This window comes from Ambystoma mexicanum, chromosome 8 (genome assembly GCF_040938575.1).
Source record: "Ambystoma mexicanum isolate Mex_15411 chromosome 8, UKY_AmexF1_1, whole genome shotgun sequence".
In the NCBI taxonomy this organism is placed as follows: Eukaryota; Metazoa; Chordata; class Amphibia; order Caudata; family Ambystomatidae; genus Ambystoma; species Ambystoma mexicanum.
The window spans coordinates 1245818693-1245890781 of record NC_090929.1 but is presented as its reverse complement, the minus strand read 5'-3'; the positions used below and the strand labels follow the sequence as shown (position 1 = coordinate 1245890781).

The following is a 72089-nucleotide window of genomic DNA, read 5'->3' as shown; positions in this document are numbered from 1 at the left end:
AAGGTTGGTGGGGCGGTAATTCCCCCTTCCTCCATGGCCCTTCCCCATTCCCATTTTTGCCCCATAGGGCTCAATGGGAATGGGGAAGGCACTAAGTATGGTAGCGCAAATTGCGGTACCGTACTTAGCACCAAGGTCCCTTTGCGGGTCCCTACTTTGACGGCTGGTAAAACCAGACGTTAAGGTCGGGTCCCGCAAAGGGACCTCGTAATTAGGCGCTAATAGGTTAACGGCGCCGCAGCCTTTTACGGCGCCGTTAACCCATTAGCGCCAGGGTCGTAATGAGGCCCAATGCCTCTTAATTAACAATGTCTCCTTCTTTGAGACTTTAACATCCAAATGGATACTTCCTGTACTTTCTCAGGACTCACAGCAAACTGCTCTCCTGAACATCTCTGAAGACGTGCTCTCCAACATTGTTTCCAACACCCCCTGTGTCCTCATCTTACTCGATTGCTACTCTGCCTTTGACATGGTCAACCCTGTCATCCTTCTCAACCGTCTCCGTGATAACCGGGGTATCACCGATCAGGCCCTGGCTTGGCTGACTTCTTTCCTCTTTGATCGACCATCCCAGGTCCAACTTGGGTCCTCCCCCCCCCTCTATCTCTATCTTCTTTTTCTCCTCCTATCCCCTGCTGATCTCCTGGATGAAACTAAAACTGTGCTGGTTACCTGGCTACCCTCTGACCTGGCTACCCTCTGATCTTGGCCCAGGACCCCTCCCTGCCAGTTGCACACTTGCACTGCCCCCCCTGGCAACACTTGCACTCTGGGACTGTTTCTGTATCTCTACATCCCCCTACCAGCAATTGACACCTGATGTCTGCACTTACCCTTGCACTTTCCACCAACTGGCACACTTTTTATTTATTGTCTTTCTTTCTTTATTTCGACTGTCCTATGCCCTCCACTGCCCCCTCCCGCTCTCCCCCTGCACTTTGCTGGTTACCTGGCTACCCTCTGACCTGGCTACCCTCTGAACTCTGGGCCAGGTCCCCTCCCCGCCAGTTGCACACCTGCACTGCCCTCCTGGCAACACTTGCAGTTGGGGACTGTTTCGTATCCCTACAGCCCCCTACCAGCAATTGGCACCTGATGTCTGCACTTACCCTTGTACTTTCCACCAGCTGGACGCACTTTTTATTTATTGTCTTTCTTTATTTTGACTGTTTATCCTATGCACTCCACTGCCCCCTCCCCTTTCCCCCTGCACTTTTACCCTTCCCCAATCCCTTTTTACTTTCGCCATCTCAATGTAACCTGGCCTAGTAAGATCTTTGTCTCTGTCTTCCCTCTGTCTCCCCTCCCTTGCTTCAACATGCCTTGATGAAGCACTTGTGCATATGTGCGTTATAAATGCCATATCATATCACCATATTATATTGTGGTCTGTTTTGGACAGACACAAAAGGAATCTTAGGTTACACCAGGCTTTCTGTGCCTTGTAATATAGGTTGTATTTACCTTGAGTGTAACTGTTGTCCAAAACTAATTTGTAGTCATGGCTTCCCCTACTATGTGATCTGAAAAGCAACTATCATTGAATATTACACCCCAAGGTCCAACTCTCCTAGAATGACAATTATCAGAATACAATTCATAGTTTTATACCGTGCCTATTATAGACTATGTGATTTCTTGCTGAGATTCACGGGACAACAGATAGTCTACCAAACAAATTCGATGTTGGCTGGGTTGGCCCGCGCTCACCGGCTGTTTTCAGATTTCAAAAACTGATCTGCCACCAAGGGCACACCCTACTGGAATAGTAGGAACAAATTCTTCATCGCCTCAGGCCGCTTCCTGACGTGCTACGGCCTTCCCAAGAAGATACGCTTTTCGCTTGACCGTCGCGATTGAATGCTTTCGTGTACTTCTGCAATGTTGAGCACAAGGCTACAGATGCCTCAGGTCTGCATCCACGCTTACCCTATGCACACCCACGACTGAATGACACAAGGCATAGTCGGATCATGAATACAACTATCTTGGTATGGCCATGCAATGTAACCTGCCTCGCTTGAACGTAGACAGGGCTGCCTCAGGTGGGATAGATAGTGTAAACGGCTGTCCCCTGTTACGCTCACAACATAATGAATACAATCCTCTCGGGAAAGAAGCCAAGAGATAGCTTGCAGGATTTAACAAGGTTAACTTTATTCCAAAATTAAAAAATAATCATCAAAAGTGTCTGCTCTTCGAGAATATTGAGACTCCAGAATTCATGATTATGGGCCTCATTACACGGATGGCGGCGGACCAAGGTGCTATTAGCACCTTGGTCCATGCCGGTAAAATACCGGCACCGCCTTGGTGGAAAGGGGAATTACCGCCATATTCCAAGGTTGGTGGGGCGGTAATTCCCCCTTCCCCCATTGCCCTTCCCCATTCCCATTTTTGCCCCATAGGGCATAATGGGAATGGGGAAGGTGCTAATAACGGCACCGCAAATTGCGGTACCGTAATTATCTCCCTGGTCCCTTTGCGGGTTGGTTTTTAACGCCTGCAAAGAGCAGGCTTTAAATTCCCCAACCCGCAAAGGGACCTCGTAGTAAGGCGGTAAGGTTTTACCGGTACCGGTAAAATACCGGTACCGGTAAACCCTTACCGCCGTCCGTGTAATGAGGCCCTATGTCTATGGAAAGGCCACAGTGTTGTTAATGACATGACATATAGGCTCATAACCCGCACTAGTGATGGGTAAAACAGTATTCATGATCGCGTGGCATTGGTGGGTGCCAGCCAACAATTTGTTTAGTTTTCATGGGTTTTTTCGAATGCCACGTGGGGCAGCTGTGCTAATCACTCCATGGAGTGAAGGTTACTTTGTGGGATGATGCTTGTGGGGATAGAAGAAATGAATCATTTAACACTGTTGCATCTTGTCTGGTATGTTTTAATATGGTGCCATTATTTCACAAAAACGAAACCTACAACGCATATTTGCTGAAAACAAGATTCAATTGTTATGTGACCTTGGACGAAAGGGAACAATCGCCAGGCTAGAAGGACAGAAGCTGTGGAATACCCGCAAAAATTATAACATTTACTGTATTGAAAGTGGACATATGAACATTTAGTTTCAATTTATGCAACCGTTGTTCAGAGCGCACACTCCGGTTTACGCCAAGAGAATTGAACTACCAAACATTATGGAATTTGAACTATACATAATATTTTTGCGATTAAATACAGGACATTTTTCTGTTTGCATATGAAAGGATTCAGCGACGTGCGAAAATGCCATTTGATGTAAATAGTGGACAGAAAACGTTGTTCCATTGATTAAATTCATACCGCGCCATATTTTAAAAAGCAGGTTCGTAGCTCGCGGTTTCTTTATAAGTCTAATAAAAAATAATTGTTATTTGTGTTTAGTTTAAGTAGGTATGAGTAACGGTTTGGTTTTTTGACCAGTATTGGTTACTGACATTGTTATGGGTTGTTAGTTGGAGCATACTGTGACAATTATTCATTGACGACCCGAAACCACAACGTGTATGTAGGCTAGTGATATCTAAACCACTTTGTCCCATGGAATATCACGGTGTGCTATCAACGTTGCATTATTGGATGTGCCTGGGGCAGAACATTTTCCAAGGGTACTTGGTTCGCTTTTCGATAGATAATATTCCCAGTTCCGTTACAATGCCATTGGTATGTTGTTCCATTTCTGCGTCAGTTTCTCCATACCTTTGGGAGCTAAACCGACTTCACAGCGCTAACTTTTCATTCACATCATAGTCTAAAATAGCCCTCCACGTTGTCTGTGTGTGTTCATTGTGTGTGGTTTGTGTTTGTTATTCAGTTTCATCCGGTGCAGAATTACAGGATAAATGGATAAATGTGAATAAAGAACGGATATCACCATCATGTGGGACAATAGACCGGGACCAATATGCCCTTTGGTGGTAACAGCGACAAGGAGCAACCTGTCATCATTTACGGTGTAGCAAGAAGCTGCTGCGTCGAATCCACATCGTCTCCCGAAAGTGACACCATGTGCGTCATTACAAAGTTTTGTCACTCGAACCTAAGGACACACAACTATTGTTCGTTCATCGTTATCAGTGTATCATGATAATGTTGTTTTAGGAGCGTGCTTTGTTAAATAAAAGCACTTGCGAAATTGCAGATTAATGATGTTTTCTTTAAAATTATTGATTGCAAATCCGATTTGGGACGCGCTGTGAGAGGATGCGTGTGATGATCTTCCGGGTTCAGCGTTAACTGACGTTATTATGTGGGTGATCACTGGGCGTGTTTGGCTACGCTGCCCACTATCGTCATGAAAATAGGTAGAGCATATCGTTTGGAATATTGATGTCAGCTTCAGGGGTGATATGATTTACTGCTGCGAGGGCACTCGAACGTAGGGCAATGCAGCAATGGATAAGATTAGCACAAGATGGCCACGCCCAACTCGTTCTTTTCGCATGTGTAAAAGTGAGGAAAACTAAGGCAAGATGCATAGGAAAACTGCAGAAGTAAATTACGCTTATACTGCAATATGTTGGAGTGAACATACAGAGAAATTGCCGGATATGTCTCCTGCACAGTTCAGTAAATAAAATGGTTCAGGAGGCAAAACTAAAATTGGAAAATACAAAATCTGCATGAAATGGAACAATAATTATGACTTTACGCCATTGAATTATATTATAAATGCTTGTCTGTACAGCTGTTGCCAGCTGTATCAGTCGTGTGGGCCCTTCTTTGTATATTCAGAAGCATCATATATCTTAGCTGTAAAATGTTCACTTCAGATGTGCAATCAATTTCCTCGCACATCTACCAATACCTCATTGACATGGATATCAATTCCATTGTGTGGAAAGCCACAGTTGAGCAGCCACTCATAACAGGGCCCATCTTTTGGAGAAATGAGTAACACCGTGCCAGTTTTCTTCAGATGGGTTTTGTTGATATATCCCATGATAACGCAAGAAGGCATGTTTTTTAGCTGACGCAAATTTTGCAATTGCATTTTCCTTTTCAATTACAATGTAGTTACATGAAATAAAAGGATGCAACATTAAGAATGTTCCTAGGATCAGTTGTTTTTGTGTAAAAATTTAAAACCCTGCTGGAAACCGAATTTAAGAACCTTTTTGGATAATATTGATATTTGATGGTAAAAAGAATGGAGAGGGAGATAGTTCGTCCTTGGGCCATGAACAGCACTTGAATAAACTAAACAGCGACTTTCTTGAAGTCAAAGTCATCCTCATGCCATATGCCCGGGAGGTGTATATGTGATATGTGGGCAGATGCAAGATGGGCAGGCCTTTGCATTTTATGTAACAGAGGCATGGTATGATAAGATGTATACAGCTGTCAATAGTGCGTATTGTGGAATACCTCCGAAAATGTTAAACAAGAATGAACATTAGGCTTCATTGCAAGTTTGACAGCCAGGAAATAAAGGTGCCGGTAGCAACGTACTAGCAACCTATCTGGACCGCCAAACTAAGAGGCTGGCAGTAGGGCCACGGAACTCCCAGCAGGACTGACCTGCCGGCAGTTCAGGCCCCTACAGGCAGGCTTTTCACTGAAGCACTTGCACCGTTACTAGCGGTGCCAGTGCTTCAGATTTCCCATTCCCATAGAGACCTGATGGAATAACCGTTCCGCTGCCGCCTATGATATCCCGGTGGCACCAGAAACAGTGTTACGGGGTCAGCGGTAGCCTGCCACCTACCAGTGGGTTTTACCGCCTGAGACTGTAATGAGGCCCATTGACTTGTCAGGAGTAACCAGTAACCAAAGTGCCATGTGGCAATCTCAAAGAAATGCACCACACTGCATAAGTGCCACAACATGTCACAACCTTTTTCTGAATTCAATCTACATGTGATATTGTTTATAGTCTCTTGATGTGATAGGGGGCATTTACCAGTGACAGCCTGCTGTGTTTCATCTGATGTCAGTATATTGACTGTGTGCATTTGGCCAGCAAGAGAAACAATGACTGTGGAGGCAGATATTTGCATGCCATTGATGTCATTGCATCCATTTGAGTAGTCAATTGACTTTGAAAATGATATGAAAGGGCATCTTCTCTGACGTATGGAACACTGTTAGGCGGAAACCTGTGCAGTTCCCTCTGGGACCACTTCAAAAGATTTAGGACTACAGGTGTTTGGCAGTAAACACACTTGGTAGCAGTCTGTACCACACAGATTCACTTGGTAGCTGTGGCTGAGCAGTCAGACTTCCCTCAAGAAGAGTTAGGCAATATGTGGAGTATACAACATAGGGCAATTTACACAGTAGAACAAGCAAGCACGGAACAAGGCTTTGGTGTAAAGATATATATAGTTATTTATTTATAAAAACACATCTATGAAAAACTCTCGGGCACTAATACGGCAAACAACTTCACTCACACTTACTATCAGAAGAAAATCAATCCCCCTAACAATAGTTCGACAAGTCTAGGTTCAATGGCACCACTTATTTGCAGACAGAGGTGAATGCTTTAACCTAGATGGCACTCTAGTATTCGTTAGGACGGGAGAGAAAAGGCAGGGTATGAAATCAACTCGGTACCAACATTTTTACGAACAAATGCAAGGCAAGTAAGGCAGGGTCTACTGTAGATTGCAAAGTTCAGAGGCCAGGCCCACTCGGAGAGAGGCAAGGCGATATGTCCCAAAAAGTATCTCAGTGGAAATGCACTTCGAGTCTTTGACGCAAATTGTTATAGAAAGATTGGACCAGTTCAGAACAGAAAGTTAAGAAAGCTTGGAGGCGACCCAATGGAGAGGCGAGGATTCAGACACCTCACGCTAACCGACACAAGGGAAGCCAGGCAGACACGGTACCTTGTTTGGGGAGAGACAGCTCCGGCGGGGGCAGTTGTTCCTGGTGTTGGATGCACGTCGGGTCTTTGCCAAGAGAAGAGATGATCTCGTCGTCGAAGGAAAGTTGAAGATCGTTGCACCACCAGGGAAGAGACCAGCCGCGGAGTGCTCCGTCACAAGGCACCACCTTTTGGTCGCGGTACAGGGCTAGTGGCTATCCGGTTGCCGGGGTGCTCTGCACCGGCTATTCGACCACTACGTCCTGGAACGAAGAAAAAGAAAAGGGGACTGGTTGTTCCCACCAGTCAGGGGAAGAGACTCTCCGGCAGGGAGATCTCCTCTGTCGTCGGGAAGTGGTGAGTCGGTTCAGCAGGGCTCCACCGGAGCTGTCGTCGTTGCAGGTCGGCTCAGCTTTACCCTCGTCGGATTCTTAGGTCCTGTGGCGACTTCTGAATATCCAGTCCCAAAAGCCCTGCTTTTATGCAGACAACCCCCATTCATTCAGCCTAGCTGTCAATCAAAACACACTAAGTGGTGAGCGGGGTGGCTCACCACTTGGGCAAATCACACCAGAGTGCGACATGAGTTAGCAAGGCAACTCAGTCCAGGGTGCCTAAACCCCTCCCACACCCCCTGTGGTACCCAGACAGAATGGCACCACTTTGGAGGGCCTCTGTGTAGAGGCCCGCCAAAAGTGGAACAAAGGGCTCAACCTTTGGTTTAGGAGTCACAGAGACGAACACAGACGCCATTTTAAAAACCGAGTTCTGGCAGAAAATACTAACCGATAGATTTATTTAAGATAAATAAACCGGTGGTATGTTAGAGATTAACGAGAAAAAGTATTAACCTTCAACAATGGGAAGAATCCCATAGGGTTATATTCGGGGTCGAATATAACAAGTAGTTTCCACTGCTACCAGCCAAAACTCGATGAGGGGGTACGGGACAGTGCCCCCTCAAATAACAGACCCAGGAGTAATCGAATTACCCCTACTAGTACGTCCACAATAGGATGGTTTGTACTAGTTCTGTTAGTAAATTTAGGTCTAGTAAAGCCAATGGTGACTTTACATGCCCGGGGAGACAGTAGTCAGTCCCCGGGTATGGAGTCTATGGTGGGGGTCCGCTAGGACGCCCCAGTGTTACGGCATGGAGGGTGCGTTGCAACACACATAGCAAAACATATGAGACCCTATGGAGTAAAAGACCCCATGGCCCATAGAACACATTGACATTCAAAGGAATTGACCACATTCATGTCCAAGAGTGGGAGAAAAAAGAGTCTCACTCTTGGCAGGATGGAAAAAACACACTCCAGAAATCCAGCAAAGCTGCTGGGGGACTCACTAGGTTAGGAAATTCAGCCTAAACAGAGAATTCTCCCTAACACTCGCCCCCCCCCCCAGACTAAGGGACAGGAGGATTTAATCCACTCCTGGATGAATCTCATACCCCTAGTCGATGACATACATCCTAGAGAGACCATCAGCATTTTGGTGGTGACACCCTGACCTGTGCTCAATGGTGAAATCAAACCCTGTCAGGCAGATCGACCATCCCAGTAGTTTTGGGTTTTCCCCTTTCATTTGCATTAACCATCTCAAGGGTTGGTGGTCAGTCTGAATGACAAAAGTAGAACCATACAAGTATGGCCTAAACTTCTTCAGAGCCCACATGATAGCAAAGCACACTCTTTTGATTGTTGCCCACCTTGTTTCAGGATCCTTCAGCTTGCGGCTGATGAGACAAACGGGGTGCTCCCTACCTTTCCCATCCAGTTGACTGAGTACGGCACCTATTCCTACATTTGAAGCATCTGTCTGCACAATGAAAGTTTGGCGGTAATCAGGAGCTCTGAGTACTGGAGCTTGGCAAAGAGCCTTTTTCAGGTTTTCAAAAGCCTGATTGCACTCCTCGTTCCATCTAACCTTTTTAGGAAATTTGGGCGAGGAGATGACATTCAGTGTAGAAGCTATGGTCCCATAGTTCTCGATGAAATTCCTGTAATACCCGGTGAGGCCTAGGAAGGCTCTCACTTGGGTCTGAGTAGTAGGTGTTGTCCAATTTTGCACAGCTTCAATCTTACTGAGCAGAGGCCTTATTTCTCCACCTCCTACCTCATGTCCAAGATAGACTACCTTACTCTGTCCAATTTGGCATTTACTTGCCTTTATGGTCAGACTGGCTCGTCCAAGAGCCTGCAAAACATCTCTCAGGTGGGTTACATGCTCTTCCCAGGAATTGCTGAATACTGCTATGTCATCCAAGTATGCCATGCAGAAGTCCTCCATCCCATTCAGAACCTGGTTTACCATCCGTTGAAATGTAGCAGGTGCATTCTTCAATCCGAAAGGCATTACCTTAAACTGGTAAATGCCAACGGGGGTAGAAAATGCAGTTTTCTCTTTGGCATGGTCTGTCAGAGCTATTTGCCAATAGCCTGACGTCAAGTCAAATGTGCTGAGGAACTTGGCTGCGCCAAGTTTGTCCACCAACTCATCTGTTCTTGGCAAAGGGTGAGCATCAGTCTTGGTGACGGCATTAAGAGCTCTATAATCCACGCAGAATCTAAGTTCTTTAGATCCGGCCTTTGGTACTAACACAACTGGGCTAGACCATGGACTAGTAGAGGGCTCTATTACCCCGAGATCAAGCATCTTGCTGACCTCACCTTTGATGTGGGTTCGTACGTTTTCTGACATTCGGTACCCTCTGCTTTTGACTGGCAGACAGACCCCCAAGGGGTCAAGCCTGGTGAAAGCGAGAACAGAGAGGCAAACTGATTCAACATAGATTTGCACTCTTCTTGTTGCTCGGGTGTCAGATTTGAAGAGAGATTTACTCCTTCCATTTTTTCGTCTAAAGGTAAGCCTCTGAGGAGATCCGGAAGAGCTTCACTCTCTTCTTCTTCCTCGGATGATGCTAGAAGCAACACTCCTACATCAGGTTTTGAGACATACGCTTTGAGTCGGTTGGTGTGGAAGACTGTCGGAGCCTCCTTGGGATTGCCCAAGTCCACCAGATAGTTGACCTCTCCGAGTTTACCCACAACTCTGAAGGGTCCCATCCATTTGTCTTGCAAGGCCCTCTGCCTTGTTGGGATCATAACGAGAACGAGCTGGTCTTGAGCAAACTCAACCATGTTAGCCTTTTGATCGTGCCAGTGCTTGACCAATGCTTGTCCAGCTTTCAAGTTATCGCTTGCTTCTGTCATCATGTGCGACATTCTCCTCCGGAGACCTATCACGTAGTCAGTCACTCTGACTGGCTTGGGGGAAGGAGCACTCTCCAACCCCTCCTTAATCAGGGCCAATGGACCTCTGACGGGATGGCCATAGAGAAGCTCGAAGGGAGAATAACCTACTCCCTCCTGAGGGACTTCTCTATATGCAAATAGAAGGCATGGCAGTAGAAGGTCCCACTTACGCTTAAGGGCTTCTTCTAAAGCACCTATCATGCTCTTCATGGTTCGGTTGAACCGTTCTACCAACCCATTGGTTTGGGGGTGGTAGGCTGTTGAGAACTTGTAAGTAACTCCACAGGTTTTCCACATGGCTTTCATGTAGTGGGACATAAAGTTTGACCCCCTGTCAGAGATGACTTCCTTAGGAAACCCGACCCTGGTAAAAATACCAAGGAGGGCCTTAGCCACAGCCGGAGCTGTAACAGTCCTCATATGAATTGCCTCAGGATACCTAGTAGCATGGTCTACTACAACATGTATAAACCTGTTGCCTGAGGAGGTTGGAGGATCAAGGGGACCAACAATGTCAATCCCTTTTCTCTCAAATGGGACTCCCACAACTGGGAGAGGCACTAAAGGTGCCACATTCTTGGAGCCAAACTTACCAGAGGTGTGGCAGGTGTGGCAGCTCCTGCAGTGTTTTTCTACTTCGGCCCCCATCTTTGGCCAATAAAAGTAGCGAGAGAGCCTTTCCTTAGTCTTCTTGAAACTCAAGTGACCAGCCAAAGGAATCTCGTGGGCTAACTGCAAGCAGTGTGGTCTGTTCTCTTGGGGTACTACAAGTCGTTTGTAGTCTCCAGGTGCAGATTCGGTCGGTTCACTGTAGAAGAGGCCATCTTCCCAGTGCAACCTGTATTTCCCATGCTCTTGCCCTTCAGCCTGAGCTTCTGCCTGGTGGTGAAGACCTTCCAGAGTTGGACATTCTCTCTGTCCCTTACTGAAGTCTGCCCTGCTGGGTCCACCTTCTGCCAGTAAAGACTGCAGCTCAGGATGGTCAACAGGATCCCGATCTCCAATGAGTTCCTGGCCTTCCATTAGCTCCTCTTCAGAGTCTAATTCTACCACACAGGGTTGTACCTCCCTCTCAGCCTCATCTGGAGGTGAAGTTACGGGTGTAACTTTGGACAACCGCGGGGAAGTCCTTGTTGGCTGCACTGAAATGCTGGCTGCTGGTTTCGGGGTAGAAGTCTTAGGTTTCCCTTTCGCTTCTGATTTCTTCGAGACAGCGGCCGACAATTCCAGTGGAGCAGGAGTGATTTCTTTCTTCATCATCTCCTGGAGAGTACCGCGCATGGTCCTCTCTCTTGCAGGTCTGGTTAGCCCCTGTAACCATTTACTAGGAGGTCTGGGGGTGTGCGATACAACTCCAAGAGTTTTTAAATCGTTACCCAACAGAACGCGTCCTGGTACCTCACTCTGTATGCTGACAGGGATCTTCACAGTCATGTCGTTACACTGGATGAGAACTGGTAATTGGGGAAGCATCTGCACAGGCCCTCCAGCTAACTTGGTGAGGCGTTTGGGTGCCTTAGCAACATCCTCAGCCTGAAAAAACGATTTATCCACCACAGTTATGCTGGCCCCAGTGTCCCTAATGGCAGGAGTCTCCTGACCATTCACCTGGACACTGTCCTTATAATACTCTTTAGTATTATCGGGGATAGAATTATAGACGTCTAAATTCTGTTGTTCCCACAACCCCAGAGATACTAAAAAAACGCTGGCTGAGACTCCAATGGGTTCATCAGCCAGCAGTAGAAAGTTTCCACTTGCCATCTGGACTTCCTCCTCCGGAGCGAAGGCTAAGGAGGCAAGCTGGACCCCTGAAGGTTTACCCTTACATCTGGGATCTCCTTTCACGTGGTCAGTCGAGCCACAAACAAAGCATTTACCGAATGCTTTCTGGAATGGTGGCTTGCTCTGGCCTCCTTCCGGTTTGGCACCAGAAGACACACTATTCCGCTGCGGTTTTCCCTGTGGCTTACCCTTCTGGTTTTGTTTGGGGCCCTCTTTGGAAGTTGAGTTATTCGAATTCTCTTTTGAGTCTTTTTTAGGCTGTTTTCCCTCATCCTCTTTCTGAGTTGCCCCAGAATCCTTATGAGTGGCCCTGTTGGCGACCCACAAGTCAGCAGCCTTAGCTAGATTCCCGGAATCCAATTCCTTCGAATCAGCCAAGTGCTGTCTGAGCTCAGGAGAACAGGCATCATAAATAGACTCCAACATAAAAAGATTCTTCATACCCTCGTAAGTGTTCACTTTGTAACACTTAATCCATCCCTCTAAGTTTTTCAACCCTTTACTCACCCAGGTAGCCCAAGGGGTACCATAATGCTTTTTGAGGGTTCTAAACCTCTTAAGATACTGGGAAGGGGTTTTTCCGAACCTAGCTATCAAAGCTAGTTTCACACTTTCGTACTCTTTCCTATCCTCCTCCCCCAATTCCATTACCACATCAGTTGCAACAGGGGGGAGCCTAGAGAACAACCAGGTAAGCAACTTGTTACCTGTGATGTTCTGGAGCCCATGATTGTACTCAAACAAACTCAGCCAATCCAATACACCCAACTTCGCTTCATACATACCAATTAATTCCTTCGGCATCCGGGGTCTTTTGGGACTGGAGCTTCTGGAAGAGCCAGAGACAGAAGCAGTTTCGACAGACAACATTTTCATTTCTAACTCATGCTTGAGCTCCATTTCTCGGAGCCTAAGAATTTGTTGCATTTCTTGGTGCTTTTGTTCAGTTTTGAGCAGTAATCCTTCTGAATTCCAAGTCTATTTTCATTTTTTCTAGTTCAAGGACTTGAGGACTTAGTGTGGGACCTGTTATAGGCCCTGTAGGTACAGCTGGTAAGGCAGACAGAGGGGCCGGGGGGACAGGTTCGTTAGCCTTTCCTTCCTCTTCATCACTATCATCAGAACTATGATTTACATCAATGCCATTACTGTTATCTACATTTGCTGGAGAAGTTGGTTCCTCTGAACCAGTATCCAGACTTTGGTTTTCCAGCAATCTCGCTATCAGTTCTACTTTCTTGCCTTTTACATAAAGATTCTCTTGTCTACAGAGGGCTCGTAAACTCTCAGTATTTTCACCTGACAAGGATTCTTGACTGTAAACTTCCATAGTAGACATGTTTTTGAAAGTTGCTTTTAGTGCTAAGCTTTGTGGTTAGTTATCCTAAAGTGTTGAAAAGCACTCTAAACTGTAAACTCGATACAAATCCCACTGCTGCCACCAGTGTTAGGCGGAAACCTGCGCTGTTCCCTCTGGGACCACTGCAAAAGATTTAGGACTACAGGTGTTTAGCAGTAAACCCACTTGGTAGCAGTCTGTACCACACAGATTCACTTGGTAGCTGTGGCTGAGCAGTCAGACTTCCCTCAAGAAGAGTTAGGCAGTATGTGGAGTATACATCATAGGGCAATTTACACAGTAGAACCAGCAAGCACGGAACAAGGCTTCGGTGTAAAGATATATAGTTATTTATTTATAAAAACACATCTATGAAAAACACTCGGGCACTAATACGGCAAACAACTTCACTCACAATTACTATCAGAAGAAAATCAATCCCCCTAACAATAGTTCGACAAGTCTAGGTTCAACAGCACCACTTATTTGCAGACAGAAGTGAATGCTTTAACCTAGATGGCACTCTAGTATTCGTTAGGATGGGAGAGAAAAGGCAGGGTATGAAATCAACTCGGTACCAACACTTTTACGAACAAATGCAAGGCAAGTAAGGCAGGGTCTACTGTAGATCACAAAGTTCAGAGGCCAGGCCCACTCGGAGAGAGGCAAGGCGATATGTCCCAAAAAGTATCTCAGTGGAAATGCACTTCGAGTCTTTGTTGCAAATTGTTATAGAAAGATTGGACCAGTTCAGAACAGAAAGTTAAGAAAGCTTGGAGGCGACCCAATGGAGAGGTGAGGATTCAGACACCTCACGCTAACCGACACAAGGGAAGCCAGGCGGACACGGTACCTTGTTTGGGGAGAGACAGCTCCGGCAGGGCAGTTGTTCCTGGTGGTGGATGCACGTCGGGTCTTTGCCAAGAGAAGAGATGATCTCGTCGTCGAAGGAAAGTTGAAGATCGTTGCACCACCAGGGAAGAGACCAGCCGCGGAGTGCTCCGTCACAAGGCACCACCTTTTGGTCGCGGTACAGGGCTAGTGGCTATCCGGTTGCCGGGGTGCGCTGCACGGGCAATTCGACCACTACGTCCTGGAACGAAGAAAAAGCAAAGGGGACTGGTTGTTCCCACCAGTGAGGGGAAGAGACTCTCCGGCGGGGAGATCTCCTCTGTCGTCGGGAAGTGGTGAGTCGGTTCAGCAGGGCTCCACCGGAGGTGTCGTCGTTGCAGGTTGGCTCAGCTTTACCCTCGTCGGATTCTTAGGTCCTGTGGCGACTTCTGAAGATCCAGTCCCAAAAGCCCTGCTTTTATGCAGAAAACCCCCATTCATTCAGCCTAGCTGTCAATCAAAACACGCTAAGTGGTGAGCGGGGTGGCTCACCACTTGGGCCAATCACACCAGAGTGAGACTTCAGTTGGCAAGGCAACTCAGTCCAGGGTGCCTAAACCCCCTCCCACACCCCCTGTGGTACCCAGACAGAATGGCACCACTTTGGAGGGCCTCTGTGTAGAGGCCCGCCAAAAGTGGAACAAAGGGCTCAACCTTTGGTTTAGGAGTCACAGAGACGAACACAGATGCCATTTTAAAAACCGAGTTCTGGCAGAAAATACTAACCGATAGATTTATTTAAGATAAATAAACAGGTGGTATGTTAGAGATTAACGAGAAAAAGTATTAACCTCCAACAATGGGAAGAATCCCATAGGGTTATATTTGGGGTCGAATATAACAAGTAGTTTCCACTGCCACCAGCCAAAACTCGACGAGGGGGGATGGGACAGTGCCCCCTCGAATAACAGACCCAGGAGTAATCGAATTACCCCTACTAGTATGTCCACAATAGGATGGTTTGTACTAGTTCTGTTAGTAAATTTAGGTCTAGTAAAGCCAATGGTGACTTTACATGCCCGGGGAGACAGTAGTCAGTCCCCGGGTATGGAGTCTATGGTGGGGGTCCGCTAGGACGCCCCCAGTGTTACGGCACGGAGGGTGCGTTGTAACACACATAGCACAACATATGAGACCCTATGGAGTAAAAGACCCATGGCCCATAGAACACATTGACATTCAAAGGAATTAACCACATTCATGTCCAAGAGTGAGAGAAAAAAGAGTCTCACTCTTGGCAGGATGGAAAAAACAAACTCCAGAAATCCAGCAAAGCTGCTGGGGCCCTCACTAGGTTAGGAATTTCAGCCTAAACAGAGAATTCTCCCTAACAAACACCTCAATGTAAAATCCTCAGAATTCCATGAGCTACTGTTTAGTGTTTGTGGTGATCTGCCGATGATGTGAGGCAGGTTTCAATTTGAGCCTGGATGGACATATTTTGTGTATTGATACCATCTGCATTTGACCAGCTAGAGACATCATGGGTCTCATTACGAGGATGCCGGTAAGCTTACCGGCACCTTTGTTTCTAGACCGCCACACTACGAGTCTGCCTGCAGGGGCCGTTGCACCCGGCAGGTCTGACCCTGCGGGCACAATGGCCCCTACACTTGGACTTGTCACAGAAGCACCAGCACCGTCAGTGACTATGGGACTCCACAGGAATGGGGACTTACAAAATCTGCCGCCTGACTTCCCGCTCCCCTGGGGCTTGTAATGTCCCAGTGGAACTGGGAAGTCAGCCAGGTGATTCAGTGTTACGGGGTTGGCCGCAACTATTGACAATGTTATCCCTTTGAGTAGATAACTGACTATGAAAAGAGGACTGTCTTGCATCTTTAGGACATGTGGCACTCCCCAGTGAAGATGCTATCGAATTCAAGGGTGCCATGTAATTGTTTTTTTTTTTGTTAACGGTTGTTCCAGATGGTGATGGAGAGCCTTGGCTGGAGTCAGGATGGCCTGTTAACATATGTTTGGTTAGTAAACTTGTCTGCATTAGACTAGGGAGATACAGCATGCCATGTACGGCAGTTATTTGCATGCCTTTGAAGCTTGTATCCTTTTGAGTATTAAATTGATTGTGAAAATAGGACTGTTGTGGTGGCATCTTCTTGGACATTTAGCTCAACTCAATGGAACATGCTGCATAACTGATTTAGATACTGCTATTGTATATCGTTTGCGGAGATCTCTATGGTGATGTTAGGTGACTTCTAGCTGAAAGCCAGACGGTTAGTTGACAAATGTATGTAGATTTACACCTTCTGCTTTTGACCATCATAGAGACACTGTGAGGCTCATTATAAGCACGCCGGTCCGGAAATAACTGAGCCGGTAAGCTTACCGGCAACATTGTTTCCGGACCGGCATACTACAGGTCTGCGTGCCGAAGCCGCTGTGCCCGGTAGGTCGGACCCTGGGAGGCACAGCGGCCAGGGTAGGCAGACCGTCACGGAAGCACCAGCATCGTTATTAATGGTGCCAGTGCTTCCATGGTCCCCACTCCCATAAAGTCCTATATGACTCTATGGGAATGGGGAATTACAATTTCCTGGTGCCTGATTTTCCGGACCGCCGGGGTAGTGTTATTTGGGAAGTCAGGCGCCAGTAAATATTTACAGGTCCAGCGGCAACCCGCTGGTAGTACTGCCGGACCCGTAATGAGACCCTGTGTCTTTGGGGCCTTTCTTTAGATGTGATTGAATCCCTTTCACAGATAAATGTTGTGGTGAAATATGGGCAGTGGACATATCAACTAAGACTTGGGGAGTAAACCAAGGTGGTACCTACTGTCTATTTCGTTTTGCAAGTGCTGCTGTGTTTAGTCGTATATTAAATTATTAATCAAAAATGCGTGTGGAGCTATTTTGGTAAGTTTCTTACATTTTATATATTTTGATATTCTATCTATTCACAGCTTAAGGAGTCATTTGTAAAGCTGCATAGCGGTGTTGACGTGTACATGATGGCTTGGCACAAACCAATGTCTGCATTGGACAAGAAATTAGACTGAAGTTTAAAATGCACATAATTTGCTGCATTGAAAGATCAGATGAGCTTGCTGCATGAAGTGATGTGCTGCAGTCAACCAAAAGTTAAACTCCAGCCAAATGTGACTTAAATGACATTGTAGGTATCCATTGCTAAAATTGGACAAAAAGATGCAGAATACAAAAATGAGGGCTACTGTTCAAGACATATTGGCCCTCATTACAACCCCGGCGCTAAACCATGGCGCTATTAGCACCATGGTTGGTGCCGGCGTTGTAACGAGTCCGCCATGGTGAAATGGGGATATACCGCCCCATTCCAAGGTTGGCAGGGCGGTATTTCCCCATTTCACCATGGCCCTTCCCCATTCCCATTTTCGCCCCATATGGCTCAATGGGACTGGGGAAGGCGCTAAGTACGGTACTGCAAATTGCGGTACCGTAATTAGCACCGAGGTCCCTTTGCGGCACCCTACTTTAACGGCTGGTAAAACCAGCCGTTAAGGTTGGGTCCCGCAAAGGGACCTCGTAATCAGGCGTTAAGGGTTTAACGGCGCCGACACCTTTTACGGCGCCGTTAAACCCTTAACGCCAGGGTCGTAATGACCCCCATTGATCTAGAAATGATACTTGTTCTTTGTGAGAACAGCAAAAAACACAATGGCATAACAGTAAAATTGGGCTCACTCACAGGATCATCAGCAATTGAAATTATTGTGATATTCATAAAGTCAATTAAACTGTTTCAAAACATACTTTCGTACATGATTTGGCCAAGTTTGCCATATCCACCATTTTCACATGTCATTCACATGTTCCAGTCACTTTTTGTCTAGATGTAGAAAACTGTGTTTTTGCAAGATGAAAAATGTTTAGATGAAGCTGCACTGTTAAATATCGCTAGACAAACCTATTGCTCTTACTAAAACTTTTGATTTTTTTTGGGATCCTAAACCTCATTTCTTTCAAGTGATTCATGGCCACAACATTACAGTGTTTTTTCAAAAGTACTCCCCTTTTTTGTCTTTCTTAAAGTGTTTGATGCATACCTTCTTTGTAACCGCCAACATGGCATACAGAAATGTCCCTCTTGCTTATACAATACATTCAAAATACATAGTACTTATATATTTTGTTAATGAACAAACATTACACACCACCCCACTACAAACACAGATTGACAGTGCCAAAGTTTGCTTTAGAGGAAGGGTATAAGTATTGGTAATCTTTTTGATATGCTGTGACATGATGAATAAGGAGATAAAATGATTTTGTAAACCAACAACATGCAATGCGCGGGATGTACACTGCTGTGGAGAGGAAAATACCAGATACATACTGTAAAGTGATTTCTGTACCAACTGTAAAATAAAGCAGTGAAGTCTTTATAGTTGGAAGTCGAAACATCAGCCAGGTAATCACTCATACAGTGTGTTTATTTGACCATATTTTGTTTGTCACTCCAATAAACATATTTTCAGAATGTGACCTTATTTGGTGATCTTTGATGGACTTTTTGCATTGCTTCGGTACAGTTTACATGCTAGTTTCAAATAATGTTTGCAATTGCCTCTTGAGCTAAAAAGTGCATCCATGTGCAACAGCATTACTATTGTTCAATGTCAATTGGTTGCTTTGCATGTTTTTCAACTCTGAGCCATGTTTAAACAAATGATGGACGATTTGAGGAATTCAAAGAATATCCATAAAATATATGAAATACTTTAATAGGAATCTCTCTAGTGATGTAAAATTAACATTTGCCAGTATATAACTGATTTACAAAAAAAATGAGAAACACAAACACTATCAACTTAAAGCTTGTTGAATATCTTGGATGCTCTTGAAGTCGACATATTGGCCTGTCAAGCTTGAAAATGTGCCCCTTAAGGCATATATGATGCACGCTGGTATGACTCTGACTCGAAGTTTTTTGTGAATCCACCAGGTATAGGCTCTACATGCAACAAGATGGTACAGTTTGTTGCTATAATGGAGATTGTTCAATTGACAGAAGAGAAGTACTTCTTAAACTGCTTGAGACTATTAAATCTAAATGTTTTGATGGGAGACAATGAGAGTCTAAATGACATGGAAGCATTTATATTTTATTTATTTACATATGTATATACAGAGAAGAACAATGCTCTTTTCGTTGCAAAAGAATATACAATAGATATCATTTTTGACAGGAAGCAGTGAGCTTCTTACAATATTGAGAGTTTGAGTGGCATTCTCGCCAGGTTGTGGTGGGAAGTACATGGAACAGTAACCGGGCACAATACATAGGTGGACAATCAACATTAGACATTTTTAAGTGCAGATAGGCAGTACGGCCAGCTATGTTAGTGATGTGACCATGAGGGATAAAGTGTTAGAGTGGAGGTAGAGAAAGTGAGGGACAAAGGCTGGTTACAGGCGAGTGAAAAATATTACCAAAAAGGCAGATGAGTGTTAAGTAAGAGGATAACTCGGAGGTGAGGAGGTGGGCTTTCAATTTGGCTTTGAACAAATCAGTGTGGGCTGTTTCTCAGATGTCCGGGGGAAGAGAATTCCATGAATGTGCAGCAAGAAGAGAGAAACAGTGCAAGCACGAGGAAGCACAGGGAGGGCGAGGTGCCACAATGGTAGTCAAGGAAGCAGTGCAGAGATTACAAAAAGGCTTTTAGAGATGGATAGAGGAGGATAGATACAGTGGTGCCTAACCATGGATTGAGAACCTGGGGACAACATTGTTATCTGTTTTGCATAGTCAGACATCCAGTGTGGTAACGGTATGAGGAAGTAGGTGTGAAGTGAGAGAGCCTGAAGAGAGTCCTTGTGGATGTAATGCGTTGTCAAGAGGACAGAAAGCTAGTTGGGGAGACCAAAGAGGATGCTGGTGCAGCAGTCCAGTTTAGAAAAGACAAGAGTGGTTAAGAGATGCTTGGCATTGTTGAAAGGAAGGAGGTGCCAGATTGATGAGGTTGGGGCCATTGCAGTTTTGGAGATGAAAGTAGAGACCGTGTGAGTCATAGATGACACTGAGGTTTTTAGCGGAAGAGGAGTAGGGGAGAGGGTCAGGTAGGAACTGGGTAGGCAGGGGAGATGAGAGAAAGTATTTGGCAGGGAAGAAGAGCACCTCTGTTTTGGAAGAAGTTAACATTAGAGAGTGCAAAGCCATCCAGTATTTAAAGCCAGAGACAGTTGGAAATATTGATAAAAGAGATCGTAGAAGAGTTCAGGAAAAGAGAATATGTTGGTGTAATCTACGAAGAGTTGGTACAAGAACCCAAAGGAGGAGGTAAGTGCCCGAAGAGTAGAGGTGTAGAGTGTAAAGAGGAGAGGACCCAAGACAGAGCCTTGTGGAGCACCTACCATTAGAGGAGTAAGTTGAGAGATGTTATTGTTCCAGGAGAAAGAAAATTGTCGAGGTGCGAGGTAGGATTCAATCCAGGAAAGGGCTTGATTGTCGCAAATCCCAAGAAGACAGAGTATTAAGGAGATCAGTGTGATTGACAGTGACAAAGGCAGGTCAAGGGGACTTAGATAGAAGATAGGCTAGCATGCTTAGCAGAAGCAATGAAGTTTTAGACATTCATGAGAGCAGTTTCTGTGGAGTGACAGGACAGAAACCTGCTTATGGATGTGTACAAAATTGTTGTATTTATTTAGATTTATATAGCGCTTTAAGCCAAAGCACTTTACATGAGGAACAAGCAATTACAACAAGCATTACATAACATTGAATCAAACCAGAAAACAGTACAGGGAACAATTTACATTATTGGTGAGGTTAAGTCCATAGCGAGGGGGGCTGAAGTGAGAGAGGAGGATTAGAAGGTGAAGGAGGAGGAGGATTCAATGGAGAAAGAGGAAGCTGAAAGATGCTAGGGGGTGAATGGAAGAGGTAGGATTTTAGAGAGGTGCTAAATGAGGGGTAGGTGGTAGAAGAGCGGATTGGGAGGGGAAGGTGGTTCCAATGGAAAGGAGCAAGAAGTTGGAAGGAGCGGAAGCGGGAAGGGGCACAGGGTGGAGGAGGAGGAGAAAGAAGACAGTTGAACACAACCCTTTCAAGCACTTTAGGGTATTGAAGGAGAGGCAAAAGGGGTACGTTCGCTGGCAGATTCAGGTCAGCCCCTTGCTTTTTTAAGAGGGGGATGACTGTGGCAGTTTTTAAAATAAAGGGAAAGCAAATGGAATCGAAGGACAGGTTAAAGAGTTAAGCAAGGTGAGAGGGCAATAGGCTTGACTAGCTGAGGGGCAAGAAGGTCTGATGGGGCACGGGAGGGGTTAGCCTTCATCAGTAGAGATAGGACTCCTGAAATATTAGTATGATGAAAGTAGGAGATAGAAGGCAGAGTGCAGAATGTAGGAGTAGGGAGTGTGAGGAAGATCAGGAGATAGTCTCTAATTTTGACTTTTTTTGTAGCAAAGTATTCAGGTAAGTCGTTCGCTGTGAGAATGGAGTTAATAGTCATAGGTTTAGAAAAATTGAGGAGTGAGTTTAGAGTGCCCTGTAGCTAGCGAGGATGGTTGGAGTGGGAGTCGATGAGGGTGAGGTAAAATTCGCTTTTTACTCTATCAAGAGAGGACTTGAGAGAGTTCAGGGCAGAGAGGTAGAGTTGCAGGCCCTTATGTGAGTGGGAACACTTCCATTTGCACAGCAGACAACATATGTCTGTGCAGAGACAACGTGGAAATGGGGTGACCCATGGTTGAGGACACTGAGGTTTAGGGGTGAAAGTTAGCAGTGGGAAGTGAGAGGAGAATGAGTCATAAGTTAGGGATTGGAAGCCGGAGAAGGCAGTGATAGTGGAATAGGCATCAGGTGTGAAGGAGGAGAGTGAGAACTGTAGGTGAGAGGGAAAGGGAGGATTGGCAGAAGGTTTAAATTTCCCTTTAGTAATAGGTGAGGAACGTTGTGAGGAGTGGTCAGAGGGTGGAAAGGAGATGGGGGTAGAATCAATGGAGTGATCAGATAGGGATGGTGTTGAGCTGACAGTAGTATTAGTGGCTGAGCAAAAGGAGGAGATGAATGAGAGATCCAAAGAGTTACCCCGGTGTGGGTTGGTAGGTTATGGATAGAGCAGAGCGCGTGGTCACTAAGAAAATACTTAATTCCAGATTTCTGAGAAGTGGTTGGAGAGGGAAGGTTGAAGTCACCTAAGAGAATGAGGTGATGTTCAGTAGAAAGAGAATCAATGAGATGCCCAAGTTCATAAAATAAATGTCCAGTGGGACTAAGAGGGCGATAGATGGAGATGTTGTGAATTGAGTGAGGCAGAGCAATAGTAGAGATGGCAAATTCAAGAGGTAAGAGAGGATGTGACATGAAGAGTAGGTGTCGCCTCCACCTCTGCCAGTGAGACGAGGAGAGTGAATGAAGGATAGTTTGGAATGAAGTAGGGCCACCAGCTTGTCAGTGCCAGATGGAGAAATACAGGTTTCAGTGATAGCAAGGAGATCTAGGGGAGGAGAGGTAGCATGAAAGTAGTCAGTGATAAAGGAAATTGTGTTGCATACATATTGAGCATTCCAGAGTGCAATGTTCAGTTGATGCAGTCAGGAAGAGTAGAGAAGTTGGGTGTCAGAGGAAGAGAAGTGAAGCGGATAGGTAGTTTGCTCATCGGCTCAGTTTGATGGAAGAAGTAGGTGCAAGAGAGATTGTTCATTGGGAATTTCGAGACATCAGTATTATTATAGGGATAGGAAAGGAGGAAGTTGTAGTGTGATTGGAGAAAGCATAGGTAGAGGCAAGAAGGGGGAGCATCAGGAGGAGCAGGAGCTAATGCATTATGGGCGAATACCGCAGTGTGGAGAGACAGCACAGTAATTATCAAGCTAGGGGTACTCACAGGAGCAGAAGTTAGAATGGCAAAAACAAAGACTCATAGACTAAGACACAATGATGCTAGTCAATGACTGGTCTTTGCCCTTGACTGTTCTGCCCTTGGCTGGATGCCACTAGGTAGTTCGGATAAGATGTCACAAGCTCTCATCACCTGATTGCTTAGTCAATCAGTGATTGGTCTCTCTGGGTTTTCCCCTGGTGTTGCTGGGATGAGGCAATTTCTTCTTGGTGTTCCCAAAGGAGTCTCTTGTGCCTTTCAGGATGGGCCAAATTAAGATAGCCACTGCAAATGATGTCCCAGACAGGAAGTGATGTCACGGACAGGAAGTGATGTCACTGGCAGGAGGTGATGTCACTGACAGGAAGTGAAGCCACAAACAGGAAGCACAGCCACAAACAGGAAGTGATGTAACACACTCTCGTCACACGATCGCCTAGTGAACCAGTGGTTGGTCTCTCTGATTTTGTGCTGTGTGCTGCTGGGATGAGGCGATTTCTTTAGCTGGAGGTTGGGCCGAATTAAGATGGCTGCAGGAGGTGATGTCACAGACAGGAAGTGGCATCACTGAAAGGAAGTGATGCCACCATCAGGAAGGTAAGACACACACCGGAGGTCAAGCCACAAAACGGATGTGGTATCACATGCTGTCATACACTGATCGCTCAGTCAGTGGTTGGCCGCTTGAATTTTGCCCCTGGTGTTGCTGGGATGGGATGATTTTTTCTTGTTTGATGTTCCCAGAGAAGCCTCTTGTGGCCTTTAGCTGGAGCTTGTGACTCTGTGCCACAAATATAGAATAAATCAAATCCAAAAGACAGGCATCAGGCCATGGGATGTACCATGGAGAACATGACAATTAATAAAAGTGTATGAAAACATGGTTATGTTGGTGTATCTTATAATAAGACATTTAATACTGTTTTACAAGTATTAATTTGGAAGACACAAATGTCCGTATTACAGGATGAGGGGTAATGAGTGAAAGGATAAATAAAACCAAAATACTATGGAAAAGAATACATCTTGTGTGGCATGATCAAAGTACAGTAAAGTTTGTAACATAAAGTTGAGAAAATCATGGAAATAAATGATAAATATACTAACTCATCAATGGGAACACAAGGATGAACATAGCTACTAAGTTTGTGCTCCAGGGCCATTAGCATTTAAAGAACTACCAGAGTAGGATTTGCAGCTCTGAAGTCCCTTTTGCTGCATTAGGCACATTGTAGGAGTAGCATCTTAAGATAGAAAGGTCATGTAGGTTAACTTCTCTCTGCAACAGGTATGTTCTTCCAATATGGGCCTGAGTTGACAAAGATGGCATTGACAACAAGTAGAGACATATTACATTCTACTTAACACAGGATCAGGAGAATGATCCTCATTGTCACTGTCTTCCTCTGATTGCTCTTGTCTTGCTTCCATTTCTTTATCTGTGTATTAGTACATGAAGTATTAAAGCCCCGCCGTTGAAAGTTTCTCAAGTGCTTTGTAGCTAGAAGATGCTCAGGGGGAAGACACACGAATGAACAGACCTGTCGAAAAAAGAAATTAAAAGAGGTATTGTATTAAAAACTATATTCAAAATGTGTACTTTCAAATACAGTTACATTTAAAGTAACCATCTTAAGCAAGCAGCTTGTAAAGTAAATATTCTGAAAGAAATTGTGGGGGAAATGGTGAAGACAAAAGCATTTTGTCAATACTAAAGTTGACAAATCTCTTGCTAACACAAAAGAATTTCACAATAATAAAGTTAGTAAATCAAAGCGGATCACTCATGTAAAAAAAAGACATCAGCCAAGAGATGTTAGGATAAATGCAGACGAGAAAGTGGAAACTAATTTAATTGTTGAAAATGGTAGAAACAGATGTGTATGGATGTAAATAATCATTCCTACAAAAACTATACAGTGCATCTGTAATAGAGAATGGTACATCGTATGTTTCAAAATGATTTATATTCACTTATCAAATGATCATAACATCTTTACAAATACATGAAATATACATAGACGCTAAAACACTCTGAATCATATATGAATAGGCGAAAAATGCAAGGGCTATATCACATTATCAAACGATGATCTCCATGAGGGGAATATATGCAATAGAATACTTAAAACCTGACAACACTATGCAGAACCATTTGCGAGCATTCCAGCCTTTATTGTTTCAGGATGGCCGCTATGAGCCGCGTAGCCTTTTTTTGGTTTGGTTACCTAGCAACACATTTTTAAACTACGAGGTGAGCCGCGTGCACCAACCTAGAAACCTGAGCGCAGTGGAAAGCTTTGAGAAAATATCCATCATGGGTAAGTGACATGAACCATTACCCAGTGAGGGATCTCAGTCATGTCAAGGGTATATATAAATACACACCGAGGGAGCCACAGGTAACAAGCTGTGAGCTGCCATGTAATCTCCTGGAGCACAGTACGTGCACACGGGCCCCCTGAGACACACAGTTACCTAGCAATGACACATACTAATGAAAAAGCCATGAGGCTACACTGCACGGTACCAGCACATATGTACACTTTGAAGTCGTATTGAAATAACGGTCAGAAAGGGTGTGGGCCTTTTCACTAACATCTGCCCCCCACCGCGATCGCGGCACTTACTGCTTAGAATCAACATAGTGGAGATGCCGTACACCCTAGACACATGAATGATGGGCACCGTTTGGTGTAAGGGACTTTGATATAATGCTAAACTAGAAGAAGAACATTTTCATCAGTTGTGTTGAACTTATGCCACCCCTTTTTTCAGCCCCAGCCCTGCAGTGCTTTTTGTCATGACCTCACACGAGGAGAGTGTCATATAATACCTCCCCGGAACTCTCAGATGTGAGTACATCATCCTACTTGAGAGAACAGGTAATAGTTCCACTCTGCATTAGATGGGAGGGACATTTATACTTGTTTTGAGGGCAGTGCAGACCCTCTACAGGTTTACTCACCACTGGTTACTTATTTTCAGATAGTGAGCACTGAGAATTAATACCAACCAGATCCTCCACAGTAGACGTATCTGAAAACATAAGCACGGTATGTGTTCCATTGTGGGTTAAGCAAATAATGTTCAGCATTAAATGAACTGTAAAAGAAATCTGGTTCGTACACCCCTTTGTAGGTACACCACATATATGTCTTTCTATATTTGGATAACAGTTTTAAAGAACACAGAAACCCTCCAAGAGGGACTTCAAATGACTCTTCCTCCTGATGAAGGCCGCTTAAAGCAGAGCACGTTAAAACTGCTCCAGAGGCCGAAACACCTGTATGTCGACAGACCAAGAACATGAGTAGTGTTAAATATACACTACCACATCAACCAATACAATCAAGAGTTGAGATTTTGCTAACCCAATCAAAAGAGTTAGGCTGGAGAAATAGAATATATTTCACTCCTGTTTTTAAGTCACAAACAAATATACATGTAATGTACGTTATATACACCTGTGTTACTATGTCTATGAGTTTTGCACTGTATGTGATAATTGCTTGAAAACTATGACTGTGTAGTAATTATATTAACATGGATGAAAAACAAATGGAATACAAAAACATATAGAAGGGTTGTGCTGTATATATGGAATTGACCTGTCCACTTGTGTTATTTGACAGTATCTTGAGACCTGGAAAGGACAGGGAATAGACAGGTGCCTCTCTCTTTGACGAATATTGCATGCACAGCCCATGGCTGTGGAGCCGATTTAGAAACAAAATACAGAGATAACCCTAGAAGAACACAATGGAAAATGTTAACATTGTATCTTTCATGCAGGAGCATTATCAAAGATTGATTAATGCTCCCAGACTGTTACAGAACGACCAAGGACCGATTGCCCAGAGACTCTCAAAAGATGAACTTGAGACGATCAATCAAAAGAAAAAGAAATTGATACGGACCGAAATGCACGGCAAATTCATGCCGGAATATCTAAAAGCTGGGATAATCCCGGATGGATTGCAAGTGAAAAATATACCACGTGTGTTTACAGACAAAAACGAAATTCACATTGAATTTCAGTGGGGTGGGAAATAAATGCAGCCAGGACTGGCTGATTCTGGTTATTGACACTGCCGAGGAGGAACGCAAGACCCAAGGGGACCAACTAGCGGCTCTTGAAAAGAGCTTTCTTGAGAAGCAAGCTGTTCAAGAATCAAAGAAGAAGCTAGAGAAATTGGAGGAAGAAATAGCAACATTTAAGCAAATCACCATTGATAAAAAAGTAAAGAAGCTAAAAATGATCTACATAATTATAGCAAGGACAAAACATATCCGTACCTCCAAGACAGCTTCTATAAAGAACAAAGACAACTCAGGGGATATACTTGTCGGAATAGATGTGTCACCTTCTCAAATACCTCTGGCTCATCGAGTGACAGGGACCAGGGAACTTCGGAACAACAAGCGTCAACAAGTTCTGCACCAACAGACCCCCATCTCTTCCGACCAGAACAACGACAGTTTTTTCAAAGGGGCAATCAAAGAGGCGCCCTCACGGAACAGGCTGAGAATGTGCACCAGACAATGGTGCTCGAACAAACAATAAGAGAAAACATCGCAATTTTCAATATGTCTGAACATACCCTCACCGACTTAGAGAAAATCTTTTGGAAAAAGACCTATCATTTGTAACAGCAGCAAAAGCAAAGCACAACCTTTTGATACAGAGATTGAAATAAAGAGTTTTCTTCAGGAACATTAGATTGAAATACTTATTTGAGGTGTATCTACCATAGCAGAAGCAGGAACTGATCTAAGAACACAGGAGGAGACCATTGAAATTGCAGTGGACTCAAAATAAAATCCAGCTTCACCCCCCAGCCCCATACTATACCATACCGGAGGAATTTACGGTATTCGAAAACAGGGTGCCAAAACAAGTCCTGATGAGCATCCAACATGACAATTTGTTCCGTGACAATGTTACACAAGGGGAAAGAACAGCATTACTATCATTGAGTAAAAATGATAATATTACCATCAAACCAGCGGATAAACCTGGAGGAATAGTGGCCTTAAATACCCTAGATTATGATAAAGAATGTACACACCTCTTATCTGATACCATGGTCTATGAGAAACTGACAAGTAAACCTACAAAGAGATTACAGGAGGAGATTGAGAGCCTCACCAGACATGCTGAACAACAGGGTTGGGGTTGTAAAGATGAGTCACGATTCTTGAACAAATTACATCCAAAGGTCCTGGCTTTTTATATATTTCGTAAGTACACAAGAATCCACTCCAACCTCCGGGCAGACCCATTGTGTTGGCCATCAACTCATTACTAAAGCCCCTGTCACTATATATAGATGTCTTTTGAAACCTTTTGTAATCACTATTGTCACGACCCCTACCTTAGACGTACCAGCTCCCACCAAGTCATTAGCTTATTCATATACACAAGCTACAAGACCCTCTTGTAGGTCGCCTCAATCCTGCACTACCGGACACAAAAAGAAACTCAGCTGGACTGGGGCATAGCACATTTGGAACCAACTATTACCATCAACACAGGAGTTCTATTCAACATGGAGAGGAAAGCGGTTTACCAAGATACCAAAAACAATGGACTAGTTGTTGTCAGAATTCTGGGTGTGGCTGCTATATAAGCCACACCCAGGCAGGAACCCACGCTTTGCGTTGCTTCTGTTTGCAATAGCAGATGCTCACCGCAGTCCCGGAGCGTTACTTTGCATGCTCTTTATTTTAACATCCAGCTTTGTTCCCGCAAACATCAGCACCAACATCCATGCCTGTTACCAGCTCTGCCGTGTCAGCGGCACTTCCTTTCACTTCGACCTACGTTGCAGCTAGGATAGATCCGCGGCAGCTCCGGCCCCTCCTCCGCCTTGAACTACGCTCCAGCTGCTTTCGGCTCCGCATCGGCCCCTCCTCTGCATCGGGTCGGCGCTTCAGCAGTTCCCGGCAGTACAGCAGCTCCGGTCCTCGCATAATCACCTTCCGAGCTGTATTCAGGCTTCCACTCTGCAGGTCAGTGGCTCAGTCTCCTGTCATCAGCAACACCCACAGCCTGCTTCGGTTCCGCTCCGCTGCAGCCTGGAAAAGAAGAAACACACGTTACGCTCCAGAATCCAAACAAACAAGTAAAGACGTTATTTACACGAAGGCAACAAACTAAGGTTCCCCTGAATAACAACACAGGAACTTTTTCCTTACAACTATTGGGATTATCTCCTAAGGCAGAGACATTTCAAGCCACAGCCGGTCTGGGCTTAGAGGATCAGTGAAGTAACTGACTCTAAAGGACAAACGCGCCCCTGCTGAACACCAGAAAAAGCAGGATAGAGAGTCTTCCTACAATACATACAAGGTGAGCTCACACACACACATAAGGGTGGGGACCGGGATATGATAGAGGCTGGGTGGAGGAACAGTGTGCAGGGAGTTGTTAGAGGTATCTGGCCCCTCCCTAATCTCATTGTCGCTTGTACCTCTGTTTCCACAGTATAATCCTTCAAGAAAAATACCCAGGGAACGGTGTCCACGGTGAGGTTCCAGATATCCCCGCAGAGACAAGGTGAGCGTTACAACTATGCCCTCATTTATCAAGGACACCACAGACACTATAAACACACTGAGTGCAATAGATCTAGAAGGGCCTATTATTCTGGCCACACTAGATGTGGAGGCTTTGTATACCTCAATACACCAAGGAGATTGTTTTAGGGCTCTGGTCGTTTTCCTGGAACAAAAACTCTGCCACTGACAGTCCTGACTAATTTCATTCCAGAGTTCCCCACAATAAAGAGTAATGTTGTCAAAAAGGAATTTTGCTTTCATACCGCACACTTAAGCACAAACGTCACTGCAATATTTGCATATATTTAATTGGTTACAGGACAATCCATACAAACAACACATGCGAGTGTGGCGAAGATACAAGTGGACAAGTGATGCTGCCAGCTTGCAACAGTTCTTTGAATGGCTCAACAAGCGAAATGCCAATATCAAATTCACCATGGACTGGGACCATACAGCCATACATTTCCTTGATCTACATATATACAGGGAGGCTCAAACGCTCAAGACAGAATTATACAGGAAGACGACAGATCGAAACAGCCTATTGCACTACTCAAGCTTCCACCCACAGGGATTGAGATTTACCATATGGTCAGTTTATGCGGGTACAAAGAAACTGCAATGACAAAGAAAACTTATTCAGACATGCAGAGGACCTACAGAAGAGACTGATCTAAAGGGGTTACCCCAAAAAGACAGACAAAACAAAAAGAGGGCAGCTAATACTCCACAGGAAATATGCCTTACATCAAAGGTAAAGGAATCCACTAACAGACTGGTATGTGTCACCACCAACAGCTTGGTCAGTGAAAAGAGTAGAAGCATCATCAATAAAAACTGGAATTTGGTTAAAAAAACACTGGCACACTAGCCAGAAAAAACACTTTTTGCCTTCAAGACAAACCAAAACTTGACAGACAAATTACTACATACCTACCAACAATCTAAAGCACCCCATCCATAGAAAGATGTTGTGGCCTACCACCAGTGTAGGGCAACTACAAATGTGGACGATGTGTGGCCTGCAAGTAAACTGAGATGAAACATGTGTTTGAATATGGGAACACCAAATGGTTCCTCAACTCACACACCAACTGCAATAGCAAGGTTGTAGTATACATTATAGAATGCCCTCGTAAATTTGCATATGTTGGCAAAACTATGCGCCCAATAAAACAACGGATATCAGAACATTAATTGAGAAACCCCTAGGCGAACACTTCACCCTAAAGAACCATACAGACAAAGACTTGAGCTGGTTTGTAGTGCAGATTATCAAACCACATGGGAAGGGGTGATTTAGATAAAACTGTCATGATGCCTACCCCTGGAGCACCAGGCCAGGCCCAGCACCCCTGGAAGCAGGCATCATGCCCTCGGGTAAAAGCCCAGCGGCCCCTTATAGGGGCTCTTTGGACTCAGTCCTGGCGCCTTTGGCGCCAGGCTCATGTTGGACATCAGTCCTGCGCCATAGGCGCCAGGCTCATAAAGGGAGGTGTTTTGTGCACTTACCTGATGCAGACCATGCTGCACGCTTCAGGCCTCCCTGAGACCTGAAAGGGACTATTTTTTCATAGGGACTATTTTTTCACTCAGGCGTGGCCAGGGAAGGATACATACCTAGTTGGGGAAGGATACATACCTGGGACTTCTTTGGAGGCTATTTAAGCCACGCCCAGACAGCAGCTCATGCTTCGCGTTGTTCTGCTTCCTGCAGCTTAACGCTCACCGTGTCTGCTCCTGCTCCTGGACTCCAGCCACGCCCGCCTTGAACCTGGAAGACCTGCAAGGAAGGAAGAGAAGAGAAAGGTGAAAACCAAGGACTATTTCAAACTTCTTACCTGCATCCGGAATCTTCTCGCCAGCATCCCTGAAGAAAGACTTCCATTTAAAAGCATTGCGTTGCTCGCTGCAGCGCCACGCTTCACTCACCTGTCCTCGAGACATCTCCCGGCTCCATCGCGGCTGTCAGCATCGGACACCACATCTCTGCACCTAGGGGAGAGAGGAAGAAACAAAAGGTGAGTAGAAGGAACACAGACGGAAATCCTGATTAACAGCCATAATACTTACCGGCTTTTCTTCCACATTTCGGGTCGGCGCCGCCCCGGTGGCAGGTACCGTACGCCGGCCCCTATGGGGAAAGGACTAGAGACATTTCTGGGGAATGATAAGGACATTTAGAGGGATCGCTCTCATCACTACTCACCTCGGCAGTTTAACCCCTCGACGCATCGCCTTCATTCTGCACCTGAAATAAAGGACAGATCACAGGTTAGAAAGACAACATAAAGGGGGCCTCACTTGAACTTTGAACTTTCATACTTACGGCGCATCGCTCAGGAAAGTCAAATGGATTTTGCCAGCGCCATTCTGAAAACCAGTGAAGTAACTGGACGAACACGCGCCCCTGCACCAGAAGTTGGATGGAGAGTTCATCCTTCCAAACCATAAGGTGAGCTTAAACCGGGGTTTGGAGGAAGTTAGAGAGGAACGAAGGGGGAAGGGGGAAAGGGGGGAGCTAGCACACTATTCTTCAGACTGTTAATCCCCTTTCTCATCTGCAGAAGGATATTCCTACGGGCCAGGCAAGCACGATTTGGAGGTCCTGTCCAATCGGTGTTCCGGGTCCTGCGGATCACGCTAGAAGAGGCCACAGCAATCCAGACTAGACCAGCGCCCCTGTGGGAACCAGGTGAGCGTTACAGAACGCGAAGCCTTCATACAAATTCCCACCCAGGCGCTATGGAAGCTTCCGAAACTGACCAGTTGGCCCAATTACTGGGGGAATTACGGGCCGAAGTACACGCCGCTCATCAAGAGACTAGTGCCCTCAGGAGGGAAGTGATTGTAATAAAGGATAGAGCTGATGACCTGGCTAGACAGCTTTTGCAAGGTCAAGCTGGACAAACTCCTTTACCCGGTTCCGGAGGGAACCCCGCTCCTGTGGTTTCCAGTAAAACGGTGCAGATTAATCTACCTGGAAACATGCCGCTGGCCCCACCTGAACGCTTTGCTGGGGACCCCAAACGATTTGCTGTATTCATGAATCAGTGTCATTTGCACTTCCTATGCAGACCTGGGGCCTTCCCTAATGATCAGACCAAGGTAGCCTTTGTGTTGTCATATCTCAGCGGCTGTGCTGCCGATTGGTCAGTCCCACTGGTAACTCACGATGACCCGATTCTTCGTGATTTTCAAGGATTTCAAACAAGCATGGAAAGGTTATTTGCTCAACACTCCCAGGGACAGGCTCTGGATGATGAACTTCTATCTCTGCGACAGGGCAATCAAGACCTTCTATCCTACATTGCAACCTTCAATAGACTAATTGTGGAAACTGGTTGGCCAGAGGATAAAAGAATCACGTTATTCTATCTAGGTCTACGCGGAGAACTTAAAGATGTCCTGGCACAAGTTGTAAATCCGCCCCAAGAATGCACTGAATATATAGACTTAGTGGTCCAATTGGATCACAGGCTGCAAAACAGAAAAGCAGTTCGGTTCAAGTTTGAAACCCGGGTGTTGGCCAAGACCCACGCTAACCCCAAGGGGGCTGATGCCTCGGAGCCTATGCAAATCGGAGGTGTTAAAGGACCCCTAACTCAAAAAGAACGGGAAAGAAGTCGACAGATGCAATTATGCCTTTATTGTGGGTCCTCTGGACACCTTCTACGAGATTGCCCGGTTAAGCCGCCCAAGAAGGTGGTAGGAGCCACTGATAAAATCCATGGAAACTCTGTATCGGGAAACGACCACGCCCGGCAAGCGTAGGGGTCCACTTGCCGAGCTTGAAAACTAACTCTCAGACCTCGCATTTCATTGTGCCAATGGTCCTCGTAGATCCGGAACAGCCTAAACGGTTGCATGCTATAAAGGCATACATCGATAGCGGGGCTATAGGAAACTATGTGGATCGAGAATTGGTCTCTAGGATAAACCTCCCTCTGCGTCCTAAAACCAACAAAGATGTCATCACCACAGTAGATGGAACAGAAATTGCCTCTGGACTGGTAACACATTCCACAGCTGAGGTGACACTTGTAGGTCTGGATGGCCATCGGGAGGCAGTTGTGTTTGATGTAATCAAGGCTCCACAGTTTCAGCTTATTCTCGGAATCCCTTGGTTAGAGACACATAATCCTCTAATTGATTGGCGAGCAAAGAGAATAACCTTCCCGGATTGTGCACAAACCTGCTACCCAGAAAATCCAAAGATTAATCTAGCATCAGTAACCTCTGTCCCCGTGCAACTACCTCCAGAGTACCAAGACTTTCAGGACGTCTTCCAAAAGGAACAGGCCAACACGTTACCTCCCCACAGATCGTACGATTGCCAAATCGATCTGGTGCCTGGTGCACAACCCCCTTGTAGCAGGATTTACGCCCTTACTGAACCAGAGAATCTGCATTTGAGACAATATTTAGATCAATACCTTGCCAATGGTTTCATTCGCCCGTCAAAGTCCCCGGCATCCTCAGCTTTGTTCTTCGTGCCTAAAAAAGAAGGCGACCTTAGAACTTGTATCGATTACCGCGCATTGAACCAGATAACTGTTAAAAATCGTTACCCTCTGCCTCTGATCCCTGAACTCCTTGACCAGGTGAAGGACGCTTGCGTATACACCAAGTTAGATCTCCGGGGGGCTTATCATCTGGTACGAGTAAAAGAAGGCGATGAATGGAAAACGGCCTTCCGTACAAAATATGGACTATTCGAATACCAGGTGATGCCTTTCGGGTTGTGCAACGCGCCTGCAGCCTTCCAATTCTTCATGAACGATGTCCTTCGGGAACTCATCGATGTCTGTGTTGTCGTGTATATCGATGACATTCTTGTGTACTCCTCTTCGGAATCTGATCACAGAAAGCATGTCAGGGCCGTCCTAGAGAAACTGCGCCAGCACAAACTGTTTGCCAAGCTGGAAAAATGTGTTTTCCATACCACCGAGGTTGAGTTTCTCGGATTCATCCTGACACCTAAAGGGGTCCGAATGGATTCACGGAAAGTGGATGCCATCCTCAAATGGCCATCACCTAGTTCGGTGAAAGGTGTCCAAAGCATGCTTGGTTTTGCCAACTTTTATCGCAGGTTTATCCCGGAGTTTTCACATGTGGTGCAACCCATCACTGCACTCTTGCGAAAAAATAAACGTTTTGAATGGACCGAGGAAGCCGAACAGGCCTTTCAGGAGTTGAAAGCTAAGTTCACGTCCGCACCTATTTTGAAGTACCCGCGTCCCGATCTCCCATATATAGTCGAAACCGACGCGTCCAGCTTAGCCATGGGAGCTGTCCTGTCTCAGAGAGACCCTGAAACCAACCAACTGCACCCCGTAGCATTTTGGTCCAGAAAGTTCTCGCCGCCGGAGATAAATTATGCGATCACCGATAAGGAACTATTAGCCATTAAGTCCGCCTTCAAGGCTTGGCAGCATTATCTCCTCGGCACCCGGCATACCATCACCGTGATCACTGATCACCGAAATTTACAATATTTAAAAACTGCCAAGGCTCAATCGTCTCGACAGCTCCGATGGGCTTTGTTCTTTGCTGAGTTCGATTTTGTAATCACCTACCGCCCCGGCTATAAGAATGGTAAGGCGGACGCTCTATCCCGAATCGGAATTGAAGAAATAGACACAAACTCAGAACCTGTGCCGATAATTCCCGAACAAAGAATTTTGGGGATAACCACTTTACAAACCCTTGAAGACATTCAAGCACGAGTGAAACAATTCCTGGACTCTTCAGCCTTGCAGGATTGGATCAAAAGGGGATCTAACTTTTCAGTCAAGGATGGCTTACCTTACTTCCAAGGACGCTCATTTTTGCCATAAAAGGAATTGCAAGAACTGGTTATTTCCCGTCATCATGATACCCTGATGGAAGGACATCCTGGCATTGCCAAAACAAAGGAAAAGGTTAAACGACAATTCTGGTGGCCTTCCTGGCGAAAGGATATTAAATCTTTCGTGATGTCCTGTGGAGTTTGTGCCCAAAACAAAGGCCAAAAGACAAGACCCGCCGGTCTTCTTCAGCCCTTAGACATTCCACCAGCACCTTGGCACACCCTGTCACTAGATTTTATCACGGACCTGCCCTCTTGTAATGGTTACAATACTATTCTGGTCGTGGTGGATTTATTTTCCAAAATGGCCCACTTTATTCCGTTGAAAGGATTACCTTCAGCCTTTGTTCTTGCCAAAGAATTCCTCGAAAATATCATCCGTTTGCATGGATTCCCGTCCATACTAGTCTCCGATCGGGGAAGCCAGTTTATTTCTCATTTTTGGAAAAAGTGTTGTCAACTGGCACAAATCGACGTAAGACTCTCGACCAGCCACCACCCACAGACCGATGGTCAGACGGAGAGAACGAACCAGACCCTTGAACAATATCTACGATGTATGTTGCACCAATCGGAGGGTAATTGGAAGGACATTTTATGGGTGGCAGAATATGCATACAATAACTCGATACACTCTGGAACTGGTCAGAGCCCCTTTTATACCCTATATGGATATCACCCTCGTACTTCAGACTTGGACTCACCTCTGAGCCTTGAAATGCCCGCAGTGGACCATTTGCATTCTACGATTACTCAAGCCTTCAAGGATGCAACTGCACATTTGCAACATGCGAAAGGGAAATACAAAAAGAATGTGGATCTGCATCGAAGAGAGGCGCCTCCATACCAAATAGGGGATCAAGTATGGTTGGCTACCAAACACCTATCACTCAAGGGGCCTCGAACTTTTAATCCAAGGTATTTAGGCCCTTACTCGATCAAAGCTATAATCAACCCAGTGGCAGTCAAGCTCGATCTACCAGCTAACATGCAGATTCACCCCGTTTTTCATGTGTCACTTTTGAAACCAGTGCACCCAGGAACCAGATTAACAAAGCCACCAGAACCGATTCAGATAGATGGGGAGCCTGAATTCGAGGTGAAGAACATTTTGGATTCTAAGATCTCAAAATCAAAACTTTTCTATCTAATTGATTGGAAAGGGTACGGGCCTCAGGAAAGGTCTTGGGAACCCAGTGATCACGTACATGCACCTCGGGCTGGTAAAAAAGGTTCCATCGGAATTTCCCAAACAAACCGAAACCTCCAGAAGGAACGACCTTGGGAGGTGCCTTGGGGGGGAGTGCTGTCATGATGCCTACCCCTGGAGCACCAGGCCAGGCCCAGCACCCCTGGAAGCAGGCATCATGCCCTCGGGTAAAAGCCCAGCGGCCCCTTATAGGGGCTCTTTGGACTCAGTCCTGGCGCCTTTGGCACCAGGCTCATGTTGGACATCAGTCCTGGCGCCATAGGCGCCAGGCTCATAAAGGGAGGTGTTTTGTGCACTTACCTGATGCAGACCATGCTGCATGCTTCAGGCCTCCCTGAGACCTGAAAGGGACTATTGTTTCATAGGGACTATTTTTTCACTCGGGCGTGGCCAGGGAAGGATACATACCTAGTTGGGGAAGGATACATACCTGGGACTTCTTTGGAGGCTATTTAAGCCACGCCCAGACAGCAGCTCATGCTTCGCGTTGTTCTGCTTCCTGCAGCTTAACGCTCACCGTGTCTGCTCCTGCTCCTGGACTCCAGCCACGCCCGCCTCGAACCTGGAAGACCTGCAAGGAAGGAAGAGAAGAGAAAGGTGAAAACCAAGGACTATTTCAAACTTCTTACCTGCATCCGGAATCTTCTCGCCAGCATCCCTGAAGAAAGACTTCCATTTAAAAGCATTGCGTTGCTCGCTGCAGCGCCACGCTTCACTCACCTGTCCTCGAGACATCTCCCGGCTCCATCGCGGCTGTCAGCATAGGACGCCACATCTCTGCACCTAGGGGAGAGAGGAAGAAACAAAAGGTGAGCAGAAGGAACACAGAAGGAAAGCCTGATTAACAGCCATAAAACTTACCGGCTTTTCTTCCACATTTCGGGTCGGCGCCGCCCCGTTGGCAGGTACCGTACCCCGGCCCCTATGGGGAAAGGACTAGAGACATTTCTGGGGAATGATAAGGACATTTAGAGGGATCGCTCTCATCACTACTCACCTCGGCAGTTTAACCCCTCGACGCATCGCCTTCATTCTGCACCTGAAATAAAGGACAGATCACAGATTAGAAAGACAACATAAAGGGGGCCTCACTTGAACTTTGAACTTTCATACTTACGGCGCATCGCTCAGGAAAGTCAAATGGATTTTGCCAGCGCCATTCTGAAAACCAGTGAAGTAACTGGACGAACACGCGCCCCTGCACCAGAAGCAGGATGGAGAGTTCATCCTTCCAAACCATAAGGTGAGCTTAAACCGGGGTTTGGAGGAAGTTAGAGAGGAACGAAGGGGGAAGGGGGAGAGGGGGGAGCTAGCACACTATTCTGCAGACTGTTAATCCCCTTTCTCATCTGCAGAAGGATATTCCTACGGGCCAGGCAAGCACGATTTGGAGGTCCTGTCCAATCGGTGTTCCGGGTCCTGCGCATCACGCTAGAAGAGGCCACAGCAATCCAGACTAGACCAGCGCCCCCGTGGGAACCAGGTGAGCGTTACAAAAACCCTCTGCAGACTGGAACAATTGTGGATTTACCGCTTAGATTCAGCAAACACTGGGCTGAACATTGCAGTTGAATGAAACACTCTGATACATAGATGATCTATTGTAAATGTTTTTCTGTTGCATTTGCACCCCCAAATGTGTGTACAATATAGAGGCACTGAGATATGGATATTGTAAGAACCTGGTGACCTAAAAAGTGTATCTAGTACCTCAATTGGGATAATATATAGAGAAAATGGAATTGGGACACAATGTTGAGATATTGGGAATTATCACAACCACATTGTGTATATGTACCACCATAGGTGCCTATTTCTGCAAAAAAAGAAACTGAGGCAAGTTTATGGATTGTGAATACTTTTTCCATTAATTTTGAGACACAGATCACATACAACGTCACATTGTATGTTTCGAAAAGGTCAATATGGACTCATCAAATGACCAGATGTGAAATGTCACAACTAGATTGTATATATGTACCACCGGAAGTGAATTTATTTTCACAGAAGAAACCGAGGTGTGGAAAGCGTATAAATAATGCAAATATTATTAACTTTGAATATGGTTAACATTGACTTTGAGAGAATGGTCAAAAGAGGATTAGAGTCAAAGGCTACCCTTGTCATTAATCATGCATTTTCTGCTCTGGCTACACATCATTTCTGTCAATCCATGCTGAGCCACTGTAATACTGCTACTATTATGCCGTTCTCATTCCATCATGGTGGAACCTGTTTTTAACCCCTACAGATATGCCTGTACTGTCAAAAAACAATGGATGATCTAATGTGGCCAACTCTGTGATATCCACTTGCATTATGGATTATGCCACAGAAATTTTCGTGACCTATTCCTGTAACTATGCATGTCATGAATAGCCGAATTCGGCCCTTTTGGACTTCGTGGTCCATGATGCACCGCAGCATAAACTCTGCAACTCATTCAAGATGGCCGACGAATCAGAACCGTTACGTTCTAGCCTTTGCGTGCAGTCTCCAGCTTCCTAGAAAACAGGCACGCCCCCGCGTCTCCGCGTGTCTCAACTCTACCCCTACGAGTTACTAGACGTTGTTCGAGTTAGCTCTCTGTGCTATCGTGAATTCTATCTTTCATTCTTGTTTCTGGAACCCCCCTCCAAACCTTACCTTTCCGATTTCCTCCTTCCTGGATTTATTGACATTGTTCCTGGAAATCGAACGCTTCCGGGTTGGCAGCCGGCTTCCGCGCTGGAACCCGAGGACTCGCGTTCCAGCCTGTACAAGTCACGGTCGGTGAAAAAGAAAGAAAACTTATCCTGGAAGACCACAAGCAAGGAGAAAAAGGTGAGAAAGAAAGAAGCTTGTGACTGATTGAGTCACCTAAAACCTGATACAGAAACAGATATGGAAGCGGCAGTCCAAGACCTCATGAGAGCTATGCAAGAATTAACTACAGAGGTTCAAAATCTCAAAGCCGAAAATGCAGCTTTAAAACAGCTGGTCTTATCCTGGGATTCCGCAGTCAAAGAAAGCATTCTGGTAGGAGGTGTTGTGGACAAGTATGATGGATCTTCTAGGTCCCTGCGTTCCTTCCTTGATTCTTGCTTAGTGCACTTCACTTTCAAACCCCACTATTTTTCTACAACACGAGCAAAGGTCGGATTCATGATATCACACTTAACGGGCAATGCCATAACCTGGGCAACTCCCTTAGTTGATTCGGGAGATCAGCTGTTGGATAACTACGACAGATTTGTGGATGCCCTAAAAGCCATGTTTGATCGACCAGGACTTGTCTACAGTGCACAAGAAAGACTTCTTGAATTTAAGCAAGGGAGTCAGGATATGCTCTCTTATGTGACTCGCTTCAAGCAGCTAGCTAAAGAAGCTGATTGGTCACAAGAAGCCAGTTTCACTCTCTTCAGAAGGGGTTTAAATGATGAAGTAAAGGACGAGCTAGCCAGAGTAGCACGTCCAGGAACCTTCCAGGCCCTTATGGATCTTTCCTTGCAGATAGATTTTAGGATCCAGGAGAGAAAGGCAGAGAGAAAAAGAAGGTAAAAACATTTCCAAAGACAACAGCTGAATACCCAAGTTCAAAAGAGATTGCTGCTCCACGTACCCCGGATCCTGAACCCATGCAACTAGGTGCCTTCCGGGGTCCAATTTCTCCACAAGAAAGGATCCGTAGAATCGATACTGGACTCTGCATGTACTGTGCCTCTGACAAACATCTAGTAAGAGAATGTTCTATAGCACCACCCCGGCGTTCGGGAAACGCCAGCTCCTGCTCCTAAACGGAGCACAGCTTCAGGAGAAAGATGCCTGCTCCGCATCCATTCCTTCCTTGAATACTCCAGGACAGAATACCTTAGTGATTCTCCAAACTGTCCTGACATCTATCGAGAATCAGTCTTTTTCCATCCTGGCTCTCGTGGACTGCGGTGCCATGGGTATTTTCATAGACCACGATTGGGCCACCACTCATAACATCCCCAGAGAGCACAAAGAAGTGATACAACCCGTGGAAGGAATCAACAGTAGAACATTGTCTTCAGGCACCATTACTCACCAAACAAAAGAATTGAAACTCTCCATAAACAACCACCAGGAAAGAATACGATTTGACATCATCAAGGCTGCCCACTACCCCATGGTTTTATGCATGACCTGGTTACAGAAGCACAACCCATCCATCAATTGGACAGCAGGTTCCTTGTTCCTTGGTTCAGAGTTTTGAATGTCCCACTGTTTATGTCAGGACACCTCCCGGATTCCTCCAGTAAACTCCCAGAACCACGAACCATCCTCCTTAAGCGTGTCCAACATTATCCAAGTACCAGAATCATATCAAACATACTCCGACGTGTTTTTAACAGACATTGTTCAAGCTCTTCCACCCCACAGACCGAAGGACTGTGCCATAGAAACAGATACCTCTGCTGTGATTCCTTTTGGGAGAATGTTCATATTATCCGAACCTGAAAAGAGGGCTCTACGTGAATACCTGGACACCAACTTGGCAAATGGAACTATCCGGCCTTCAAAATCTCCCGATGGTGCTTTATTGTTTTTTGTTCCCAAGAAAAATACGAAAGAGTTACCCTCAAGTACCGCTATCCGTTACCACTCATTTCTGATATTCTGGAGGCTGGCGCGGAGCTGTTATTTTCACCAAGCTTGACCTTAGGGGTGCTTACCATCTCATTCGAATTAAGGAAGGTGATGAATGGAAGACAGCCTGTAGAACCCCTTTTGGCCACTTTGAATATTTGGTAATGCCCTTCGGCCTTGCTAACGCTCCCGCAGTATTTTAAGTATTCATGGACAGAGTTTTCTTGGATATGTTGTTCCTTTTTGTTATCGTATACCTGGATGATATACTGATTTACTCTAAAGATATCCAGATTCATCAAGAGCATGTTAAGGCAGTTCTGCAACGTTTACGTGAAAACAAACTCCTGGCCAAGCCTGAAAAATGTCTATTTCATGCTCAGACTGTTCATTACCTTGGATTTGTGCTCAGCCCTAATGGAATTGGAATGGATCCTGGCAAGATAGATTCCATACTTTCGTGGCCTACGCCCACCACTGTGAAGCAGATACAATCCTTCCTAGGACTTGCACATTTTTACAGAAAATGTATTCTGGCATTTTCTGAAATTGTACATCCCATCGTGGCACTTCTAAAGAAGGATACACCGTTTATTTGGTCTACAGATCAAGAGAAAGCCTTTCAACAACTAAAACAGAAATTCACTGAAGGTCCTATCCTGGCTCAACCCGATACAGATCGAACCTTCCTGGTGAAAACAGATGCTTCTGACTATGCCATTGGGGCGGTCTTAAAACAAGAATTTGAGGATAAGATGGAACATCCAATTGCCTACCTATCCCGCACCTTGACACCAAGTGAATGCCATTATTCCGTCCTGGAGAAGGAGTTACTGGCCATCCGACAAGCCTTCACTGACTGGCGTCATTTACTCCTGGGAGCTAAATATCCAGTGCAAGTACGTACAGATCATCGAAACTTGCAAGTACTACAGTCCCTGGAATGCAGAAACAGTCGCCAGGCCCATTGGGCCTTCTTTTTTGCTCAGTACCAGTTCCAAATTAACCACCTTCCTGGAATCAATAACCTCGTCGCAGACGCCTTATCCAGACGTCTTGACTACGAACCTGTCGAAGCCAAGGCCTTTCCAAAGATGTTTCCTAAACCCGTGTTTGTGGCACAAGCTAATTTTCTCCTGGAAGACATTGATGCTCATACACCTTCTTCTGATTTCTGGAGAGAATACACCCAGAACAATCAATGGAAACATGAACACAAAGGATGGTTATCTCTTCAAAGACAAATGACTGGTCATCATTACACAAGAACTGAGAGATAAAATCATGAATCTCTGTCATGGCACCTTTCATTCAGGACATCGAGGCATTACTACTACCCTTCATCTCATACAGAGGCAATTCTGGTAGCCAAGAATGATTACTGATCTAAGAATCTACATCCAATCCTGTGCTGTGTGCAATCAAAACAAACATGACAATAGAAAACATGCCAGTCTTCTGCATCAACCTACATTACCAACACGTCCTTGAGAGATCATCGCCACAGATTTTATGGTGGAACTACCCCCATCCCGGGGATATGCGACTATAATGGTTACCATCGATCTGTTTACCCATACAGCACACTTCACACCGCTGTTTAAATTACCCTCCTCACTTAAACTTGCTGGGATATTTATCGAACACATATTTAGGCCCCATGGATTACCTTCCAAGATCATCTCCGACAGAGGTCCTCAGTATATTTCCCAGTTCTGGAAACAACTATGCCAAATACAGCGGCATTGTCTTCAGGTTACCATCCCCAAACCAACGGGATCACAGAAAGAGTCAACCAGACTCTCGAACAGTACCTCTGCTTTTTTGCGAGCAAGGTCCAGGATGATTGGTCGCTATTGATTCCTGTAGCCGAATTCGCTTACAATAATTCAGACCATTCGGGCATCAAGACGAGTCCATTCTTATGCAAACAAGGATTCTATCCTTCAGTTTTACCATCAGTTTTACCACATCCAACACCGGTTCCTGCAGCTGATTCCTGGATTGAAACATTGGTAAAAGTTCACAGGGATGCTAAGGAACACCTGGAAAAGGTCAGGATAGCTGTTAAAGGATATGAAGATGACAAGCGGAGACCTAGCCCTTCTTATTCGATAAGGGATGAAGTCTGGCTATCCTCCAAACTCCTTCCTCGACATCTACGGCCCAATAGACTGGCTCCCAAGTATTACGGACCTTTCACCATCAAGGAAATCATAAACCCAGTGGCATTTCGACTTCAGCTCCCAGAATCCTGGAAAAGAATACATCCGGTCTTTCACACCTCCTTATTGAAACCATATGTACAATCCAATCAGACTATTCCTAGACCTAATCCTGTGGTCATCAATATCAGGTTGAGTTCGAAGTCTCCAGGATATGTGATTCCAGATATAGACGAGGCCAACTACAATATTTGGTAGATTGGTAGAGAGGAAAGGTTATCCCCCAGCGAGCGTACTTGGGAACCAGTCTCTAACATGAATGCCCCCATCAAATGCAGACGTTTCATCGAATACACCCGAGCAAACCTGGTGGGTCCAGGCTCAGAAGGAGGCATACTGTCGGGAATAGCTGAATTCGGCCCTTCTGGACTTCGTGGTCCATGATGCACCGCGGCATAAACTCTGCAACTCATCCAAGATGGCCGACGGATCAGAATCGTTACGTTCTAGCCTTTGCGTGCAGTCTCCAGCTTCCTAGAAAACAGGCACGCCCTGCGTCTCAACTCTACCCCTACGAGTTACAAGACATTGTTCGAGTTTGCTCTCTGTGCTATCGTGAATTCTATCTTTCCTTTTTGTTCCTGGAACCCCCCTTCAAACCTTACCTTTCCGATATCCTCCTTCCTGGATTTATTGACATTGTTCCTGGAAATCGAACACTACCGGCTTGGCAGCCGGCTTCCAAGCTGGAACCCGAGGACTCACGGTCCAGCCTGTACAAGTCACGGTCAGTGAAAAAGAAAGAAAACTCATCCCGGAAGAACACAAGCAAGAAGGAAAAGGTGAGAAAGAAAGAAGCTTGCGACAATGCATACATAGGTGATCTCTCGCACACACATTAAAAAACAGACCGGTTCCCACCACCTGGTTCTAGAACTAAGGAAGGCACACACATGCATATTCCTTTGTGACAACACACATCCCTGGAGGCAACATCACTAATGTTTCGCTGTGGCTAACCTATCAACCGCAATGTAACACTACTCGCCCACGCATGCGCAGCCCAGCTCCTTGCGTCCATTAAAGTTTGTTCTTTTGAATAAATAGCGCTTGTCCACAGACACATGCGCACAGCCTCCCGACGCGATCACTGCGCGTATACAGCTCTGTTCGAGAGGTAAGAGTCCTGCACCGTGAGAATTGCCTTTTTTACTGTACTCGTTCGTCTAGTAGGCACCCCTATTTCCTTACCGCTAGTGCTTGGCCGCGTGTCTCCAACTATGGGTGCACATCCACCAGCACTGCATCGGCAAGAATCTTTTTGACTAGCCACTATAGCAAATACCTCTCTTACCACGGTAATCAAGAGAATCTTCACTGGTTCACCATAGATACTTGACCGCTGGCCACAGAGCTGGTTTTCCAATCACTGCACGACGCACCCCCTGATTGTTACCAAATTTTAACCTCAGCCTTCATTCCCACGGCATCAGGATTCTCCTCGCCCCCGGGCGACTTCCACCCTTGGAACCCAACACCTCGACACCACCAACCGGCCTCCAGGTACATAATTCTGTCTTCTTCTTTTAAATACCATACCGAATGAGTGCTATCCACAACAATAATATGGACATTTCTCTAATTTAGACACTTGAGTCTGACGTTGCAGACCGAACAACAACAGCCAACTGAACTATATTCAGCTGGCACCCCACTACTAGAATTGCTCGCCATAGCGCTACTAAAGTAATTTAGGTAGGTTCACCTTTTTGCAGTGCACTCTCATTTTCGACACATTTCTGATCAACATGTCACTAATCCAGGATTTTAAACTCTTTAGGCACACGCCCATCCTCATACAAAATCGTCTCCACCACTACCTGTCCTGAAGACAGTTCGGTGTCCACAGAAGCGCTGTTCCATCTACACAGCCACTGCTATTCCACTACTCACCGAACCAGAAACACCAAAAACACCCATTGTGTCTACAATGTTAGCGTATTGCTATTTGATTTAGCAATACATGAAGTAACAGTCACCTTTCTTTTATCTACTAACCCACACAAAATGCATACTATAATGTTTTCTACTATGCATAACCCACGTGCCACCTAGGGCACATGCCTCTCTCTGTAAATATGTGTCTCCTGTTTTGTTAAATTAAACTTTATTATTTCTATGACAAAAAACTATTTTGTGTTCCTGGTGATCTCTAATAGCTAGCATTAATGTTTTGATCTAGCCCCACTGCTACCACAAAGGTGACCTCCCCTGGCACTAACAACAAGGGTAGCATTTGACTCTAATCCTCTTTTGACATTTTTCTCTAAACCCTCTAGAGTCAGGCCCCCTCACAAAAAAGAGGGTCTCGCCCGCTTGTTTCTCATCAACACTGTGAGAGAATGGTACATCATGGGTTTCAAAACTGTTTATGTGCACTTATCAAATGATCATAACATCTTTACAAATACATTAAATATACATGGGCGCTAAATCACTCTGAATCATATGTGAATAGGCGAGAAATGCAAGGGCTATATCACATTATCAAACGATAATATCCATGAGGGGAATATATGTAATAGAATACTTAAAACCTGACAACACTACGCAAAAACATTGCGAGCATTCCAGCCTTTACTGTTTCAAGATGACCGCTATGAGCCGTGTAGCCTTTTTTGGGTTTGGTTACCTAGCAATCAATGTTTAAACTATGAGGCGAGCCGCGCGCACCAACCTAGAAACCTGAGCGCAGCGCAACGCCTTGAGAAAATATCCATCATGGGTAAGTGACATGGACCATTCCCCAGTGAGGGATCTCAGTCATGTCAAGGGTATATATAAATACACCCCGAGGGAGCCACAGGTAACAAGCTGTGAGCTACCATGTAATCTCCCGGAACACAGTATGTGCACACAGCCCCCTGATACACACAGTTACCTAGCAACCACACATACTAATGTAAGAGCCGTGAGGCTACACCGCATGGTACACGCACATGAGTACACTTTGAAGTCATATTGAACTAACGGTCAGAAAGGGTGTGGGCATTTTCACTAACATCTGCCCCCCCCACCACGATCATGGATTTACGGTTTAGAATCAACATAGGTGAGATGCCGTATACCCTACACACATGAATGATGGGCATCCTTTGGTGTGAGGGACTAACTATGATATAATGCTAAACTAGATGAAGAACATTTTCTTCATGTGTGTTGAATTTATGCCCCCCCCTTTTTTCAGCCCCAGCCCTGCGGTGCCTTTTGCCATGACCTCACACGAGGAGAGAGTCGTATAATACCTCCCTGGAACTCTCAGATAGGAGTACATTATCCTGCTCGAGAGAACAGGTAATAGTTACACATCGCATTAGATGGAAGGGACATTTTATACTTGTTTTGAGGCCAGTGCGGACCCTCGAATTTCAATAATAGAGGGGATTACCCAAAAATCTAGGGTCCTATGGGCTAAATATCTTACACAAAACGAAATGGGACCCTTAGATGTAGGATGACAACATGTTCATTCTTAGTTTTTTTATAAATATTGACAAATGATTCAACACGTTCACTTAAAAACAAAATTATATTTTTTATAAAGTATCACCATCACGTTGTAAAATTATTTGAAATATAAAATATTTTTTATTCTTCACCTTCAAAAAGGTAACCGCACTAGAAGTGCAAAAAATTATAACCTCTCTCGAACCGTCAAAATGTAAAGGGGACAGCTGTCCCGCACAGATTATAAAAGATGCCGCAAGAGACCTCTCCCCATTTATTTCTAAACTCATAAACGTATCATTCTCTACTAACTCAGTACCTAACAATTTGAAACAGTCATGGTTCCTCCCTCTTCTAAAAAAAACAGACCCTGGACCCAGCCATTCCTACTAATTATAGGCCTATCACCACCGTTCCCTCCCTGCTAAAAATCCTGGATAGAGTTGCTTACTTGCAAATCCAGGATTATCTAGAATCCAACCAATTACTGGGACTGCGTCAATCTGGCTTTCGACCTCAGCATATAACAGAAACTGCCCTTGTTGATCTCAAAAGTCAGATCGACGACATTAAAGACAAGGGCAAGGCTGCTATCCTACTCCTCCTAGACCTCTCAGCAGCTTTCGACTTGGTCGACCATAAAATACTCTGTAACCACCTCTCCTCTGCTGCTCATTTCTCCCCTTCAGCTGTCACATGGATACAGTCCTTCGTGGCCAACAGAACCATGAGGGTCTTTTGCCCCGTGTCAGTAGCAGACCCCATTCCCATTACTTATGGTGTCCCACAAGGCTCATCCGTTTCCCCCACACTTTATAATATTTTAACAAAGCCTCTCTTAGATAAATTGGATCGTCTGGGTGTCACCTATACAAACTATGCGGATGACACCCAGATACTCCTCACCATATCTGGCAATTACAATACTGATGTCACCAGGATCAATGAAATTTTCTCTGTCATTCAGGCATGGATGGCCACACATGGCCTCTGCCTGAATGACGAGAAGACCGAACTGCTCATTGTTGGTTCACCTAACAACCTACAAAAACTGAGCCCCAGCTACTCTAAAATCATCATCGATGGCAACACCATCCCTGTCGCCAAAAACGCGAAAACTCTAGGCTTCTATCTTGATGCCAATATCAATCTCACCAAGCAAGTCAATTCTACTGCTTCCTCCACCGCCTACACAGGAAAACTAATTCGGGCCTGCAGACCTTTTCTCTCTACTAATAGTTGCCTTACTCTAGCGAGAGCCCTCATACAGTCCAAGTTAGACTACTGCATCAGCTTCTACCTAGGTGCCAACCAAGCCATAATTAGTAAACTCCAAGTCATTCAAAATAATGCGCTAAGAGTAGCACTAAATATTCCTAGGCGAGAGCATATCTCCAACACTAGAATCACATGCAAATGGCTTACCATCCAACAAAAAATTGACCTAAAAACTCTTTGCCTCACATACAAAGCTCTCAACCACTTAGCCCCCCTACCTTACTAATAAATTCACCTGGAAGCAGTCCAGCAGAATTACTAGATCTTCCAACACCCTATGTCTCATGGTGCCCAGATTTATCTCTAAAAGAGCCGGAGGCTCTAGCTTCACTGTCCTCGCCTCCCAACGTTGGAACTCCCTGCCACTAAACATTAAGTCGGCCAATTCCTTCCAGTCCTTCAGGAAACTTGCCATTGGGTGGCTATTGGCACAAAGTCATTCAGCATGTTAGACACAGTTACTATCTGTATATACTGCACATGTACCAGTTATGTCTCTTATTGGCCATTGCCTGTACTCTCTGTATATAACATTTGCTAAAAAGTATCACTGTTAATTACCATGTATTGTGCTTTGTAACATGTACCAGTGCCCATTTACTCCCGGGTCCGGAGGGCTTTACAAATAAAATAAACAAACAAACAAACAAAACACAATTTGCGCTTGTTTAAGATCCACAAAACCATTCATCCCTACATTCCATTCATTTCACTTCATCATACCATCAATCACACACATACTCTACAACCAAAACTTTTAGGTCACACTCTAACAATTTTATACATCAATACACAATTTAGATCCTCTTAATACAGTTGTTAAAAAAAAGATGAATGAACATGTTGTCATCCTCCATCTAGGGGTCCCATTTCGTTTTGTGTAAGCAGTGCGGACCCTCTACAGGTTTACTCACCACTGGTTACTTATTTTCAGACAGTGAACACTGAGATTGGATACCAACCAGACCCTGCACAGTAGACATGCCTGAAAACATAAGAACGGTATGTGCTCGATTGCGGGTTAAGCAAGTAATATTCAGCTTAAATGAACTGTAAAGGAAAACCATTTCATACACCCATTTATAATTATACCACATATATGTCTTTCTATATTTAGATAACAGTTTTAAAGAACACAGAAACCCTTCAAGAGGGACTTAAAATGACTCTTCCGTCCTGATGAAGGCTGCTTAAAGCAGAGCATGTTACAACTGCTCCAGAGGCCAAAAACACCTGTGTGTCGACAGACCAAGAACATGAGTAGTGTAAACTATGCACTACCACATCAACCAATACAATCAAGAGTAGAGAATTTTCTAACCCAATCAAAAGAGTTAGGCTGGAGAAACAGGATATATTTCTCTCCTGTTTTTTAAGTCACAAACAAATATACATGTAATGTATGTTATATACATCTGTGTTACTATGTCTGTGTGTTTTGCACTGTATGTGATAACTGCTTGAAAACTATGAATGTGTAATTATATTAACATGGTTGAAAAATAAATGGAATACAAAAACATATAGGAGGGGTGTGTTGTATGTACGGAATCGCCCTATCCACTTGTGTTATTTGACAGTATCTTGAGTTCTGGGAAGGACAGGGAATAGCCAGGTGCCCCTCTCTGCTATGAATATTCTGTCATCCAGGTCATGACCTGCAGTATGCACCTTTGCTTTAGGTGCGCTAGGAATTCTGGGTTCTCAGATATTATTTTGTACCAACGACCATGAGGGGCATTGGGGTGGTGTTTGGTATAGCAAATCGGATTCTGCGAATCTGGCTCTGACCAGCATGGTCACCCTCCGTCCTCCTCAGACACTGCATTCTGCATGTCACCTGTAAGAGTGAATATGTTCAAGCATGATGGGACAGGTTTAAAACAAGTGCCTTGTTGAACTTTCAATTCACTTACCTACCACACCTGTCTCCAGGCTTCCAACTCCCTCCTTGCTGACCATGTTGATAATCTAAATGGCCTTCTCATTCTATGGTTGCAGCCCTAGAAATGGTGGTGAGCCATATGATGTGTCAAGAGTCTCTGGTCTTATGTGACCTTGCTGCAGATCTTCTTTTCCAGGTTACGCCACCGTTCTGAGAGGTCAACTGGTTTTTGCCATGGGGGGCCCAAAAGTAGGATTGCCCCTGTACAGTGCCACTACGATAACAGAGGACATCCTCATCAGAACAATTGATGGAGACCATGGAGGTCAGTACTTGATTACCTTAAGAGGGTGATATCCTAGTGCCCCAGTATGGCTGATGGCTAGTACAGAAGGCTTTGAAGGAGATCCAGGCCTTGACTGGGAACCACCGTAGGAATTTCAAGGTGGGAGTAATGGGGTCACTGGGTCTCCCAAATAGGATAGGCCTAGCCACTTTGGGCTCAATGATGTAAAGCAAGTGGTGTAAGGAGTTAGGGAGACTTAGTTAACGTCTATTAAAATAGTACAACATAGAGCTGGTCACTTCCCCCTTCTGAGGGAAAATTAAGGTAATGAATTAAAAAAAAGAGAGAAAGTGCAGCTGGAAATTAGACCTCTTAGACAGCACAAGTGTTTGAAGAGCAAAGGCGAGTGATCTATCAAAAGTTACCCCTAGGATCTTGCAGGAAGGAACCCGAAATGGAGAGGAGTACATAAAATGTGGCCATGGAAAGTATAAAGAGAGAGGAATGATATACCCCAAATATTTATATATAATTTTTAGTTGCATTAGGGCACAGATTGTTTTCAAACATGCAGCCCTCAACACGAGAGAGGCAGGATGTAATCAGGAGAAGGGCTGATTAGGTGTCACAATCCAACTTGACTAAAAGGAGCAGCAGAAAGATCAGATGAGATCAGCAAGAGGAGACAGCTAAGTAGTAAAGGGCCAGTGGGAGACAATGAAGCTTTGGGGGACCCTGTAATTAGAGGTAGTGGACTATGAGGGCAAAGGGCTAGACCTGACCAGGACTCCTCTATCCCAGAGGAAAGAGGATATGCACCTGAGGGCTATGTCTTTGATGCCGAATGTGAGGAATTCGACCACCCATACGGTGGGTTTGCGCTTACCTGGGCTTTTTAAATTTTTTATATGAAACTGAATGATGGCAGATCAACCTCTGGAAAATGTGAAGGAGTGATCTGCACACATTTTCCTATGTTCACCGCACGACATACACATAGACCTGTGTACTCTGGGTGGGCATAGCCTACAGGCGCGGTCCTCCATGTCACATTTAGTTGGAATGTGACACCCAGGAGTACATCAAGACATCTCAAAAGGGGGAGGGCAAAACCTTCCTCCTCCCATGGCCAGCCTAATTAGATAACGAAGGCTCAATGGATCTGCCCTATCCTTTGTTGGCCCTGCTGGTGGCAGTGACGCATACTGATGAGAGTTCATTTAACCAGGCCCACGAGAGGTCTGGTCACAGGGCTAACAAAAGGCAGGAAACCCCAACAACTTTGATATGCATTTTTGTCAACCTGTAGCCAGCTCCCGCCTCTTCGTATCAATGGCAGTGAGCTGTCATGTCTGGTACATGGGTTTACAGTAGGCAACCCCCACAGGGGGACCCCATTCAGAGGGTAGGAGTATGTGTTTTGATGGAGAAAGAAAGTCTGTTCTTGCCACAAAGTCAAGAGATACCTGCCTTTAATCAGGACCCAAAGAGAGCTCAATTTACCAGGGAGACCCTTTGATCCACAACAGACAGCAAGATGGGTGGGACTTAGTAGTACATGTGTTCACCCCTTTATCTTTCCTGTTGCAAAGCACTATGGTTATGACCTCACGCATAACAGAAGATTGTTGGTGGGGACCCAGGATTGGTTCATTAAGGTAGGCTTAGCCTACACCAAACACTGGGGCCCATTTGGCTTTAAAAGAAGGTTGAGCCCCTCTTTTGCAGATGATCGGAAGACTTCACAAGGAGTAACAAGAAGAACTGATTTGGACCCTGGCCGAAGGTACAGTGTGCCTTACAGCTTCCGCCAGTGAAGGAAGGCTAGGATTTCCAAAGAGGGGAGCAAGATCCCTCCCCTAAGCATCTCACAGGGAATAGAGGGAGATACTGAATCCAGAGGACCCTCAAGCAGCTCCAGAACCAGTACCCAGCCAGCTCACAGCATGCCCTGCTAGGCTCTGCAAGCAAGCCTCCTATGCGAGAAGTGCAAAAATCTACTCAGCTTTGGGCCATCCGCCTTAAAGGAGGACATGTGCCCAGCGAAGAAGCTAGGATGAGTGCACCGACAAGCATCCACTAGTGTCCACATTAAGGACATTTTCGAGCCAGTAGAGCCCCTCAAGCTGCAACCGACTGCACCACTGACTGTTGTCACGCCGCAGTCGTGAACATCATCCGAGGTGCCTCGACCAGTGCTTCAGACCCGCCAACCAGCGCTGAGACGATTCTTGACCCTGAGACGCTGTATAGGCTAGCCTGAAGCGTCCATCCTGCCTCGCTCGCCGAACCGCCTGCCACCCGATACCCGCAGCTGTCTCCCGTCTTGAACTCTGTCACAGAGGCTGCAAAGCGCCCTGAAACCGACTTGACTCTGTCAAACACTAAGAACTTCTACAAGCACAAGGTACATTATGGTTCCATCCCCCTGGTCCTTCTCCAAAGGCCCCAAGTGACATTTTACGACCCAATGCTCCCATTGTGTTGAAACCTTATATCCTTGAACTATTGAGATTAATTACTTTACCGACTACCCTTCCGGCAGGAAGAGGTGTGCCACAGGGCCCTGCATCTGCCTGCCTCCCGTGCACCTGAGCCCAGTGCGGAGGCCTCACAGGCGGCACCCGAGAGCAGAGCCAGCGTATCGGAGAGGGGAAGGAGGACAGACCCAGCACGGTAGGGACCCGGGCTGTGAAAGGCTGCGTTGAGCAGCGGCAGCGGGCTGGGAGTGCACAGGCTGCTCTTTGCAGCCCCCCACAACAAAGAGAGGGCATGAAGCCGCATGAAGGCAGGGAGTCATGGAGGTTGGCACATAAGACCTGAGTAAAGTGGGCAGAAGCACTCCTGCACCATCCCCAGTTACACGTGGCAATCAGGGCTCACACTAACACCAATTGAAGTGGGGGCGTTGGAGCCTGTGTTGCTCTCAGGGCCACTTCCAGCACCTTCTAACTACCTGGGGAGTGAGGAGGCCATGGCAGTAAGTGGTTGAGAGCCCAAAAAAGAGACTCTGGGAAAGGCAAAGCAAACTAGCCCAGTGCCATCTCCCTTCAGTGCCGGAGGCTTCAACCCTGCCCTGAGAGTGTCCTATAAACTTTGCGGAGAAACCCCCACCCTGCCAACGAGATCCTGAGGGGGCGACGATGCTCAGGGCTCACTCCCGAACCCACCAGAGGTATAACAAGATCTCACGTCTGCCCTCCCTGGGGTCGAGGCAGCCTCAAAGGACCCGCGGGAGAGGAGTACAGTGCCCTGGAGCACAACTAGTACAAAAGGAGTACAGTAATCATTAGGACCATAAAGGGGGGTCGCACGCAATCACATGAGTTGGAAAGCCGTCGTCTCAACCTGAGGACCCCCCTTCCCCGCCCCAAACATGGATGAGACCAGGGTGTCACTAAGAGGGACATAGCAGCTTAAATGGAGGAGATTAGGGGCATCCACACAGGCATTGATAGGAGGATAGATGTCCTCGATAAAAAGCTGGAAGCGATGGACAGTGGACTTGAGGGACTGGTGGCCAATCAAACCTCAGTGGATATCATGGTAACCCAGATGGACATGCAAATGTCAGAACTCAAGAGGAGAGAAGAGGAAATCACCCTGAAAATTGATGATTTTGAAAACTGTGAGAGGTGCAACAAGCAGAGGTTTTTTGGCTTCCCAGAGAGGGATGGGGAATCTGAACGGGACATCAGTAGAGCGATCAGCGAGGTGATCAAGAAGATCTTCATCGAGGGCAACACCAAAGTTCCCACCATTGACCGGTCCCATCGGGAGGGAGGAGGAACTCGCAGGCCTTGCTCAGTCCGAGCAAGATTTCATTATTATGCTGAAAAATCTAAGGTGCTGGACAAGGCTAGTGGAGAGGGGTGTGTGGACTGGGGCACTGCCCACATTTCTGTGTTTCAAGACCTTCCCACATTTACTTTGTCCTGGAGATGCCAATGTGGCCCTTTGACCAAATGGCTCAGCGCCAAGGGGGTGAGATACAGGTGGGGGTTCCCATACTCAATATCTTTTGAATTGGAAGGGTCCAAATACAATACAAGTTGGTCACAAAAGACGTCATTCGCAGGGTCTCTGGGGAGTTGCTGACCACGGAGGGAATCAGACCATTGACTGGACCCCTGACTGGGGCAGAGAAGGGGGATGGGAAGAACAGAGGAGGGCCTTGAGACACGCAACGGGTTCCGGGAACCCGGAAATATAGAAATTTGAACTTCTCCCCCCGCGGGATCTTGAAGTGGTATTTCATAACATGGTAGGCTTTGCGCTATTGTTTCTTAGTTGACGGGCCAGGGGCTCCTCCTCACGGTCCCAACAAGGTTGGGAATGCTCAAGGTTTTTCGAGCTGTTACAAGTTACTAGAGGGGGGGACGAACTGGAAAGGTGAACTGTGGGGGGGTACCGGGGCATTCAAGGGACTAACCTTCGGTTTTGTTTGGAATTCTCATTAGGAGGATAAATGAGGCTTGACTAGGGGCAGGGAGGTGGAGGAATTGTGGTTTTGTGGGTGGAAGAGCAGGGGCTCAGGAGGTTGTCAAGGGGTGAACATGGAGAGAGGGCAGGGGGAGTCTGGTGGTCAGGTCTTGTGACACTATGCCTATGGGCGAACATCCGGATGCTGACTATGAGGGAGTCGGGGGTAATGGGATGTTAGTAGGTGTTAGGAGCACAACGAAACGTTATGTTAGTTTTATGCACAGCAAAGTCTTGAGGCGGCAGGAAACATGTGGGAACCACATATCCGGTGGAAAGGAAATGATGAGAGGGACTATACGTGGGAACCGTGAGATGTCCTGGTCGGGACCAAATGACTGACACGCCATTGTCATCCCTTAAATTGTGGGATCCCTTAAATTGCAGGGCTTAAACTTCGCTTTCAAAAGGTCCCTTACAGTGCCTGAGTTTAATCAACTTAAGTTCGATCTGTTGTTTATTCAGGCAACTCACTGGACTAAAGGGAAAGAACCAGCATTGAAATCTAGGTCCATAGACAAGGTATATAAAGCATCGGACACAATGAAGAAAGGGGTTGGCGATTATAACCGCTAGTAAACTGGATTTGAAGGGGGAGGTAAGTGGGTGCGGGGTGAATGTGGGTCCATTTACTGTTCAAACGAGGCCCAGACCGCGTTCCGGGCCTGGTGAAGGGAACACTTCAGTTCGTTGTGGAAGGCTGCCTGATACTGGTGGGTGGGGGGGGACTTTAATATGGTCTTGGACACGGAAACCAACCACAGGAGAATGACCGGCTCGGCCCAATCCCATTTTCAGATGTCTCAATCTCAACACTACCTTCAAATCAACGATGAGCTGGGGGTAGTTGACTCCTGCGCTACTCCCGTACTACTACTACATACTACTCCCAAGTTCATTATTCTTATTCAAGGATCGATTATATCCTCCTGGAAAAGGGTCTAAAAGGGCAGGTTACTGAATCTAAAACAGCGCCCATACCATGGTCGGGCCATGATATGGTCAGAGTGGTGACAGAGAACTGGAGAGGGAGGACACACAGAGGAAGGTGGATATGTAATGACCTCCTCGTGAAGGATAAGGAGGTGACCCAAGGGATCCTGAAAAGCATACAGGAATTCCTTCTGATCAGCAACAATGGGGAGGTGGGGATCCCGAGCATGTGGGACGCCTTTAAGATGACCACCAGAGGGGAGCTCATAAGAGCAGTGGCCTGGAAGAAGAGGGAGCACGAAAAGCAGGAGGCTGAGCTCCCAGATTTATAAATGGCCTCAGAGTAAACTCTAAAGGAGCTGTGTATATCCTGGTTATGTGCCAGTACTCTCCCATCGGCCTGCATAATGCACAGAACCCCCTCTATTTTCCTCTGCTTTGTTTAGCCTGCTGGCTAACAAGGTTCCTGTCTTTTCCCAGAATTCCCAATATTCCTTACTTAGAGAAGAAGAGTGCTTGCTCTGTTTTTTCTGTGAGCAAGCAACCTAACTTTTGCTTTCCGAGTGTCCCAAAATATGAAAATATCCTATGTTGAACTCTTTCAATCATCTTTATAATGTCATATGTCTTTTTGGACATATTCCTTAAATGTGGCACCCAGAAACAAAGACATGCCCCTGCCTCTGTGCTATTTGTCTGCTTCTTTGATCCACTTCGATCTGTCGAGACACTGACTCGACCATCACTTGCCTGTGCCCATCCATCTTCGAGCGGTCACTGCTGTAAAACTACATTGCATCACTGGACCTCATTGAAGCGACATCACCACTTTGAGACGCGGACTTGACAATTGCCTGCCTCTGCTTCAGCTGATATGTGCCAATCACAGCTGCATGACTACAGCCCACTGCTGAGCTGTGTCGTACTGACTCGACTGTCTCAATGCCGCCTTGATCCATTGGAGCACCCGACTTCACCGCCTCAACATGTTTCCACCCATTGGATGCACTAAGAAACCCAGCTCCACACAGTTGTGACACCCACGAAAAATGTAAAGGTACTGATAGTAGTTCCGACACCCTCTGGCCTAGTTTTAAGGGCCCTACTCACCAAGTGACAATTTAAGACCCAACTCCTTACCTTTATGAGCATATCCTTCTGAACTGAAACATTGCCTCAAAGACTATTGCCTGTCTTTCCTGTCTTCAGACCCAGAGTACCCCTTTCAACTTAAAGTCTTCATTTTCTGGGTCTTCTCTTGCATGGGTGGGTTGTAGTGTTTTTGATTAGTGTATTTGTATTTTTAGTTTAACTTAAGTCTCTGATTTCTTATAGAACGCCTGTTGCACATTTTCTTATTTTGGTACACGAGTACTGTTTTTATTTGGAAGCTTCTTTGCTAGCTCACATCCCTCCTCAAGAGCATAGACTGCCCTCAGCCCACGTTACCACAAGAGGCGAAAGTGGTATACCTGTCTGTGTGTGCCTGTTTCACCTTCATGGCTGGCATCACTGCTAGTTTAGTAGTAGTGTGTTACTGAGCAGGAGTTTTATACACGACTCATCTCTGTACTCCTGCGGAACAGTAGTCGTTTCATCGCAGCATGTCCATCCCATAAGCTGCTTTGTAGAGTTTCGCAGCTCCTCTTGCCCCTCCTCCTAGTTATCATCTGATAGCATGTTTCTTGTGCAGTAACTTCAAAGGACGGATTTTGACTGGTGTGTCATCCACCTACCCAAATCTCAGCTGCTCCCTCCCAGCACAATCAGGCAACCATACCTCTCCCACAAGCTTCCCTCAGGGGTTCCCAGCTCCTCTCCCTACCAGCCAAAACAGGCAAACATGCCTCCCCACAAGCTGCCCTCATGGAGTCGCAGCTCCTCCCACTCCTCCTCCTTGTGTCACCACACAGACAGCATGTGCCTAGTCCACTCACTTTCAGACAGACACTGACTCGTATGTATCAAACACTTCCCTGAATCTCTGCTGATCCCTCCCAGCAACATCCAGCTGGCTTAACTCTCTCATAACACCCTTCCCCTCACCATTCATTCTTCGTCTTCTCTTTGCATTTCCCAAACTTGGCTCAAAGCGCATCTTCTTTCATCTCTTTCTAAGAACTGATACCTCTTCCATCTTCTGTTACTGCCTTAAATAACTTGCTGTCATTGCTCCTACTATTATTTATCATTATGTTCAGCACATTGGCGGAAGAGTGCAATGAACCCAAATAAATACAAATACATAAGCTGCCCTCAGGGATTCCAAGCTCCTCCCACTCTTCCTCCCAATAGCACATACCTTATCCAATGCCTTCAAGAGACAAATACTGACTGGTGTGTCACCTACTTCCCCAAATCTCTGGTAAAGGCACTGCCGGTGTTCACCTACCCCAAATCACTGAATGTGTCACACAGCACCCCATAAGCAAAAACAACCCTAGGTCTCACTCTCTGACTTGATCCCAGTCACCCACTACCTATTCCTACCCTCCTTTGTACAATTACTCCACCTCATTCCATGTTATGAACTCTTCTCTCAATAACCTACGGCTGTCTCTAGGAATGACCTCCTGCCTCTCAAGAAGCTGCCTGAGACTGAATAGAAGCAACAACCGTATGCTCCCCTAGAAGTCACATGGTTGAACTTCAGACAAACTTCATAAAAAGATCATTCAATGTTTGTCTTGGGCAAATCACCAGAAACTCGGGTGTTCGAGTTTATCTAGGTTATCTAAGTAGCAAACCTAGCCAAAGACAATTATAAATGAGCCACGAGGATCAGAAGAGCTAGGAATGTGAGTCGTAAAAGACACCTTTCATCAATTATGTAGACAGATTCCCCTTTGTATTGTGCCAAGGATTAGTTAAATCAATAGAATTTTCAAAGTATTTGGCAAATTCTACTTGGCGGACTGTCTACAGAAGATTTTAAATGTCTCTTTTCTTCACTCAGGTGCTACTATCCCCACAGCGCTTAATGGGAGTTTATATCTCTATTTTACTCTCATTTCTATAACGTCACAAGTTTATATTTAGCCCCGAATCTCGTGCATCACACAAACCCTTTGAACTTCCAAAATCAGATTTTTGCCTGAATTGAACATTATTAAATGCCCAATTTGCTGTGAAAAATCAGCACTGTCTTGCAGATTTTGTTCCGAAGTATAACCTTCACATTTCCTCCTCGATGGAATCGTAGGTCTAGCCCTCTGCCAATTTCATTTGAACTGACCTGGTGCCCAAATGTGGCAACATTTCCAGTCAAGCAAGATCTGAACGGTAGCCATCATCCTCCCAACAACATATGACTGTCTTGTGTGGATATATAACCATTTTTACAGACTGCTTCTTTGAATGATGCAGTTTGCCAAATATTCACATTCCTTGGAAGTAATCCTACTTTATGCAATCTATTCGTCTGCTGTTCCGTTTATGACACCGTCACCCTTTAACCAAGCACCCGTTGGCCTTTGCTGATTGTAATTTCTGGGTTGATGATCTAGAGAACGGTGCAGCGTGACATGCTGACTTGGCAGTTTGTGGACTTCATCCTTTTATCTACACACACTGGATACATGATTCTGTAAAATGAATGTCTGCAGACTTTCATGCCTAAACCAAACACCTGGTTTAATCATTAATTAATTCATTTTTAAATTTCTTTCCCCCAAATACTTTTAGGAGTTCATGAAAGCACCTGTGTGAGAGTCGATAGTGTGACCTTAAAAATGGGTTACCTTAGAACATCAGTTATCGAGCCTTCTACTGTTCTCGTTTCTGACTGGGACCTGGTAACAATATTTTCTATCAACAGGAAAACGAATGGCAAAGGACAGCAGTCTTGAAATAGACCTGTAACTGGTTGAAGCAAGCCAGTCCAGGCCCAGTTTCTTTGAAAGAGTTACCACTGCAGTTCAAGCAATTTGGGGAGGAAGTGAGTGTGAGGGGAGGTGCCAGATGGTCTCCTCCACTTTTGGCAGTAACAAATTGGTACAGAAATGCAGTGAAAAAGATTTGAGCAGTCAGAATTCGACCAAAACACATAGGGCCTTGCTACAGGTGTGGCAGTATTCCAGTGGTAAATCTGCTGGAATAACACCAAACAGAATTACCGTTAATGCCACTTGGTCTGGCGGATTTACCATCAGATTACAAGTGGTGGTAGAAGGTGTTAGTCCCCATTTATTGGAGTCCATAGAACTCATGGGGATTTCGGTTGAATTACCACAGGCTGTACTTCTGCCGATTTTGCCGATTTTCGGTGGTAAAGTGGTGGATTAACCTCCAGTTTTTTGCTAGAGGTAAATCCTCCACTTCACCACTGAACATATAGTACAGTGGTGCAGTAATGCAGCAATAATGGAATTACCAATCAGTTACTCCCATTTATTACCACACCACCGTACTTGTAATGAGGCCCATCTAACCTTTTGTTTCTCCGCTCTTCTTCTTTCGCCACTGTTGAGCAGCATATTCTTCTGACTCACCTTGGCTTCGCTCTTACCCTTTCCTAGCAATTGCTCTTAGTCACTGGGTTTAGGCATATATGAGCCAGGGATTAGGGATATTGCGGGTTCCTCAGGGATCTTCCCTTTACCCACTGTTGTTCACTATCTATAAGAGACTGCTCGCTCTGTTACTCGATTGGATTCAGTTTAGGTTCTAAATGTATGCCAATAACACTGAGAGCTCCATCCACTCGGAGAGGGTTTGGGTGGATCGCCTTCTCACCCCCTTATCACCCTTCCTTGTGTCTGTTAATGGGCCCGCAGACACAGGATTTTCGTGAATGTTTAGCCCTCTTAGACGGGGCTGGTCTGTGTAAAGAAATTAGGAATTCATATCAAATGCAGTATTTCTCTCTCCAAGCAATGTAGCCCCTGGGCCAGTGCCTGCGCGTTCCAGATTTGCTCCTTGAGACGCCTGATTCACATTTTTTCTGATAAGTGTTGTCATGATGCTGATGAGGATGCCTGTGGACCCAGGGCAGCCTGAAGACTGAGGGTGTTTGAGCTTGTTGAGTGAAGTTTGACATCTTTGCTGGTGGCCAGTTACAGGAAAGCATATATGGACGTTGTAAGTAGCCTCCATGGCATTGGACAGGATGTTAAGGTGCAGCAAGGCAAGAGGATGCTGGGAGTTTCATTTTGGATATGATTATTTTAGGGGATCTCATATACAATGATAGGTGGCAGGCAATATGGAAGAGTTTTCTATGGGAAATAGTTGTTCGGCATTGAATAAAATTAAGGGTATTTTATAGGAGCATATTCGAAGCATGGGCATGTATGAAGGTGAAAGAGGGTGTTGAGGGAGCTCGTGACGGTGCCACCCTTGAGGGTCTGGGGGGCGTCAGACAGAAAGGCTGTTTGAATGGATTTGAATCACAATATGTGAACAGCACTTTCTCAAGCCCTTAGAATTCACAAATTCATGGGAAGGAAAGGTGGTAACAAGGTTGCAGGTGGGGGAGGTGAAGGGGACTAGGGTTGGTGTAAAGAGCATGAACAAGAGAGTGCCGATTGGTTACTTTCTTGACTGATTGGAATTAGAAGGGTCGTGTCTGGCTAGGGCTTTAACACATGGTCCGAGCAAAAAGGGAGCAGTTAAGTAAACAAGTCTAAGCATGAGGGTGCAGCTAGGGTGTCTGCTTTCCAATTATCAATGTTATTAAGAAAGGATCTGGTTATCTTAGGGCTTCAGTTAAGTGCTTCAGATAATCCTTTTTTGACTTTTTTAAGTCCAGAAAAAACAAACCCCAGCAGTCCTTTACTCTGAAATTATAACCATGGGAGTACTTTTATGTCTAAATAATTGGACTGACTTCCACATTTTTAGACATGGAATTTTAAGACCACCTTTTACAAAAAGTTAATTGAAGCTCTGAGTTAATAAAGAGATCAGGATGATTTGAGGGCATTGTGCTTTTAGGGTAATATCTCACTTGGAGTAAGGGTATGGAGCCACCTCAACGTGCAGGCAGACTGGCTTACTTTATCCATGATAGGTAGGGAATATTACCTGCTGGAGCTTTTCACTGTGGGTAGGATTTTACGGACACAAGGAAAGTTTGACTGTCATGAGTTTCCTTTGTTATGAACATTGTATAGATGAGGGTAGAAAGGGTTTGATTAGTTCTGATTGGACAGTCTTTTATTGCCCTGGAAATAAAAAGGGCACAGAGTGGTAGGTGGAAGCGTTTTCTGAGTCGAGAACTGCAATTGCAGGTTGCAAATGGAACTGGGCAACTGTTCTGGAATTGCAAAGTGGGCCCCAAATGTGATGGCTTCCGCTAAGGAGGATTTAGTTGAGGGGGTGGAAGTTATACAATTTTGGAAAATGTAGTGGGTTAGCATTTAAAGCACTGAGCTAAATTAGCAGTTCAGATAATTGGACACCAAACTTTTCCATTCCACAAGAAATGGCAAGGTGGATCCTCTTTTTCAGTTCTGGCTACAAAACTGTAGCACACCCTACCCAAACCTCTCCACCTGGAAGTGAAACACCTGACCTTCAGGAAACAGCTCAAGACTTGGCATTACAGCCAACCACTTTGAAAGAAATGAAAAATAATAGCCACCGTCCTATAAACTGTGCACCAGAAATTTGAGCTAATTTATGGACAAGCAATTTTAGAAACTCTTGGCACAACCATTTGCGGGAAAGCAATTTGATTTATGGCATAACACTGTTCAGCACCTTAATCTCAGTGAAATCGGCAATTTTCTACAACCAAGAGCCGGGAAGCTACAACACATTCCCTCCCCCATCCCATAACGAATTCCTCATTACTAAAATTGTGCACCATAGATAGTGTACTTAACCAATTCTGATCCAATCCATTTTCTATCAACAACCATGCTGTCAGTTTTGCACTCCACAATCCGGAGGCTGTCCATATGATATGATAGGATATGATAAGTCATTTCTAACGCGCCTGTACACAAGTGTTTCTAGGTGCAACAAGACAAGGGAGGGAGACAGTGGGAGGACAGGACAAACAATCTTACTAGGCCTTGTGTCATTCAGATTTTGCAAGTGCGACAATGCAAATTGCAGGGGGAAGGTAGAGGGGGAGTGACAGGGAGAGGGAGGGGGAAGTGCAAGCAGGGCATCATTGCTCTGAGTAAGTGCAGCCAGGGCAGCGCAGCTCTGGGTAAATGCAAGGAGGCAGGGGGCTGTAGGGGCTGCAGATACAGGCCTTAAGTGGGCGGTGGACCCGGAGGCAGTGCAGGGGAGACTGATCATGGAGGAGCATGGTACCGAGTGACACTCTGAGGGTACCACGCAACCAGTCGGCGCAGCAGACAGGTAAGTCAGCAGGGGAGGGAGAGAGAGAAAGCAGAGGAGAAAAGGAAGGTCTTGAACGGCTTCCGGAACTTGCGGTGGTCCGACTCAAGTTTGAGAGGGGCAGTGAGGCCATTTCAGAGGGAGGCAACTGCAGAGGAGAGAGGTCTACCTCCGACTCTCTGTCTGGAGAAGCGCCTGACCTTCAGAGAGTTGGAGGTAACTAAACAAAGGGCTCGAGAAAGAAGGTATTTTGGAAGAGAGAGTTGGATGTAGTGCGGGCCCCAGCCACAGAAAGCTTTGTGGACGATGCAAAGGGTCTGGAACTTGATATGTGCAGCCACCGGGCGCCAGTGGAGAGATTTCAGGGCTGGAGAGATCCGGTCCCTGGGCTTGAGGCCAAGGACAAGTCTTGCAGTCCTGTTCTGGATTAGTTGCAGAGGGCGGAGAGTAGAGGAAGGCAGATTGAGAAAGAGGCTGTTGCAGTAGTCCAGCCTCGAGAAAACCAGGGCTCTGGAGACAGTGAGCTTCTGGGGGAAAGTGAGAAAAGGAGGATCACCTCTGGGTAGGTGCAGCTGTTAGTGGGCCTTCTTGTTAAGGTCTGTGATGTGAGGAGAGAAGGAGAGAGTAGAGTCGAAGATGACACCAAGGATTTTTGCCTCACAGGAAGGCGAAGGTAGAAGACCCAAGGAGGGCAGCCAGAGTGAGAGAGGGAAAGCAGGAGCAGGGGTCCCAATGAGAAGGATCTCCGTTTTACTGCCATTAAGGCAGAGATCGTTGGAGGCGCACCAATCCTGAATCGCGGATAGAAAGTCAGGAATGAGCGAGAGAGGAGAGGAGGCTGAGTGTCATCCGCATAACACTGAAAGTTAGAGAAGGTGGAGATCAGGTGGGCCAAAGGGGCCAAGTAGACATTGAAAAACAAGGGTGAGAGGATAGAGCGCTGAGGAACACCACATGCGGACAGAGAGCTGGTGGTGAGAAAGGGCCCAAGTTGGGCCTGGGAGGGTCAGTCTAGGAGGAACGAGGTCAGCCACTCCAGGGTGATCTGTGATGCCTAGGTTCTCCTGGAGTAGATTGATCAGGATGGCGTGATTGATATGGCTAACCTGCCTTGTCCATATCAACCACAAACATCCATATCAACGCCAATGGTTTCTGTATCTGTCTTCCCGCTATCTGACTAACACACCCTGCCCTCCTTTCTTACAGAGCCATGCGCAGTGAGGCCAACATTATTGGCAGAAGGGGGCACTACATTACTTAACATTTCATTTAACATAGTGCCTACGCTTGGAAGCGCTTTATTGCCCAAGAAATAGTTGGCTACATCCACCCAGCTACAACATAAGTTTAAATAACACAAAATCCGGTCGTCCTACATTGCACAGTATAGTACGCACTTGCAGCTGAATCTGATAATGCAAACTTATACAAACGTCCTGAAAGCAGACACCCGAGAGGCCAAAGATATTACATGCATGCTGCTGGATTAATTTTCATTATATAAACCTGACAGAGGTAACTAAGAAAGAATGCCTCCCCTCCCCCATTTTGCTGGCACGGCTGCGCGATCAAGTAGCAAGTGACTTAAGATGGATGCGTACAGTGCGCAGGCAGCTGCCAGAGTGGAAGTGAAAATAAACCGGTGAAAGGAAACTGCCCAGTTCACGCAGAGGGCAATAGCGAGGCAGTGCAGCTCGCCCGTGACACTTCTGGATGCATACGCTGAAAGATTTACCCCTGGCTGGCCTCGCGCTACAAATCTCCCGGCAATTCATTTAGGAGAAATGCCTCTTGCAGCATTTCACTCCAATTTTAACGCTCTTTTGTTTTTACTTTCGGTACTCGGCGGGTTCAATCCTGTGTCAAATTAACTAGTTCGTGGCAGGAAGCCGGCTTCCCGTCACCGACGCAGAACGCGTTTCTCCTCGCGGAAAGGGAAACACAATGAAAACAGTGTTACTTACGGTGGGTTTCTCCGTCCCCTTTAGCCAATGGTTCGGGTTTAAACCATCGGATGCCTTGGGTGGCAAGATAATGCCCAGTGATTGGCGTACGGCGTGTAATGACATCCCCCGTCCATGTTATCTTCCTCTATAGGTTATGAAAAAGACCACCTTCCGTCTTTTCATATTATCCAAGTACACGGGGTAAGGTAACCTAAAGCCAGGGGTTTCGGGTAGTTCCAGTTCGCTCGTTATTATTGCTCCCGCCCAGCTGTGCACTGAAGTGCTGCTGTCAGCCCGGCGCGTCACGCTTCGGGTGGGTGCAAATGGACGCTCACAGTGCGGGAGGGGGGCGGGTCTGGGCCACTTTATCTTCACTGACCTATATAGCAGGTCAGGAGTCCAACGAACGTGTGCTGTGGCAATTCATCTTTCATGTGTTTTTCGTCAGGGTTGTCTCATGTTTTGCATTTTTCTTTACTCATGCACTTGCCATTGCGGGGTCATTACATCTGTGTGAGAGGTGGGGGCGGACCAGTTTAGGCCAATATCATAATTTTTGCTAACATCTCATCCAGCAAAATTGATTTACTAGATGAAAAAGTTTGAAAATGCTTGCCTCCTGCTGAATTTCGGTTTTGAGAAAACATACTTCAGTGAACCACTAGTTTTATACATAGTTGAAATATTATACCTTGAAAGGGTGTGGATGTACAGCAATAAAGACTGCCCTAGCAGAATTTTCACAAGAAAGCTCTGCTGTTTTCATATTGTCAGGGCTGGTTCTAGGGCTGGGGTAAGGCTATGTGGCTTCCTAGGGTGTGACATGCAAGCCAATGCCAGGATGCCTGTACAAGCATCAAACTGTGCCGCAATCAGAAGTAGAAGTGAAACAAAAAAGTAGTAGAAGCATAAGCCCAATGTAGAAGGGTGGGTGGAGAAGCATGTGCCACACTTGTGTTACATGCTTGGGTGGGGGGACAATGTAAATAGGCATCAAGATGCAAGATTGGGAAAAAGAAGGGGTCCTCCAGGTTTGCGTTTCATTTTGTACTCTCCGAGTCAACTAGATTTATTTAAGATGTAAATGCTAGGAAGCCACTTGGATGGTTTCTGCCTGCAATTTTTAGAATTTCTACAAAAGTGTAATTGGGGTGAACATGAAAGCCACATTTTCAATTTCCGTTGGTCACCTACATAAGCAAACGTTGTGCTGTACTAGAAGTACAGAAACTATCTGATAGCTAACCTGTGTAAAGCACTTCAGATGATAGAATCATGATGGTCAGAAAACCAAAAGCCCAAAAATAAACAAATAAAATAGAACATTTTATTAACTCACAAAATAATAGCACAACAGAGCTTAAGAAGCTGCAGTGTGGCCCATTAGCTCCCCCAGGCCATCGTGGCTAGAAGCCGTGGTCTTATGGAGATGCAAAGAGGATAAGCCAGGTTTCTCATCTCTGGGTCTGTTGGTGTTTCGATGAAAGTTTGGACATTCCCTCTATGAAATGAGTCCTAATTCAAGGTTTCATTTAGGGCGCGTATGCATGATATGCCACAGTAACCCTTGTCTTCTCAGGGTTGGGCTGTCCCAGTCTCCTTTCACAGAAGCTGTGACTCACTGAGTTGGTGACAGACATTACTAACACTGGTCAATTTCTGACATTTGTGGGTACCACAGCTTCAGGACCATATCCTGCTTAGCCAATTTCAGAATGGTCCATCAGTGACATTCAGTGTTATAAGGGTCTAGTCTACAGTTGAGTATTTGGCTTTGAAGGCACCCCCATGATACTGAGCGCTAAATATTTAACATCAGCAGTATCTGAGGGACTTTGGACAACCATAGTCACAACTCCAGAATAATAAAAAACTCTTCCTTACTAAACATGATTTACCTCTACCTGTACAACAAATATTTATTTTCACAGAAGATAAGGGGACTCATTCCGAGTTTGGTGGTAGTTTGGAAAAAATTACCACCAAACTACTGCCAAACAGAATCACTGTTACCACCACTTGGTCCCTTGGGTTTACCACAGGATTACAATTGGCTGCAGGCAGTGTAAATTCCCATTTTTAAAAGTCATTGGACTCTATGGGATTTTGGGGCAATTACCGCTGGTGGTAATTCTTCCAATTTTGCAGATTTTTCAGCAGAAAAGTAGAGGTAACTCCTCCACTTCATGGCAAAACTCAGAGTTTGGCAGAGCAGGAAAAGTGGAGGTAACGGAATTACCACCACTTTTTTACAACTCAGGTACACTCCGAATGAGGCCCAACGTCTTGTTGTATTACATATTTTTGTGAAGAATCTATTATTGCATGTTATATGTGGTTATGCTTTATCAGAAACACCCCTCTGCCAACCTAAGAGTTTATTTGCCGCACCCACCACTTGGTGGGCTATGAAAAGCTTGCTGGAATCCTTTTTGCTTCGCTGTGGGTCAGTCTCCCTAACCCCTGAACACAGGGGAAACCTCATTAGGACCCAGGCGGTAAGGGGTTTATGGCGGCGTAAACAGCGCCGACCCTTACCGCCTGATTCCGAAGTCCCTTAGCGCCATGGAGGTTTTAACACCTGCTTTTAGCAGGTGTTAAAATCCATGGCGCTAAGGGACCTTGTTGTTAATTACGCCACCGTAATTTACGGTGGCGTAATTAACGCCTTCCCCACTCCCATTATGCCCTATGGGGCAAAAATGGGAATGGGGAAGGGTAAATGGGTTAATGGGGACTTACCGCCCCACTCACCTCGGAATGGGGCGGTAAGTCCGCCAAACACCATGGCGTAAACGTAGTTTACGCCATGGTGGTAAAGGTACGACCCAGGCGGTAACTTACCGCCTGGGTCGTAATGAGGCCCAAGATGTCCTAACAGTTGGAGATAGCAAAGCTGTTGACAATGTAAAAGGGGAGTAATGTGGAAGGATATGCAAAAAAAATGCATAAGTGGGCCTTGTGTGCAAGAATGAAACCAGTCCTGCCCTCAAACGTCATAAAAATTAACCTGCTCATTTCCAGCCTTCCTTCCCTATCGGAAGTGGAGCAATATAGCTTGTCAATGCTAAAAACGTTACTTATGAGGCGATATTTAACAAGGCGGCAGGCCAACCCTGTTGGTAACGGCCCGCCGCCCAAGTTAAGGGTACAAGCACAGCAAGGGACCCTTAATATGGGGAGCAGTGCAGTTACCGGCAGAGTTTGCCCGCCCCTGTGTTTCTTTTTTTTTAAATAACAAAAAGAAAGTTACCTTGCCAGCCGTGCCCAGCGCTGTGCAGTGCGAGTGTCCTGGAAGTCTGTTTTCACTGTTGATGACCGTGATGTCATCAACATGAAAATGGACCAAGGTAAGATTATAAAAAATAAAAAAAAAGACACCTTTAGCACCCATGTAGGAAACTACACGGGTGCTAAGGTGAATGGGGAGTCGGGAAGGGAAAGAAAGGTGCGCTGGCTTCCCAAGCTGGCTTGGAACGTGGGCTTGTACTATCTCTTATAATATGTACTCTCTTATAATGTGTATATGCTCATGGGCTTTGCAACGGAAGCGTGCCTAGTTAGGCTGGTCATGACTTCCCACATCCACTGAATTTCAAGAGTTGTGTGTTGCATCTGCGCAACTTTACTAAGTTTTTTCAGTGAATTTCAAAGGTTTTGTTATACCATAGATTATTCAAAGCCACTAGCCATGGCCGGTGGCCTTCCGCCGTGGCCACTGTGCATGTTGCACCAAAAGAATTTCTTTACGGCCCACTAGCCATGGCCTTCAGTCATGACCAGTGGATGACAGTGGCCACTCTACATGTTCCACCTATAGGATTCCTTGGGTCCCACTAGCCATGGCCTTCAACCATAGGTTTCTTTGGGGCCCTCTAGCCATGGCCACTGGCCCCATGTTGCACCAATGTGTTTCTTTACGGCCCACTAGCCATGGCTTTCAGCCGTGTCCACTCTGCATGTTGCACCAATAGGATTTCTTTAGGACCCACTAGCAATGGCCTTCAGGCATGGACAGTGGCTATGCCCATCCACCTATATGTTTCCTTGGGGCCCACTAGCCATGGTCAATGGCACAAACACCCATTTCCCCCTGCCTAGTAGATGATCACAATAGATGTCCTCCCATTTATTTTTTGCCCCGGTTTCCCTCACCCTTATAATTATCACTGTAATTACAGTGATAATCCACTCCTAGTATCTTTCCTCCAGTTACCTGAGTGCGCGATATTGTATTGGATGTAGCCGGTTCACCTGTAACCCTTCGAACCACCTACGCCGCTATATGCTTTCTCTCCTCTTTAACCAGTAATTTATGTACTTGTATTTGTTCGGTACCAGGTTCTCCTGTAACCTCACGAACCTCAGACATGCTATCATTCCATTGCAACTAAGTAAGCCTCCTTGTAACAGCGCCGCGATGCCTAAGGGCTGCTTTTGCGCTTTATAAGTGTAAAAACAAACAAACAAATATACATTACAGCCCGTGTTGCAAGCATCCCGATTGGCTAGCGCCGCCATCAGGGTGCTAATGGACAATAAGAGCTGTAGCAGTTCTTGTGTTAAGGTAGACAAGGTATGTTTATGTACTGAAATACAAATGTACAATAAATGCAGCAGTTCTGGGGTTAAAATGGATGCGATGTAGCAGAAATATAGATGTTGGAGGGTTAAAGTAGATAAAATTAACTCTGCCATCCTCATTCTAGATAACATGGTATTAGACACTATTTAGGCATAGCACCTTTGCATATTTCCTGATTCTACATATTCTCCGAAACGCAGTGGGACCACTTGCAGATATACTGCAGATATACTGTGCATATGAGCATACACCATATAAAAGCATAGACACAATTGTATTATAAAAGGCAATGCACAGCAATTCAGAATGCATAAGAATCTTTCATAAAATCATGCAGCTTGTGCTCAGACATTCTCCACCAAATATGCAAGGCAGAAACTCACAATTAGCTTTAGAGGTGGGGAGGAGTGATATTGGTTCACAGCATTGTATATTCCACATTAACCCTGTGCTCATCTTCAGGAATTGGAATACACACATAGGGAATATGAGGACCTTCGGCATGAGTGTGGTAACATATGGCCACAGCCAAAAATCATGCCGTTTTTCTGCATGCATGCAGTTACTCCCCACATTTCCTCTGTGGTCTGTTAATACTCTCTGCAAGGCCTGGGAATTAGTCCAACCTCTGGGTGCTGCAACTGGTTTGAATGTTTCCCTGGGCTGATCTTTATTACTCAGAAGAAGGGTGTTAAATGGGTACTGTGACAAAGTCCCTTCCCTTAGTGCTACGGTCACAAATGGGGGAGGGGCACCACAAACCAGGTGATGATGGACTTGAGTGTGGCGCAGAATGGAGCCCCTATCTAACCCCACAATGCCATGAGAGGGAGGCATGGGCTCGTCACTTTGCCATCTTAGATGCTCCAACCCCTTAATGGAATACATTGGGAGCAGCGATTCCACAAAGCCGGCCGCACCTGTACTCCCACCTCCCCTCAAATAGGTAAAGGAACCATATATAAAACTGCAGGGGGAAGAGCAGAAACTAAACGAGGAGACCGAAAGCCAGCAATCCACCAGTCATCTTCCAAGGGCTCCACACTCACACAGCTAAGACAGATTGGGCTAAGGAATTCCACCCTGGGGTTAGGGCCAGGGTGTGGCAGGAAGAGAATGGACCAGCAAGTGGTGGGGCGAGCCAACCTTAAGTGCCACATCAGGGCGGCAAGCCATCCTCAGGAGGACCCATTATCACCTTCCTATCCAAGCTACCAAACGAAACACACCTGAGTTCCCTTACACCAGAGAGTGGCTGGAAGGGGTGGCCAAAGCCCTTAAAAACATAACCTGTGGCAGAAGGGTGTGGGAGTTAGGAGGAAAAGTCCACTGAGAGCCAGCTGGAGAGTCGATACTTGAGATGGGTTCTATGTGATTACAGCGCATACATAACAGAGAATGCTTTTTCAGCAAAACAATAACAGTGAACAAATATCTAATTTTATTGGGGGGTCTCCCCCGTTTCTCTATGTGCTTAAACCAACCCCAACGCCATTCCCACCAGTGTTACCCCCTTACCCCTTGCCAGATCTATTTTTAAAAGGTTTCAACGTTTTTGATTTGTTTCTGTTTCTCCTTTGTAGCATTCTCTGTAATTGTATTCTCTATTATCACTGGATACCCATGAGCTGCACTCTAACATGCCTATTTATGTAGAACTGAGCAAAATGACTTGCTCGTACACCCAATGTACAGCCTTATGTGCAAATGAAGTCCATCTGGGAAATAACGTGGATCAGCATTTGTCATCACCGCTACAAAAATACATTTTATGCAAAGAGTTTTGCAACAGGTCCACTGACAGTTTCTCCAGTTTGTTATTTAAAAAACATAATTGAAAATGGCTAAGGTAGACCTTTTTGTCATGAAATAATTCACCAAACACTGGGTTGGTGCATGGATGGGTTACTACTTGTTCATTTGTGGCCACTATGTCGTAGGGTGCTGAAGGTACGCATAGCCACAAGTGCATTAGCTTGTCTCGTGAAATATTTCAGAGTGATTGTATGGGCAAGTGCCAGCATGTCGCAGCGTGTCGTCATGTTTGTGAGGGTTTGTTGTGTGTGTTGGTTCTATTCGTGTGGACATAGTTGTGCCATCATTTCTGGGAAATCATACCCGACCAGCCAGTTCAGCCCGGCCCACAGGGGTTTAATGCCATCAGTATGGGAAGAGAGGAAGCTTTAGCTGTAGAGGTAAACATGTTTATCTGACACTAGAACCTCAGTGAGTCAATTGGTAAGATTCCAAACTGGCATTGCCAGGAATAGACCCGTCAATCTCCTTAGAATGCCACATTTATTTATTTCAGGATCTAAGAATGAGCGCAAACCTTACTCTTCAACAATAGGCATACATTTTTGTACTTAGTGGATTAAGTGCAACCTGCACACATGTTCCATTTCTTAATAACATTTTTGTGCATAATACTATGTGTGTGGCATGTAATGCTGTCAAGCAAATGTAAAAGACTCTGGGCCTGATTAACAAAAACTTTTACAATGGCGCATTCCCATTGAAAGATGCTTTGTAAATCAGGCCCCTTGTCTCTGCTTTATATTTCTATTAAACAATGTAAATAATAGTTTTTATTAT

General features: G+C 45.6%; 1 long non-coding RNA gene across 1 annotated transcript; it reads right to left on the bottom strand.

Moving 5' to 3' along the window:
- Positions 1-19166: 19166 nt before the first annotated feature.
- On the bottom strand, positions 19167-65204 carry LOC138472937 (uncharacterized). Its single transcript, XR_011268695.1, has 3 exons — positions 64928-65204; positions 28738-28991; positions 19167-24451 (listed from the first exon to the last, which is right to left on the bottom strand). It is a non-coding gene; the product is annotated as an uncharacterized lncRNA (long non-coding RNA).
- Positions 65205-72089: the final 6885 nt, after the last annotated feature.